The sequence below is a fragment of the Rhinichthys klamathensis genome, unplaced genomic scaffold (assembly GCF_029890125.1).
Source record: "Rhinichthys klamathensis goyatoka isolate OS25496 unplaced genomic scaffold, OSU_Roscu_1.1 h1tg000370l_1, whole genome shotgun sequence".
Classification (NCBI taxonomy): Eukaryota; Metazoa; Chordata; class Actinopteri; order Cypriniformes; family Leuciscidae; genus Rhinichthys; species Rhinichthys klamathensis.
The window spans coordinates 359,004-419,951 of NW_026606878.1; the positions used below are offsets into that span (position 1 = coordinate 359,004).

Consider the following 60,948-nt stretch of genomic DNA (forward strand, 5'->3'; position numbering starts at 1 on the left):
CTGTTGTTCCCTTCCCTGTTTTTTCCCACGAACAGATTAAATAATCCAAATACATTTACCAACCATTCCAAAATAATAATTAAATATTACTTCTGATGTAAAGAATTTGTATATCTGTTGCCTGCAAGGGTTGTAACACTAATGAAACATGTTTGTTCAATTTTATGTTTTAAAATGCTCTTTTTTACAACCATTAAAGAATTACAGCCTTAAGCCAAATGGCATTTTATACAGTGTTTTTCAAGAGTGTACCTTTTTGGTTAATTTAATTCACTCAAATTAATGATTACTGGTTTTAAAAACAAAAAAAGAAATGGCATTACATTTTTTTTTCAATTATGATGGCACTAGACTAAAGGGGTGACATTTCTGATTATGGATGAGATTATGGATAATAATGCTTCCTTAAAACATCAACTAGAAATTATAAAAGCAAAGAAACCAATGTCATAAATTAATGCAAAGTAGGATGAAACATTTTAGTGAACTCTCAGTTCAAAAAGATGATTTATATTGTCTAGGATTTTGTTTTGACAGGAGGTTTAATATACTTACTTTTCTGCTGATTTGAATGCACACACAGGAATCTTTATGTATATCAAGTGAAGGGGGCAGTGCAAGAGGCCATTGAAATGCAGCGAAAATATCCAGACATCGTCGCTGGATTTGACCTGGTAATCTCACCCTTGACCTAAATTAGGCTACAATCCATAGCCATGCCACCAGATATTTTAAAATTATGCTTAAGTTCTTCTTCACAAGGAAATTGGGCTTGATCAGGACCCTGCACGTAACAATAGTATTACTTTTCTCTGATTTGATCAATTTATTGCTGTAGGTAGGTCGTGAAGACACTGGAAGATCTATCTGGTACTTTCGAGAAGCCTTGTCACTCATTTCAGAGATGGAAACACAACTACCTTTCTTTTTCCATGCTGGAGAAACAGGTCAGTATGTGTACTTAGTCCATGTTGTCTGTCAGGCCTTGTCTTTCTAAAGCTGTATGTTCTCAGTTCTCCTTGTGTTTCGTTTTCCAGTTTCTGAGTTAATTGTATTTTGATATAGTGATGAGAGAAACGAAGCTTTTCGAAATCACAAACACAAATTCTCGCCCCGAATTACTGGTTCGAATTTTGAAAGCAAATTTTCTCAAAGGTTTCGAGGCTTGTTTCGAAAAAGCCCATCACTATTTTGATATTACTTTAATTAACATCTGCATTTGGATCCATCTCCCCCGAGTCTCCGAGTTCACCACATTAGACTATGGGTGTTTGCTTTTAGATTTGGATGGTACGGATGTGGACAGGAACGTTTTAGACGCTTTGTTGTTTAACACCAGCCGCATTGGACATGGCTTTGCGCTGGTACATCATCCTTTGGCCAAGCAGCTCTCCAGGACGAGAGGGGTGGCAGTGGAGTTGTGTCCCATTTCCAACCAGGTATATTCAAATAAAATTTGTTGTACTTCGCATGGTATTTGGACAGACTTAGCAGAATTATAGCAGTGTTTTGTTTTTCTCCAGGTGCTAAAGCTAGTCTCGGATCTGCGAAACCACCCCGCTGCGGCACTAATGTCAGACGGTCATCCCATAGTGGTGAGTTCTGATGATCCCACCTTATTCGGGACCACTGGGCTCTCCTATGATTTCTACCAGGCCTTTGTGGGTATTGGAGGACTGAGCGCAAACCTGGGCACTCTGAAGGAGCTTGCGATGAATTCAATCAGGTGCAGATTTATTCATACACTTTCATTTGAGAAATTTCACTTATGTAGAAGATAAATTTAAGGTTGCATTTTCCCCCTTTTTAACAGGTACAGTTCCTTGTCACCACAACTACAGGACAAAGCTTTGACGATATGGCAGGAAAAGTGGAATAAGTTCGTAGCAGATAATTCATAACCATGACAAACAGAAGAGGACTATTTTTTTTTTACTATTACCGAGCTAACAGGAAAAGTTTTCAATCCTTTGGCTAACATTCTGGCAAGCTTCTCACAAACCGATGAACAAACGTTCTTCCAGTAATGTTAATAGAACGTTCGTTCAAAGTTCTCTGGTCTTTAATCATTTTCTCAAAACGTGACCAAAAAAACATTTATACATCGTTTTAGGGTTACACTTTATTTCGACTCCACTTTAGATATTCTACTGACTAGAAGTAAAAACTTATTCTACTAACCCTAAGAGTTAGTTGACATATAGTTGCAAAGTTACTTACAATTCAGTTCGTAGAAGTGGACCATCGCAATAAAACATTTGACTGTTACCCATTTTGGTTGGATGTTCGTCAAACATATTTTAAATGTTATGGAATGTTTAGAGAACATTCAAAAGTAACCTTCCCATAATGTTTGCAATTTGATAAAATGGAATGTTCCCTTATTGTCTATGTTCAGAGAACATTCAGAAATAACATTTTCCCAACTTAATGGGAATGTTAGTGAAAAGTTTTTAGAACAGATTTTGTTAGCTGGGTAGTTACCTTATAAAACTAGGGGGGTTTCAAATGAAAAATAAAAAATGAGGAATAAAAAATTGTGCAGAAGGCCTGACTAAATGACTATTATTATTATTATTTGACATACTACTTTGACCAAGTTTAGTCAGTGAGGTTAATACAAAGTGTCCTGCAATTCAACAGCATTTATATTTGAACATTTAAACACAGATGTCTGGTGTGGCTCCCTTGCCAAGTTCTGTTAGTACTTGCTGACATTCCTCTTTACCACCATAAACAATAAAAAACTGTATTAAACCATATACTGTATATCAAGAACTTGTTCATGTTTACAAATTTTTTTATATATATATATTTTTTTAAAGAAGTCTCTTATGCTCACCAAGCCATTTATTTAGCATTATTCTGAGTTTAAATATTATTACCATTTTATCCTATCCTATTTATTGTCTATCCCATGGTTCTGCAGGAGAAGGCGAGACTCTGCAGGATCTGCCATTATTGGACAAACTGATTAATCCAGGTGTGCCTGATTATTGTTACTGAGGCCAGGCACACCTGGATTAATCAGTTTGTCCAATAATGGCAGACAGGAAACAAAAGAGCTGGCTGAAGTTCAGGAAGTAGTGCAGCTGTGCATAAAGCCAATTTGACTGTCGTCGTAGAAGTCCCACTGCAGGACTGTGAGTCAAATCTTCTGACACTGCCAGAAATTCGTCGGAGGTAAGATTTGATCACAACGGTCATCGGCTGTCGGTGAACATGTCAAACTAACCATCAAAGACTTCAGATTTTAAGGAGGATTCTTTTAGGATTTGTAAAAATGGTCTCAGACGGCCAAATCGTGGCCAAAATCGCACAGTGTGCACCCGGCTTAAGGGCAGGTAAAAGATGGAAAAAAAATGTTTTTTTTTTGGTTATTCCTTTAATAGACACTGATATTTTGTGACAACATGCACCTTCGAGAGCTGTTAGGAAGACTACTTAGAAACATGAAACAATTTCTAAAAATAATGAACATACAATGATTTCATAACGAATCAAACTTACATCCATCCATCGATTTTCTTAAAAATAACCTACTCTTGTACTGAAAGTTCAACATTTCATTTAAATCCTCTTTTATTCTATAGTTGAAATTTGACAATGTATTCCTGCTCGTGTTTTTTATTTACATAGAACCTTACTCCTGAAAAACTGAAACTGACACTTATTTATCTGAGTGGTATATTGAAAAGGACGTATAGGTTTACATTGATTTAGTAAAGTTTCTGTAAACTATGTAGAGCCAAATAATACACTAATTATGTTAATATTAAGTTAAGTTAATATTTCAGTAATTTAACAGCACATTCGCATATTCACAAATCTCTGATGTCCGTTAACAGTCACATGACATGCAGGTTAACAGACACAAATTTTAATCTTTATTTAGTTGAGCGTTTTATTTTGATTGTTTTATTTTAAAATTATTTATATAAGGATGCACGACTTGGCCAAAAAATAAATACATTTGAATTATTTTGTCATATATTACGATTTCTATTTGAACTCTGAAAATCATTCTTTTTCTCTCTAATCCTCTTTCTGAGTATCAGTTATATTTTTTATTTCTCATCAGATATAATATTTTTGTGCCATTTTTAGCACCTAAATTCTTTGTTTCTCCAATGTGCTCCAACATGTCAGCTGCGTTTATCTAAATTGATTATATGTTGCGTTTCAAAAATCCTGAATTACTTGTTTTATCCTCCAGTGCTGGTTTCTGCATTCCTGAATAAAAACGTTGTGTACGTTCTGCTCAGCACTGATCTCCAGACAGCGTTTGGTGTCTCGGTTCTGTATGGCCTGTCCCTGAAAATCAAACAAGATGAAGAAAATGTTTTCATGCAATGAAATATATTGTGATATACCACAGTATTCTCTCAGTATTTGGGGTTTGTTCACCTGTTTGAAGTCCCAGTACATGTGTTTTTGTTTTTCAGTGTCTGAACACCAGGACAGCTCTGGAAACCTGCCTAAGCCGGGATCAATTAGACAGCGCTTCCGACCGTGTAAAAGGGTCGGCAGGGGATAAGCAAATATCTCACCACTTGCTGTATAGTAAAATACCTGTGTGAGAAGAGAATAAAGTATAAAATATTCTCAAATATTCCTCAAAAATACAGAGAAGAGAAGAGAAGAGAAGAGAAGAGAAGAGAAGAGAAGAGAAGAGAAGAGAAGAGAAGAGAAGAGAAGAGAAGAGAAGAGAAGAGAAGAGAAGAGAAGAGATTATACCTGGGAGGAATAGACATGACATGGATATAAAATGGGAGTGTTCTCCTCAGATGATCCCTTATCCAAACATAAACTTGTTTGCAGATCATTAATAAGCTGTGTGATAGAGATAATAAGGACATTATATTAAACCTCTCTTATATAAAACTCATTAATTTGTTCATTCAATCAATCAATCTCTTTATTTGTCCCCATAGCAAGATTTGTTTGCAGACTATCAGGTAGGCATTATATCATACACCACACAAAGAACCTTCAAACATACTGGTAAACACACACCAATACACTTAACACATAATTCCCCATACCCCACACCTTACTACCGATTAAATTAGGCATACGAGACCAGCTGAGCATCCTGCCTATTTACCTTACATGTTTAAAAACTTAATTGCTTGAGGCACAAATTAAGATTTAGATCTATTTTTGGTAAATAGAGGGAGGCAGTATCGTCGCCCAGATGGCAGCAGTTCATAGTGAACCATGTCACTCACCACTCCATAACCAAGTAAATCATTCCTAGGATGTAATGCCGTATAGACATTTTCCAGATACCATTTGAATGGTTTGCATTTCAGCCTCTCTCTCAGTCTCTTTCTCTCTGAAACATCACCGATGTCTATCCCATGGTTCTGTGGGAAAAGAAGAGAACAGATCATAAATCTAATGAAGAGCCAAGGCAATTTAACATTTCAAACCTCAAAACCTTTAGTCACACATCTCGGTTTACTTTAATGGTCTCAAACCGAACCTGACAAAATCAACACATCAAAACTCCTAAAACTGGTCTTGAACATCCAGAATTTGTGTGACTGAATCTTTTCATGAGATCTACCTGTACGGGGACACCCCAGGCGATGTGGACATTTTTCTTGTATTCGTCCATCCAAACTTCTGCCACTCTGAGGGCATTTCTCTTCATTACACCACTAAGGTCAGACATGTAGGGTTTGTGCGCCCTTTCAATGTGGGCAACTTTAGAGCAGGGAACAATCTCTATACTTCCTCCACACAGCCACACCTGAGCCGAGAAAAATCAACACTGAATATAGTATAATATATAGAGTTTAATATAATATAATTCAGTAGAATGATCATGGGCTTTACCCGTATTCCTAATTCAACATTCTCTCCTCCGTACACCTGCATCCCTCCATCCAGAGTCCCAATCTCACCGAAGAACAGACGATCAACCACAAGTATTCCCATTACAGAGGGACTCCTGGAGAACAGGCGGAGAGAACGGATTTAATAGAGCACAAGCAAGATCAGCTCAACAGAACGATTGTCAGCGTGAAACAGCTTTCATACAACTTAAACTTAGAGGCCATATGATACTATTTTAAAAGGTAGTTACTTTGTTTATTGGGTGTACTAGAATAGTTATCATGCTTTAATGTTCAAATTTTTTTTCCGCATATTCCCCTTTATTCCCTGTCTGTCAGACACACTCTGATATCTACAAAGCACCTCCTTCCGAAAAGCCCAGAGTGCTCTGATTGGCCGGCTCACCCAGTGCGCTGTGATTGGCCGAGCGTGTGTCAGATTTGTAATGCCCCATCCCATAATCGTGTCTCACCTTTTTTCTTTATACACCTTATAGAGTGGTGCAGGTATGACGTCAGAGCCCGGAAGACTAATTCGCAGCTGGTTCCCTCAAGATTTTCCAATGAGGTTTTGTAATGGGGATTTTTTAATTTATGAGTAAAATAAAGCCTGTGGCAAATATAAGTTGACGATACTTTGACGTTTTGTTCTACAACGTAAATTACACAAACCCCATTATAAAAACCCTTAAGAAAATCTCAAAGGAACCTGTCGTGAATTAGTCTTCTGGGTTATACCTGCACTACTCGATGTAGAGCTGCGCCATGACAGGTATGAAAGTCAATTGTGACAGACGTTTACAGAAGTTATATCTGGACTTCGATCGATGCATTTTGGGCAGGTCTGGAGCAGCGTTTTCTGTTAGATGGAATAAATACCTTTTGTGGAAAACTTTCCAGATCTTATACATGCACTAACAGATGCATTACACACTAAAGAGTCACATCTTAAACACAATATTAGACAAAATACACACTCACTTTCCTGGCTGTGAAGGGTCTTTTTGATCGTACCACTTCTGTGGGAAAGCCACGTACATGCACCAGAGAGACCAATCAAAACCATGAGCAGAGGCAGGATTGTTTATCACTTCCAAGTCATAGCAATTCACTCTGTCAAACACTGGGCTCAGGACCAGCGTGCGATCAGCCTGGATACGTGCAAGCAGAGGCTCCGCCCTAAAAGTGAGAGAGTACTTGAGAAAATGTCATTTCATTACACTGTTATTGTGTTCCGTTGTCTGTGTCTGTGGTGGTTGTTCACAAGTGTTGTCATTGTTAACTAAAATTAAAGCTATTCAAATCATTTTCGTTAATAGAAATAGAGCTGAAATACAATAAAATGTAAACATAACAAGATTACTAAAATTACACACCATTTGACATGGACCTCAATATGGGCGTCCAAGATGGCAACCACATCTCCGGTGGCAGCCTCCCAGCCTGAGATTCTGGCCTGGGACAGGCCTTTCTGCTCTGGATGGATCACCATCTTCACCAGGCCTGGGTGCTTCTCATTGATGGAGCCAACATAAACATTCAGCTGTGTCTTCAGCTCTTCTGTGGAAGACAGAACATCCAGAATGACTAGATCAGTGTGTTTACAATATGCATCTGAGACTAAGATTTGATGAGGTTTTGAGAGAAACAAACCATTTCTGCTGTGGTCGTCCACCAGTATGATATCTTTGAGCAGGTGGGCTGGAGTTCTGTTGATGATGCTGCAAACGGCTCTTTGAATGACAGACAGAGCCTCATCCAGATAAATCAGTACCACACTGATGGTGGGCAGATTGTGCGGATATTCACGGCCAATGCATCTACAGAACAATGACGAAAGGAAAATTGATGAATCCATCAAGAACGTCAGAGCGTTTCCATGAACGGCTGAAACTCACCTGTGGTCTAGAGTGTCCGGCAGCTCCCGGTCCAGAGGCATCTGGTCACTGAGGAAGGCATTATAGCCGTATTTCTGAAAGAGATCCTGAGCCTTCCTCTGGTCGTCCTCAGTAAGTTCCACAGTCCATTTCTTGAAGAGATCAGAGTTTGGAAACAGGTTCTTTGTTGGCTTCTTTACTGGTTTCTTCTCAGTTCTTATTTTGAGGCTTTTCTCTTCTGCAAAAATGTTTGTGTAAGTCAATAAAATTTGTTAGAACTTTTTACTCTAAACCAGCGAAGTTGAAACCTTAAAGCTCATATTAACAGATTTTTGTTGTTTGATCTATTTGAAAATCATTGTCTACAATCACTTTAAATTACATTAATAGAATCCAACCAAGTTTCTTCAAAACAGTGATTTAAATAATATTGTGTATGACAATTGTTATGTAATTTTTAAAAATTCATTTAAAAAGAGATATCCCAGTCATAGTGGCATTGTAACAGCTGGTTTCATTTTTTTAAAGCACTAAATTGCATTGCTGCCGGAAAACTTTTGCATGATGCATTGCATATATATCAAGACAGACAGACAGACAGAAATATCTTATTTTATGTTCCACAGAAGAAGAAAAAAACATATAGTTTTGAATGACATAAGGTTGAGTAAATTATGAATTTCCATTTTTGGGTGAACTAAAAGAAATAAATAGAGTCAATTTTGGTTTCCTGACAACTTTAAAGAGCGCTTAAAGGGTAATATGTAAAACAACAGGTAAACAAATCATTTTTGTCAAATTTCATTACAAAACATATTAGAAACTCACCAACAGCGTATAAATGAGCCTCCAGTTTGTCCAGCTTGTTGAGGAGAAGTGCGCTGTGTAACGAGAAATTCTGCTGGACTTGGTGAAGCTGCTTCTCTTGAGTTTGGATTTCCCACTTGAAAGAACTCATATAGAGAAACACCACAGCAAAAGACAAGACTGGAAACAAACTCTTCACACTGCTAATTCTCATGATGATCAGAACGGCAAAATCAAGTTTTCCTTCTTCAGGTACCAGTTAGTCTGTGGGCACAGCCCATGTTAGATTTTGTGACACTAATGTTTGCTGAGTGTTTTTTTAGTTTGCTGGTCTTTATCACTCTAACATAATCACATTAATCTTGGAGGAGACCAGGACATTGAATCCTGGTTAAACACTTCAAAATATTCACTTGACCAAACTGTCTTAACCTCAATGATATCATTCAGCAAAATGAACCAGTCTGACATTACAGTCCTTTAACTTAATTTTCTCTTGTCATGTGTTTTTGATTGATTTTGATTTAGCCTAAATGATTACAGAAGGCACTTGTTACACCAATAACTATTTTATGTATTTTTTTTATTTATTGAGAAGCACCCACATAAAGTTCACCAAACTAGGAAAAGTCATAGATATCTTATTTTAAGTCAAAATAGGCACACAGTGAGAGTATTCCCAAAGAGATTATCACCTGTTGCAGTTTTGAGTATTCACAAAACCTGCAGCATTGAAAGACTTGGATGCTGCAATAATATAAGTCAACAAAGAGTTGACTTATATTATTGTAACATAATTTATGAAGAAACACCCTGCCTCTGCAAACAAGACTTCTTACAATTTACACAGGCTATTTAATTAATATTAAAGGCTTTGTTGGCAGTTAGTCTGAAACCGCAGTGCTGTGTGAGCTGGTTTTCAGTTTTATTTGCATAGCACATTCAATAATGTTTCAAAGAATATAGCCGTATATTCTCCACCCCAGATGACTGCGGTAAGGACAGCTTCCCTATTGTTCCCCTCTCCTTCATGGCTTGTTTTGGCAACTAGAGGGAGACATGGCTTGAGCGTTCACTTAAAGGGGTCATATAATGCCATTTTTGTACAAGCTAGTATGATTCTTTAGGGTCTAAATTAAAAGTTATATATATATGTAATATACTTTAATTAAAAATTCTCATTAGTATTGTAAGAAAACACTTATTTTACTTGGTCAAAAACAGCTCTGTTTTCAGCACGCTGTTTCAGTGCATATGACTTTAAATGATAATGAGCTTTGCTCACCCCGCCTCTCTGTTCTGTGTGTACACCGTTTGTAACACAATAACACAATAACCATAACGTGTTGTTCAGTATAAACGTGGGATTATGAATTATATTGAGGACATCATACATAGAAAACATGCCGTAATGTACCCTAAGTGTAAACCTTAGACGCATTCATTGTGAAGCGTGCAGCTAGCGATTTGCAAAGATTAATATAAATATAATATTAATATAAGTTTAATAAAACGTTACACTCACTTCAGTTGTTCTAGAGGTTCAGCAGGAACACGAATAGCTGGTACCGATCCTTTTTTCATGAGCAGCTTCTTAGCAAAACCAGGTTTATACAGACGCTCGTTTATAAAGCAGTCTGGTGAGAAATGATTCGCGCAAACATGAGAGCATTGACGTTGATCGTGTGGAATATTCCCTTCGAAAACAAACTCAGCCACTGCGTCTTCAGCGGTTCGGATTTAGGAACATTAAAATGACTGCTGTGTTCGTTATTACACACAAGAACAGAACACCACAGTCGCTTAGACGCCATTCTGCTCATAGACAGTGCTCCAGCATATCAACAATGACTGCGCCGGTCCGCGCGGACTATGATTGACAGCTCGCTCACAAGCGAGGGCGGGTCTGTGTAGAAACGATGCTGTCAATCAACAATCATGGGAGGGGCTTCCGAGCGTGTGATGTCACAAAATCGAACGGCTCAATTTGAGGCAGGGGAAAACATATAAGGAGATTAAAACAAAAATACTGGATGGATTTTTATCATTTTATGATGGTTGTGTACAGGCACTGCCAACACACATTTCAGTACAATCAACTTGTAAAAGTGCATGTACCATTATATGACCCCTTTAAGACAGGCGCTCCGAAATCGCCCCCATACCCTCATTCACTATTCCCTACATTAGTCCACTAATATATATATATATGTACTGTATATCACTTCAGGGAGTGAATGAAAACGAGTGAGCAAATTCAGATTTTAGCATATTATAGTCTTTAATGTTTATCAAAAAATGCATATTTACAGAGCTAAAACACACCACACAAAAGACATTTAAAAATATTACACTGACAACAAAAAATAATTTATTTCTTACTGTAAGTAAGGGATGAAAGGCCTTAAAATTCTGGACAAATTTCAGTACTTTGAAAATAGACTTCTTACCATTTTTTTTTCTCTGCCATGGAAACCTAAAGATGTGCAGCTTCTCATTATATAGTTTCTTTAAAACTAGTCTGTTTAATTCACAGCAGCATTTTGGTGAAGGGGTTTGATTCGAGCCCGACGGGAAAGTCCTAAACGCAGCCCCTGTCCAGGAGACTTCATAGGTGTATTCTGAGACGCACCGGGACTCCGGCCAACCAGACCTGGAAATGGAGTTAGAAAGAATTTACAACAGGACCACAAATACAGCACTTTTTCTGTTTTTTTGCCAGTCAAAATTGACAACTTTGCATCGATGATTTCAGCCTGTAGTCTCACCAGGGGGATTCCACTTAGGCAATTTGCCCCCTGCAGGACTGGAGCAGAGAGCAGGTTTAGAGATAGGTGGAGTATTTGGTGTCTTCTTCAGTCCAGACACAGGAGCAGCTGGACTCCGACAGATCGCTGGGCTGGGAGCTGTCAGAAAGAGAGAGATGTTACGTGTTAGTGTGGCATGTCTTTCATCGGACTGTAAAATGTAGGGTGTTCACACTTAGCAGGTTTGGTTCAATTAAAATGAACTCTGGTGCGATTGTTCTGTTAGTGTGGTTCATTTGAATGACTGTGAACGCTGCAGAACCCTGGTGCGCACCAGACAAGTGGACTGAGACCCATGAAAAGGTGGATCTCGCTCCGCTTCCAAACGAACTCTGGTACAGTTCGACAGAAATATAAACGCAACACGGACCAAAGCCATCTAAACTAGCCAAAACCAGGACCTGATGTCACAAGATGCGACCCCTAAAAAGGACAGAATACTCAAGCATACCTTTTTTTCTCATCATAGGAGAGAAAATGCTTCTCTTTACAGTTCAGTATAGGCTTCAGAAATGCTGTCTACTTGCAGCAGATCTCGGTTTGGGTGTGTGACGGAGGGATTCCTCGCACTATTTTGACTCCCTCAAACAAACTCTTCACGAGTTCTCAGCTGGTAAAAATACCATGTACACACACATACAATGAGCGCATTTAGCCCAGCACACAGCATTGTTTTGGATGTTCTGTAAGTTTTGTCGCAAAATATATGTTAGAAAAGCTGTTTTTTGTTTTGTATCTAGGTTCAGTGTTAAAAATGACAGTAAGGTTTGCCACAAAATATATGTCGTTTTTTGTTTTGTTTTGTACCTTTAGTTTTGGTGTTAAAAATGACAGTGTGAACCAGGACTAAATGTATGATTTTCTCTTTTGGTCCAGACCAAAAGAACCAAGAGAAACTAACTACAAGTGTGAACACACTCTTAAGAGCAGAAAAAAGTACCTGAGGTTTTAGCTTTTGAGGCTTTCGTGGGCTTTTTGTCTTTCTTTTCCTTCTTGTCCTTCACAGGAGGTGGTGCCTTTTTTTCTGTCTTTAGTTTCACCACCTTTATCTTCTTCACCGTGAATGTCTCGTCTTCACTTTCATCTTCTTCAGTGAAGTCTGCATCACTCTCCGAATCTGCAACCGGAACAACCATAAATAAATGCCCACATTTCGAATCAGTAGTATTAAATTTCATCATGAAAACACTGAAAACATGTGCAGCAGAGGCCAGTCCAGGTCCATGTGACTTTAAAAAGTATCTATTATGCTTTTTAATATGTTCAACTTTCTCTATTGTTCACAATATTCCTCATTTAAATAATTCCTGCCCAAAGCATACGCAAAATAAAGGAACGAGGCCTGGTTCAGTTAATCAGTAGTGTTGAAACTCGCAGTCATGGTAAGGAGTGTGACATTTCCCAAACACACTCGAAGTGGTTGACCAATCACAACACACTGGTCCAGTCGACCAATCAGAGCACATTGTGCTTTTCAAGAGGAGGGTCTTCATAAAGAAAGGAACTAAACAGAGCGTTACTGACAGACTGGAAAAAGAGGTGCTACAACAATGTCAAACATGTGATTTTCTTTTTACATTCCAGCATGAAAACATTGCTCTATTAGACCCCAAAAACAACATTTAAGACTTTGTAAAAATTATTACTTTGCCTCATTAATTAAGTGAAGGTCCTCAGATTACCTGGTGTGTTTTGCGGCTGGTAGTCCTCATCAACTTTGTTGTCCTTCTCCTTCAGTGGTTTGCTCTGCTCTTCTGAGGCATCAGTCTGTTTGGAAACATTGGTAGTGGAGGCATCCATGCTGATCAAATTCAGCCCTGAAAACAAAGACAATAATAAACACCTGATAGGCACACATTTATAGAAAATATAACATTTGTTCTCTTCTTTCTGATTTTTTTTACCCTTTGAAATTTCAATTTTGTAAACATCAATAGTTCATATCTGCATAATGACAAGCCTGCATTACCTAAACTTCTGCCATCAATGCAACAATTTGACAGCACAGGAGGAAAATCTGGATGGGGATGACTGTCGTCTACTGTACAAAATCAAGCACAGAGTTTTGTTTAGAGAATAGACAAAGGTTTTTGCATGGAAATGTCAAATAAAGCTGCATAAATATGTACAAATAATCATAAAAATATAGAAGAGAAGAGATAATCAGTTTGTGACCAGTAAAAAGACAAAATTACTTGTTTTTACCTAAATGGCTGGCATCAGCACTGCAGTGTATCAGAACAGGTGGAGAACATTGAGCAGGCTGAGACACGTCACAATCATCTGCAGAACACAAAAAGACAATAAATAACAGTAAAATACAGCTTTGCACTTCATGAATGAGGGAAATTAGTATTTAGACCAGCAGAATATTCACCTGTTTTGGTTGTAGGCTCTCCATCTTGTGTTCCTGGAGAGTTTAGCAATGACAATGTTAGAGCTGTCTCCAAATCTCTGTCATAAAGTTTATCATCCAGAGACGTCCTGAAATAACGCAACAGTAAAGGGTCAATGGTGTCATTACATACACTCAGTGGACTGTGGTACATTAATACTTTTCTGTGAGTGAAATGTGTTTTGAAAAGGCAAAAAAAGCTTTTTGTAACCTCTTCCTGCTTCCTGAGCTGGTGAGAATAACAACTTCATTTGGAGATGCACTTGTAGTCTTGTCTTGGTTTCTCTCCGAAACAGCCGTTCGAGCTTTTTTGGGAGGAGGTTTCACACAGGTAAAGTCCTCATCTGTCACATAAATCATGTAAACATCTTTATAGGTTCTAAGTGATTTTGAAGTGATATCCTTAAAGCAAATCAGATGTCTCACCATCATCGTCTTGGAAGACTGAGTAGTTAACAGCTTTCCTATTTCTGATGACAGGTAGAAAACAGTTTGCATCAAAGAGGACACTGACTTTCCAGATTTTTGAACTCACGGTGATTGATTATGAAAATATCAGTAAGTAACAGGTCATCACGAAAAACAAAGAGCAACAGCTGTCATACAGATGCAAGCACATATGGAAAGTGACAAGACAACACTAATCTAAGGCACTGATTAACTCATTAAACGTTATATAACGTTAATACGCACCTGGAAGGTCTGTCCATAATTTAGTGAAAAAAGAGATAATAAAATCGCACTTTATGCGCTATGAACACTGACAGTACTACCGTGTTTTTCTACTACCTTTCGTGATATCTATTGTTCAAGTTAAAAATATAATGGGCAATTTTAGAAAGTCTGTATGTATATCATTTTGTTTTGATGTGAGCTGAGCGGAGCTGAGGCAGGCACAGTCCCGCCTGAAAACAAACTATGGAAATCTACCTGAATATACGAATTTGCAATTCACTATAAGCGTGTCTACCGTTGTGTTTCCAGTTCAACACAAAGTAAGTGATTAAAATATAATAGTAGTTTTCAATTATTATATGGTCTTAAAACCTCGACGAAACTTGTTTTAATTGGTACAAGCTTAGTGCGTTTTATAAAAATGTCGAATCTGCGGATACGATTCTAAGCGTGGACGCGCAGATCACGTCACATGGAAAAAAATATGTTTTTTCTATCTTTTGATTTAACTTATTTATTTTTGCTGTTTATCATAGTGTACCCCCATGATGTATTTGTAAATCTTAATAATAATAATAATAATAATGATAAATAATTATAATAATTAGCTATTTATGTTAGATGTTAATAACCTGATGATTATTTGTTTATTTAACAATATATAACGTTGCATCCTCTCTTAGTAAAGGATTTCAAATAGTTTAGGATTACTTCACAGAATATAGGCTATTTTGGTAATAAATAAATAAATAAATAAATAAAAAGTTTGAGATAATGATAGACTTTTGCAATATTAGCCTAACAGCAGATTTAGACTGAACCAACCATAAGACCTCCATTGAAATTTTACATCAGAAACTTCTCTTGAGTAAAATAAAAATGTAGCCCACTACAAATTTCTTATAAATTACGTAACTCAAATTACCTTTTTAAAAATTTACATAAGAAACTGTAAAATGTCATTTTTCAAAACATGTCAAAACATGCTGCTCTCAAATCAGCTACAAAATCTAAATCCTCTTTCTAGTAGAGCTTTAACATAACCAGGTCATGGTGTAACCTAAAGGTGGGCTCTCTGTAAGGCCTTTCCTTCCAAAAATAACCAAAGTGCAGCCTTTGACATTGGAAACAAAACAGAATGTGGAAAGGTTTATTCTTGGAGACTCAGATTTCAGATTGATTCTGAGTGTTCATCATTCCCATCTAATGACAGGAACCTGAGATGTTAAACCAGATAGCTTTCCACTGAGTTCAGTCAAACAAATCTCACAGTCCAGTGACCAAAAGGTGATAAACAGATGATATTGTCCGAATTAACTCACTTTTCTGCAAAGATTATTTTTCTTTTTCTCTTTGAAAATGTCACACTTTTTTGTGTTTGCCTTTCATTGTGTTTATGTCATAGCTTACTGTTTATTGCACATTAAAAGAATTAAAAAAAAACGAACTTACTTTCTAATTTTACTGCAAGACGAATAAGACACAAATAAATCACAGAACATATTTTCTTTAATCATGAAAAAACTTTTATTTGTTTAAAACGAGTAAAACGGGTATTGCCTATAACATTTCCCTGCACATCTAACATTTAAAGCATCCATATAAATACCATAAATAAAACATATGTAATAATTAAATAAATAAATACTTTCTTGGTTGACAGTTGTTATCCACGGGTGGTGTCCAGCACCAAAGACAAATTCATGGGGGCAGGTGAAAAAAAAACAACGCAGGTTCTTCAGATTTGGTGGGATGCAGATATTAAAAAGCCTAAAGAATCTTCAGATCTATGTGAATTTGATTTTTAATATATGTCCTTTAAAAGATTTATTTATGACCATTGATGAAAATATGGAGTCAGTCACACTCTTACGTTGGTGGGTCCACAGTCACCTGCATGGAGGATCAAGATGGTCTATCCGACAATTGCTGAAATCCGGGGACTGCCGGGGCTTGAGTCGTGAAGAAGGTCCCAAGGGTCATCATCGGATGGGGAAACTAGGGTTTCTCTGGAGATGTTTTGTCCCTCCGATGGCTCAAAGTCCAAGTCCGCATCGTCCTCTTGAGCAGCTCTGGAGTCTGACTCCTCTCCGTACCGGAGCGCGTTCAGCGGGTCTGACGGATTCACCTGACGGTTCCTCCGCTCCCGGTGCTGCAGGCGCTCCAGTGGGACAGTGTTCTTCTCTGATAAGAAGAGAGATGACTGAGGGAGGTTTTGTCCAGCTATGAACACCTGTTTTGCCCCATCCAGGTTAAGCAGTATGCCATGCTTGGTGGAGTAGTACACGTCACGATTGTTTTCCAAAAGTGTGTGGTGAAAAAGACAATCTTCTTTATTGCAGACCGTCTAAAGACATAAAAAAAATATACCAATAGTAAAATAACAAATCCAAAGAAGGCAAAGTGGCACGGCTATTATTATGTACCAAGACGTATAAGGCCCATTCACACCAAGAACTATAACGATAACTATAACGATAACAATTGACCGTTGCCACATTTCCGGGTTTCTCACAAGCAGAAGTCATCATAGTAGGGTACACTTCTATAGTGGTGAATGAGAGACTACATTAAATATATTTTTCATGTTCCCATTTGCTCAAATAACAAAAAAGAAAAACTCCATAATAGTGTTTCGCAACTTTCAAAAGAGGGGAAAAAATAGAGAGAGATTGTTAACGGCAGTCGGAAGAGAGATGTCAATTTTGATGTCACTCCCACAGCGGCTCAAAAAGAAAGGCTATACCCTCAAAGCTGTGTTATAACTAGTTTGTTCGTTCTGAAAGTGATTCCAACTTTTCTCTGTGCCATTATGGTTATAGTTGTGGTGTGGACTCTGCTATTCTTTTATAGGCTATTGGAACGATTTTCAGAATAATATCTTTATCTCGTTATAGTTCTGATCCTTGGTGTGAACAGGCCTTATGGCTATTAATAATGATCTGTGTGTGTAACTTACATAAGATTAGCCAATGCCTTACTTTTTATACTTTTTTTTATTACCTTTTTCAACTTAAATGCATTTGATTAAAAACTTACAGATGTAAAAAGGGTCCCTCCTGCATCCATGCACAAAAATCGGTTGCTTTTCACTCCAAATATTGCCAGACGGTCTCTGCTCTCTGCCTTCAATAAAATTACACCTGTTGAAATGCAGGATTTAAAGAAGATTAAACTGGGGAGATATAAAGGACAGTGTTTTGATATGAAAAAAAAATGTTTTATTTAATCATCTTTGCTCAGACTGGTGTAGTTTGACTTTTATTTTACTGGTATTAATATCCTAAATATCGGTGGCATCATCTTTATGCTGATGAAAAACATTAGGTATAGGCTATACTCACTGAAGGACCCCCGGTTTGTAGTTTTGCGCACATGTCCGTTCGGGCTGATCTCCAAGTAGAAGTTGTTTAAGTCTGAAGTTGTCTGAAGGTGGATGAATCTCCGCGGGTTCCCCCAGTTGGAGCCCAGGAGAGGAGAAGGGTTGGGGGCAGCATCCGCAGGTCTGAAGCCCTGGAAAGCTGTGAACCACAGCGCAAGGACGGAGGAGTGCAGCATGTGCAGGTTGGAAAGTGTGCAACGCATCTTCACAGAGCGCAGAGTATCGATGCGTAAAACCAGTGTGCAGAGCTGAAGAGGTTGTGATGCGTAAAAGTTTGTGAGCGTGGCTATTTAAACGCATCCTGTGCCACTCCTCGCCATCCTTTACGCAACACTCGCCCCCAGAGCCAGAGGATGTGAGGGGGCGGCTTCAACATGTCCACCTTGTTATGAAGGTAATTGACATGCAAACCATAATTGGTTTGTCAATTTGCCACAAATTTGACGTTCTATGTGTCTTAACTCATGGGACATAAGGATACAAAGTACCTCTCGGCTCATTTCAGTTGTTATTTTGCATGTGAGAATCATTTGGTGGCCTCCAAATGTTTCTCAAATGTTAAATAAGATGTATAACTTTATGTAGGCTTACGTTTATTTATATAGGCTATTTAAGATTCTCTAGCCTATGAATTGACTTCTCTGCACGATCAGTAGGCTGAACGGACAGTTTTAAGTCGCTGTGGATAAAAGCGTCCGCTGAATGAATAAATGTAAATGTAATGTAAATGTAGTATGACCCCAATCTGAGCTTCCTCGTGTTGACCAGCAGAGGGAACATGTGCTTCATTCAAGAACAGAACAGGGACCGATTCAGATGGTCCAAACATGAACATAACTGTGTAGAATATAAAAAGATATAACAACAACAATAATAATCATAATAGAATACATCGAATTTTTCAGTATATAGCAACAGAAGTGGCCAAAATTGATGTCCGGCCTGAGAAAATTTAAATTGTGTTCCTTTGTTAAACATTTTTTTGAATTTCGTAAAGATTTTATAAGCATTGCTTAGTTGTCCTTGGATTCAATTGTTTTTTTGTGTGTGTGTGTGTGTGTGTGTGTGTGTGTGTGTGTGTGTGTGTGTGTGTGTGTGTGTGTGTGTGTGTGTGTGTGTGTGTGTGTGTGTGTGTGTGTGTGTGTGTGTTATGATAACGCAATGAAACATGACAAAATGTGCGGACATCATTTTTGGTCATACAAAGAAATGATGAACACATGCAAAAACGAAATTGCCAAAAACATATTAATAACTGATTATGTTGGGGTCAATGTATGCTTTTTCCTGTGAGTTTTTTGTTTTCTAAAATAGTAAAATAAAACCTTTAGTTGAAGTTTGCCTCTTTTTTTTTTTTTTTTGCCAAATAATTTTGTCAGATAAATACCTTAACCAAGTTTAGTGTTTTGTTCCTCCCTCATATTTAAAATATCCTCATATTTTGATGATTTATTCAAAATTATAGGGTCATTATGACTAATTTCCCCTCCAGATATCACTTTTGGTCACTATAGTCTAATACTTAAACTTGTTTTTCTTTCTATTATTCTTTATCATATTTTCATTCCTTAAATACTTTATTCTTTTTATATTTTATTATAATAATTTATATTTTAGAATTCCAAAAATGGAAAACAAACAGGAACAATTTGTGGAAACCAAACAGGAACAATTTGTGAAGAAAATAAAGGAACTAGGCTTGGATAAGGCCAAGAAATTTAATCTAAAAAAAAGTAAACATTCCATACTAACATTCAAATAATATATATATATATGTATATATATATATATATATATATATATAAACAGATTTACAGATAAATTGTATTACTCTAAAGCTTAAATTTATACATATAAATCAGACAAAAATTCAAATAACCATGACAGGGAAGAGGTTTATGAATACTTGCGAGTAGTTTATTGAACTGTTTCATGTTGTATAAATGATCCTGTATGAGTGTGACATCCTGACAGCATGACTGGAGTGGCAATTATTTCTAGAAAAGAATCAGTTCTGACTGCTCACTGTACTTGCTACTTTGAGCATATAATGTGAAACAAATACACACACATATGAAAAAAAGAAAAAAAAAAGAAAATAGTTTTATTAACATCTGGAACATGATTATACTGCTGTGCACAGCACATACGTAGAAAAGTAAAGGAAAAAAATATTTTTCAATAAATCTGTATTTATACATAGCATCAGCGCTTGTTTTTAGAAACACATGATTATGTCCTCAGTTTTCTGTCAAAAATAATTGCAAGAAATCTTAACTAAGGCAAGGGTGAGAGATGTGTTTACAAAGAGGAGCGGACAGAAACACAAAACAGCCACACAAAATCCTGGATTGTACTAATGTGTGTGTGTATATATATATATATATATATATATATATATATATATATATATATATATATATATATATATATATATATATATATATGTCCCTAAAGAATATCTATATGTCAAAACCTGCTAAGGGGTAATAATGGAACAAGTAATTTTTAACTAATATTTACAACAGGATCTGCATTTTCATGGGTTTAAATAAAATATTTTTCTTATAGGAGACAATAAAAATAACTTTGTGCATCAAAACCACTCCTTTCCTGGTAAAAAAAAAAAAAAAAGAAGAAAAAGAACTTGGTTTTCAAAAGTCAATGAATTTGCGACAGCTGAATGTAACATTTTGGACAAGCCAAACATCTCAGTCTCTGAGTTACAAAATAAACTTCATTCAGTAAAATAAGTATAACACAAAAAGCATTTTGAACGTCTCCAGCACGTTTTATAATAACCCAAACACCCCTCATGCACATTATCACGTCCGTCAATAACTTAGGCTGGCTGTCGGTTGGAATATTCTAACTAAAAATATGGACATAAAACACTCATGGGCATCAATCACTTCACTGAATAAATAATTATCAGCTTACAATTCCACATCATTTTAATATCCCGACATCGATGTCTGTCAAAAAATAATGTACAATACACTAGTGTTTACTAGAAGCAGAGGTCCAGCGAGTCACGCATTTCCGGGAAAACCCACACTACCGGATGTTTTGACTACGTCATCGCTGTCCGAGAAGAAGGAGAAAATGACGGCATGAGCGGCTTCAACATGCTGTCTGTCAGAGACAATAACGTACATAATACATTACGCATGTGAGTATACATTTGTTCTTCCCTCGCTGAAATTGAATCGGAATGATCAGGGAACCGAGTGAAATCTTCACACTGCATGCTAAAGAGAATAAACGCCAATCCAATTGAAAAACTTCACACGGGTTAGTGAACATTGACTTTGACATTGTTCAAGGTTAATTCCTGACGGAAACAGGAAGTTGTACGTTATATTTTGACGGACATTTTTTAATGCACAAACTAGCATTCTGATTCTGACATTACTGATTTGAATATGTTCAATAATTTTCTACTCTTGACTTCTTGATCTTTTTTTCATAAATTTGGCAATAGATGAATTGTATATTATAAACTTGACAGGTGATTTTTATAAAATGTAGTTTGATCACTATCTTCTCATTTGAATTATCAAAGTTTGATACAATTTTGTTTAATTTTCCAATAAAATATTCATTTTTACATGAATTGTTACATTTAATTATCCCATAGCAGATTTGGACTCATATCCTTTCTTATTTTCCTTTATCTAATTTGTCTGTTTACCCTTTAACAAATTGAAGTAGCTTATGCATTGAAGTAGCTATGTAATGTGCTAGTGACAAAAAAAGAAGAAGAAAAAAATCCAGAAATCACTCTAAATGATTAATGACCCCCCTCAGACACCGGGTTCTATCCTCTCACTGTAACAGGATCAGCCACACAAAAGCCATTTCAAAACAAAAACACTGCGAAACCAAGAACTGGCATCCCATTGTAATGCCCAAAGCCTCCCTCCATATGTGAGGAGGATTCAGACGGTGACAGCTTGCAGTCATTCATGCACATACGTTTTTCTCATGAGCGTTAAGAGTCCAGTCTACCAGGAAACTGGTGTCTATATTCTATGCCCAATAAACATTTTTACAGCTGTTGCTATAAATCCAAGCGACATACATCAGCAGATGAGAAGGCTCCGATTCCCAAATGTTCACGCACATCGCTCATTCTTCAGTCATAGAAAAAAAGGCTCAGTGGGGTTCTATATAAAACCCTAGGGTTCTTGACTCAATTTTAAAGCCAAAAAAGTTCTATATAAGGAGAAATGTCTTAAATGATTGCATAATACTTTCATAATTAATATGTTATTTTCATATTTTTCTAGTGATAAAGTATGTTTAAAATCTGTTTCATTTAAAAAAAATGTAATTGAAAATGAATTAAAACATTCATAAAATAATCCATGATGGAACCCCTAAAAGGTTCTATAAGCGCTTACAGAATCCTTTAAGGTTCTATATAGAACCTTTTCTTCTAAGAGTGTGGTGTTGTCACAATCAGGACACAAATTAAAGAAACACTCCCTGATTTCACTCCCCTATTCTTAACGCTTCATTAGTGCTCAAGACATTACAACACATTCAGAAGACATACTGTATTAAAATAGATTTATAGGTTGACCATGCAGTATAGTTTGCTAAAATGATTAATCATTGATCTTTATTGAATCAATTAATCTTAAAATAAGGTTCTAATGAAGCCAAAATGTTAGCTTATCCACTGACATCATTAAATGTGTATGAAAAGCTATTAAATAGTGACATTTATGTCTTATAAAGGTGTTTTATTGTTTTTGTAGACTCACAGTGATTTGAATTCCGAGGCACATCAGCTAAATACAGTCCTCAATGGCACAGCAGAAAAAAACTGAAGAAATGTGCTAATGTACAAGTAATGACTGAATGCCTTTAACATCTTTTAACAGATGAGACCACAAAACAAGCAGCGTGGCATAGGCAAGAATTATTAGGCATTTTTGTCTCCCTAAAGTATTGCGTCAGTCCTGCAGAGGTCTGTCCTGATATATTCACTGCGCTAGAGGAAGGAGCCAGTTCAATTTTTAAAGTGCCCCATTATGCTTCTTTTTAATATGACTTTTTATGCAGTGTTTAATATAGCTGTTTGTCAATGTAAAGGGTCTGCAAAGTTTTAAAGATTACAGTGCATGACAAATAAAGTTATTGTCTCCCAAAAGAAAGAATCGATTCTGAACTGCATGAAACAAGTCGGAAGTAATTCGTCTCACTTCATGTTACATATCTATGTAACAAATTTGCATAATGCCAGCCTATGGTCATCATTGGCTGCCTGTGAACGACATCTACATTGACCTGCCCTAAAACACTGCTATAGCTGAGACTGGAGGAGTTTGGTTTGTTTTGTCGACATGTCGAGAAGATGATGTTTTTTGCGCTGTGAAAGCAAATCCACTTTGCATAAACTTCCAAAGGATGAGGACTCAGGCTCGAATTTATACAGGAAAACCGACGCCATCGTTACTGTATGTTTCACTGCATCAATCGCTGAGGAAGCCTCCGGAGATGAAATTCAGATATAGTAATGGGCGTTTAGTTTCCAACACCTGCTGTAAGCAGTGGACCAATCACAACAGACTGGGCTATCTGATCAATCACAGCAGAATAGACCAATAACAACAGACTGGGCCGTCTGACCAATCAGAGTAGAGTAGACTAATCACAACAGACTGGGCCGTCTGACCAATCAGAGCAGAGCAGGCTCTCGGAAAGGAGGGGTTTAGAGAGAATCAATCTTCGAATTAACCGTTTTGAGACTGGGGGAAATGAGGTGATGCTGTAATGTATATAATGAGAATATTAAAGTGTTTTTTGACCTTGGATGCATGTAAACTTGGTGCAGGAATCTCCAAAACAAAATTAGGAACCATTAAAATTGCATATGGGGCACTTTAATAACCCAATAACTTCAATAAGGTCATATCACTAATGGATCACTAATAGGGATTGTGTTGGATTTGGCTGATTCGTGGTGATCTGAAGAGTTTGACATTGAGATAAAATCACAAAGCCTGTCTTCAGATGCTTAAAGTAAACATGAACCTATTTTACTTCTGTAGTTTTACTTTTTCTGAGTGAATATTTGGAATAATGTAGACCAATAAATAATCGTGCACAGACCAGGAACGGGCATGGAAAAAGTAAATATGGACGTTTTTGAGGAGCAGGAAAGAACTCAGGATATGTCGGCGTCAATAGCCTCGTGCCGACATATACTGTGCTTCGGGAGACCCGAGTTTGAGTCCCGGCTCGCGGACCTTTCCTGATCCCTTCCCCCTATCTCTCTCGCACTCTCTCCTATCATAATAAAAAGACAAAAACAGCAAAAATGAATCTTAAAAAAAAGAAAGAAATCAGGATCCAAATAAATGCTATCACACAATAATGGACTTGTATTAAGTGATATTGGAATAATGAGAAAAGGAAACGAGACCTTGGTCGGGCATTTTCGACCTGTTCAACTCTTGTGCATAGCTACGACCTTGGACTAAAGTTGGATGGAAAACCGGAAAGAACCCTTGTGCTACAGGAATCTCAAGGCTTCTGGGCACCGTGGCTTTTACAAGACTGTCTATGTGCGAGAGGGACGTCAACAGCGGGGCCTCTGCTCAGGTATTCCACCCCCACCCACGAGGACTCACATACTTCAAACAGATTGAACAAACAACCAGGCCATGGTGTCCCATAAGTCTTTCTAAAATAGTGTCATTCCTTTTGATTTCCCTTTAAGGCAAGACAGCCAAGGTGAATAGGGAAAAAATAACTAATAGATTGCACCATACTTCCCAAGCTGGTGACATTAAGAACTGCAAACATTTTGTGTATTACAAGTTTTCTGAAAGTTTTTAACTTTCAGAAACACTGCATTAAGCCAGGTTTTTAAAATTCTTGTTTCATTTTGTTGACGTATTAGAGATAAAGGTTTTTACAGAGGGGAATTTGTGCATATTTTTTGTCAAAAAATATTTTCACCATGTTTTTATGAATAAAATCAGGCAAAATATATATGACCGAAACCCTTTGTAAAAACCTTCAGAATACAGTTAGGAATAAAACTGTAAAGTTAAGCCCAAAGTATACTTCCTTTTTGTTTATGGCAAGCCGTTTTAGCTCAATATGTTCCCAGCGTTACCCATCATAAAGTAAAAATGCAATTACGACGAGTTGCTGGGAACATTTTAAGCTAAAACGGCTATTTTTATTTTTATATTTTTTACGAGTGACGCAAATTTCGTCACCACAATAGTAAGCTTTCTGCCCGACTTTTGTAACCAGTTGCACATGTGCATTGAATTTGTTTTGCACTAATCAGTTGTCCCAAAAGGTGGCAACAATGGCCCGGCCGTTGTTTCACAGTATAAAAAACTAAACTAAAGAGACGAAACAACAACTACAAAATACCGGAGACTGCAACAACAACAGATGCCCGCATTGACAAGCGCTTGTGTGAGGGGGTTAAGAGATAGCCACACCTTTAGTTTAAAAGAATACAAAGACATTTTTAATCGGTCATAACTTCAGGAGAAAAATAGCACAGACACTGGACAAAGATGAAACTTTCTAGAGCGCACGAGTCGACCGCCACTTTGGGCTTTAAAGTGCTGCTGAAGTGGAGAAAGACCTCACAGCCTTTAAATATGTCTGTCCACTAGCAATAGTAAAAAATGTATTGTAATTGAAATCTACAGGCGCAAAAAGATCAAGTGTAGCGTCTATTTTAGATGCATTCTTAGTCCAAAACAACACAGTATGGAAAGCCAAGTAGCCCAAAATCTCAAAATTGACCAGTGAAAAAAACAATGTTATTGCCTGAAGTGTCTTGCCTTAACGATGGGGCAACATTTGGTGACAGAAACTGATGCAAACAAAGGCAGGCGAACCAAAATCATACAAAAACAGTGAGCGTCCCTCAGTTTGGATGCCACAGCGTCTACCCTGTAATTACATTTGCATAGAGCAGCAGCAACGGGTGCCACTGCAGTGCCTCTGCAGCAACAGGAAAGAGTCCAGGCTCCACTGTCCTCCTCTACCAGGATTCACACACACGCACAAACAGGCATCCACATGGACAGGTGCGCACACACATACACTCACACCAGAAGCAAAAATAAATAAATATATACTGCACGTATTCCCTTGAATCAGATACCATCATTGATGGCAGTGTGCCTTTAGCAACAAGCGACAAAAGCTCAGGGCTACTGGCTTCTTCAGTGCACAGTCAGTATTTACAGTATTTTCATTGGTTTAGAAGACGTTCTCATTCACAGCAATGCTTAAAGCTTATTTTCAAGTGCTCCTTTTGTTCAGGCAAACCTGTGATAAGCAATAGTATAATTGAACCAGCCATTTTCAGTGTGCGCTTGCATCAGTTCCCCTGTGGATTTCACATTTTTTTCCCCCCGTTTTCTTTATAAAAAAGTTTCAATTGCAAAAACATAAGAAATTCTAGTCCAAATAAAACGTACAGCCTCAAAGCTCCAACAGGGATTCTGCTAGAAAAGATCACGTTTAGTCGACAGCAGACGATGCTGAACGCAGCCTCTTCATGAGTCACTCTCGCACCTCATACGACGTTCTCTGATTAGAGAAAGGTAAAATAAAGCAGAGATGCACACCCCTCCCCCTCGCCCCTCTTCGGGGCCTTTGTGGGAGAGTCCCCGCGGGGCCCTGGCTAACATATCAGCCCTATTTCTGACGCCCCGGGGCGTTCAGAGCATGCATGTTAAAGGGGCGGTGTGCGGGAATGCCAAGGCACCTCAGCGCAACATGCAGCAAGAGAGATCTGCTTTCTTTTAAGTGCTCACACAACCCTACAGCATGAGGAAAAACAACAAAATAACTGTCAAAGTTACAAAAATAAGGACTCGTTATGCTTGTGTCGGCTCAGACAGAACTAAAAATAAACAAGCGTTCGTCTCTGCGTAACTTCATGCATCCATTTAAACCATCTAGGTAGCTCTTTGAGGTAATAAGCCGAGAACTGTAAAAAGCAGAGGAGGACTTCCATCATCCATCCCAGAGTCTGTTCAATTCTTGGCAAGCACCTGACTAGGGAAAGGAAGGCTGGGGAGCCTCCACATCCATAGTCAATATATATGTTTGTATATATATATATAAATAAAAGAAAGAAAGAAGCAGCGACGGATAGCATATTCAGAGATTCTAATAAAAAGCTGGCCTATCCAAATATACATATAAAAAAAAGAATAAGTACTATTTTGGTGATATTCTTGCAGTTCCTTGTAATGTTCGTGTGTCAGTTTTCAGATCTCTCGGGGAGACCAGTGCAAATGAAGAACTATTGCAAGAGTCTGCTCATATTCGAGGGAGGAAGTGGGTGACCGTCATGGCGGTGGTGGCCTTGTTGCCTCGCTTCACTCGGCCGTGTTTGCTGAGAGCGACATAGAATCCCTTGTAAATGGAGGACTCGTAGGCATTGTAGTTATTTGGCAGCAGGGTCTCCTTGAACTTGCATTCATCTTTAAAGGTAGCCTGAAAGGAGGACAAGTGAAGGGATGTGAATGCCAGCATTCGGTCAGATGCAAATTTTTGAAACAAATTAATGAAAACAAATGAAAAACTTAGTGAACACATCGAGCGGTTTAGTCCAAATTTTCTGAAGAGACACGAACGCTTTATATGATGAACAGATTGAATTGAAGCTTTTATTCACATTTATCAATGCACACATCAGTTGTGGTAAACAGAAGCATGTTCGCTTGACGTGCGAAAACCAATTGACGTTTTCAATGTTTATATGTGAATAAAAGCCTAAATTAAATCTGTTCATAAAGCAACCGTGTCTCTTCAGAAAATACGGACTAAATCGATCGCTTCATATGGATTCGTTTTATGATCTCGTTATGAATATTTTTAAGCGTCAAAGTGGTAGTTGCGTAGCTGTCAATGGAGGGATAGATCTTTTTTCCTCAAAAAGATCTTCATTTGTGTTTGGAAGATGAACAACAGTCTTACGAGTTTGGAAAGACATAAGGGTGAGTAATTAATTTGTTGCCTTGGCAATAAACAGAAACGAGTTTAATTAGATCTGCGAGTACAAATAGATCTAACCTCTTGATATTATCCGTTTCTCAAATTATCATGGCTTGATTTTGCTTAACACCGGGTAAATGGACAACATATTGAGAAAATGCACACAAAAGCAAAGCAACTTTAAACTTTAGTCTGGTTCCACTTGACTACAAGAAAACCATTAACCTGAAGTATTAACCTCATATACTAATCCCAAACAGGTCTTTTAAGTAAAAATCACTTTAATTGTTTTACTGACGACTGCTAGGCCGGCCTGTGGAACAGTCTACTTTATCTCTGCTTCTCCAGGAGATGCTCTTGAAACACTCAGCAGTTTTTGGACTGAACTGTCATGTGCTCATGGGGCCCAAAGGACCAGTGTTGCACTGCGCTTGTCACACATATGCCAAACTTCAGCTAAGTCTATCATTTTCTTTTCAAACCTGCATGGGACACACTTTATACTAAGTGTAAAGAATTAAATGCAAATGACTAATAATCACTACTACTGCTATTAACAATTCAAAACAACAACGTGTAAATGCAAGCAGCTCCACAACACATTTTAATTTACACACACATTTTTAGTGCTGTTATTGAGGGTTCTTAGACAGTACATGAAATATAGATGAAAACTTCAATTAGGCTTACACATTACATGTCTGACTACTCTTACTAATAACCTGATCTATATTACAACTACCAGCCAGCGAATAAAAAGGAATGAGGTGTTTGTTTATAGGCTTAATGCAAGTAATTATTATAAACCTTTTGTTAGTGCTTGCAAGCTGCTTTGGCGCTGTGCCTGGATCTAATGCACCCTGAAATTCGTTTAATAATAATTTGCAAAAGCCGTGCAGCAGTTGCAAACGTCAACAAACCAGAGCACATTATATTTATGATGCATGAAAAATTGAATGCAGCACACATCCATGCACGCCGTAAACACTACGTATTAGTAGTCGGGTACGAGCCCCCCTCGCACGAGCCAAATGCATGGATCATCAATTACTTGAAAACGCACAATGGAAGCATCACCTGTTTAACACACACACGCGCGCGCGCACACACACACTCGATGTCTTCGGGGATGCAAAGCCTCGTTGTATTGGCAGCAGGCAGAATGAAGGGAAACAGTTGCGCACACCTACCGTTCCGTACAACCTTCCTCTGCTATTCATTGCGACAAACAGCTTGCTTTTCACTCCGTACAGGCTAACCACTCCTCTGGCCACAGTGGAGATCTCTATGAGACCTGATCAAACAGAACAAGCATGTTACACACAACAAAGCGGCTCCGCGTGACTCAGAACAACAAGGCATGCGGTGGGTGGAACCTCTGCAGGTGCCAATTGTGGATGCGCAAATGGCCTCTCGCGCCACTAGGCTACTACATTATTGCCAAAAGATGAACATCCCTCACACTTTGAGTGCATGTTCTAAGCGCTTCTGGGCCGCTCAAGGAGCCGGTGTAAAAATAAGTTGGCATCTATATCCGTCCCAGCATTCATGTCATGTTTAAGCCCGCGCAGTTATTTAGCACTAATGGATACGGTGTGTTTTAATAGATTTGTCTTCGCCTCCAAAGACAGCGGGCAGTGCAAGCACACTGCAAGTGTCGCCTATAAAGAATACGGAGCTATGCGCAATTAATGATTGCATTATTCCATGAACTCACTGTACTGGTTCTCATTATGTACACCGTTTATCTTGCCGTCTGGGAGGACCTGAAGATGAAACCCGATGCCTACATTGCAGTACAGCCTCCGCACTCTTTTGATGCCCAGCAAATAGTCATTCTCCCAGTTTGGCTCCGGTCTCTCTCCAGAGATCCCCAGCACGGAGCGGGAGAACAGGCTCTCCCATCGCTTCTCCAATAAAGTTGTCCTATTAGTCCAACTCGGAAGCGGACTGGAGGACACAATCCCAACTAGGAGCAATCCAAAGAGCAGAACGGCAGTCCTTGGCCAGTGTTGCGCGTTGGCCTCGCAGGACATACTGATGAGGAACCTTTGCGCAATGGCCATCGGGTTTACCTTCGGGGCACGTGGTCAAAATTAATGGCACTAAAAATACCCCTCTTCTAGTTTTTCTTCCCTCGGCATGGTGGTGCAGGCTTAATTTAGCGAGGCAGGTCAGGACTTCGGGCATGCGACGGTGGCCCGAGATGAGAGCAGCAGAAGAACGGGCAGAGAGCGCAGAGACACAACTTGAGGTGGAGAAGGTGATGATCATGTTTTGTAACTCCGAAGCCTCGTGTCGTGGAGAATGCCACTCACCAAAATCCCTATCTCACCTCAGAATCCACCCTCATCCTTACATGACATCATATTAGGGGAGGGGAGGCAGAAGAGAGAGAGAGAGAAAGAGAGAAAGTTGCAAGCGGCGAGAAGAACTGGCCGGTCTGATGATGATGGGACGCTGCTGTCACTCCACGTGTGAAATGGGGGTCGCATGCTGAACCTTATTGGACGGCTTGTGCGCGATCATGGGATGCGATGGGCACTCTGGCAGCGCCCAAATCGGGACGGTGGTCATATGTCTGACAGCCCTGCTTCCTTATTTAGAAGGATGGTGTAAAAACAGTCCACTTGTCATCGGAGAGCAATGGCACCCCTGTCTGTCACATCCCAGGCTGTTTGTGCAGGAAGTTTACACAACGACCCAATTCCAGAATATTGCGCTCCCACAATGCTTGCCGATCATATAACGTCCCCCGCCTCGTGCAGCGTGATGGTTTTATTTTCCGGGAGGCTGCCTGTCTCTTGATGTCACGGTGATGATGCTGAGAAAACGCACCTTCAAGAATGTTCGGACCGCGCGCGATGTCCGGACGTCAGCAGATGCTGCGCTTCGCTACGCGGCTCCCCAGGTGCGCATAGAGTACAGCGGACGCGGGCTGGATGACGCTTGGGGAGGCGCTGTTGTTGGCAGTGTGAAAAGCGCCAATCACATTATTATAGCAGAATAATTATACTCCGAAATCAACAAATATCAGGAGTATACAATTATACAACTAAAATACGTACATTCTAAATAATAGCAAACCACAACCATTAAGTCATAATATGAGTGACAGGTTGTCAAGAGGGATGGGAAGTTATTTTGATTAAAGATTAGGAGGGCACATTATGTGGATTAATGGATTAATCTTTTACAATAAATACTGCAATAGCCTATTCCATAAAAAACAAAGAATGGTTAGTTTTGCTTTCATGGTGACCTTAGAATCCTTTTAAGATTGACAACTGTCATTCAGGTTAATTGCTCTAAGAAGAACTGCAGTGTGTAGCAATAAAATTAAAAGTCATGACTTGAACATTTGTCGCTGAGTAGTCATCAGCTGTCACACATCTTGCTAAACAGTGACAGTCTAATTAGCAAAGAATTCTAAAATCAGTAAAATACCTGAACCCTTCTGACTCCCTCCGCACCAACATGAGCAGACCAGCATTCAATGTTACAATAATCAGCATCAGTGATGTCGTTGCAGGGCCTTTACGTCTATGCATGTAACACAGTGTAAAAAAAAAAAGTCGATTTTTCCAGGAACACAATCATATGGCGCTTTTAATATCCCATATAAATGCATTAAAGCTGATGCACTGCACAGCAAACCCACCCCGTGGCATAATTCATATGATTTCCACACGTCCATGTTGATAACAGAGCAAAACTAAGATCAAAGCAGAAACGTGTGAGAGTTTCTGCATTCAGCTGTCATTACCTCTCAAGTTCAGACAGATTACGCCGCACCCAATCATCCGCTGCACATCTCTTCAGTTTACCTGGGATAGGATTCAACAGCCTGTGACTCACTCAATCATTTCTCTGAGGAAAAAGCAGAAGCTTTGATTAATAAATCACTTCCAACAGCTTCTAATGGTGTATGTGAATACTGTTAGAGGCAGAACATAGCAGTAGCACACATACACACACAAACACTATCGAATATAGAATATAATTGTTTTGAAGAATATAGTAACCCCTCAGGGCCTTGTGCAAGGCGGGTTTGTCACAAACCCGGTAACTGGATCTGTGGTTTCAAACCCTTTCAATTAGATTTTTATTAACATGGGTTTAGGTGGTATTGAAATGACAGCTGAGGAGAGCCACTGAAATCCAGGAGAGAATTACTCATGCATGACATCAGGAGCATCAGCGGACGTTTAACATTTAACACGCCGCGCAAATGGCATTCTCTTCAGCAGCATATGCTCCACTTTAACATGTATTCATCCAGCCGTTCATTAAAAACGAGCTGTGAGCTCAGGGACTAGAACAATCTGCATGATGGCACTCTGCTGAAAGTGAAGCTGGCAGTCTGTAAAAGTGTCCATTGGAATGGCAGAGATGGATATGAGTCAGGCCTGTGATCTTGCTGACACAGCTGATCAATAATTCAACATTGAAAAGTGGCACGACCGCCTTCATTCCACCTTTTATTTTTCTTAAAAAGCACAAAAAAGGCGCTCAGAAAACAGACTGGTGTGAAATAATGGATTTAATACAAATGGTTGATTGATGCAATTTTTGTAAATATTGATTCACAAATATATAAAAATGGGCAGCTACAATACAAACGCTACAAGGTATTGGGGTTAAAATACAATAAGTGTATATGTATATATACACACACACCTCAGTAATTTTATATAAAATTACTCAGGTAAAAAAAATATATATATATATATATATATATATATATATATATATATATTATACTATTCAAAAGTTTGGGATCAGTAAGATTTTTGGGGAAAAAATTCACTGATCACAAATGACATTTTTGTAATGTTACAAAAGATTTTCATTTCAAATAAATGGGGTTCTTTTGATCTTTCTTCATGAAATAATCATAAAAAATTATAATTTTTTAAAAATGGATAACTGTTTTCACAAAATATTAAAATATAAAATATAAAAACTGTTTTCAACATTCATAATAATAAGACATTTTAAGATAATAAAACACCCCCTTCAACCATATTAACAAGCAAAAATGACTAAAGATAAACCTTACATTTGTGTTTAATTGTTTTACAATTTTTATTGCTGAAGTAAACGTGTTGAAACGAAGTAAAAATTATAACAGGTGTGAATTTGCATTTCCTTCAGGCTAAGGCTTATTCATTTCACTTTTGGTGTGAATAGGCCTTTACATTTGCAAAAATAGAAAAATGTTTTGTTGTTATAAAAAAAACAAACAAGCAAGCCCACCTAGGTGTGAAAAAGTAACGCAAAAGTAATGTAACGCATTACTTACCATAAAAAGTAACACAATTAGTTAATTTTTATGTAGTAACGCAATATTGTAATGCATTACTTTTAAAAGTAACTTTTCCCAACACTGTATATATATATATATATATATATATATATATATATATATATATATATATATATATATATATATATATATATATATATATATATATATATATATATATCACCAGCAGTGATGTAAAGTGGTTTCTGCAGTGGTGAAGTTCCTCTTGTGGCAGGGATTTTGTGTGCCAGGCCGAGCTGCAAGAACAGCACTAAAAGCACAGTGTGTTCATGAGCTGACAAGAACTCAAGAGAGAACATCTGACCCCTGCAGAGAGCAGGAGCTCAGCTCTGCGCACACTATTAGCACAGCTGAAACTCACAGCACAATGACTCAGGTAAAATTTCTGTCCACCTTAAAAACAAAGGTCACTTTACTTCTGCTGATCGAGTTCAGAATCCTGATTATTTTCCAGTGTTTAAGCTTTTTGCGCTGTTGTTTCTCTGTTTGAGAACAGCCTGATGCTGTCTGCTTCTTTTTCTCGTGAGCTGAAAAGTGCACAGTCATTTTATTCAATCTCACCTCTCAACATTCATTATATGAGTCACTGTGTGAGTCTCAGCGTGACATCAGGCGTTAAGTATGGATCGTCCTCATATGCACTCTGATCTAGTCAGACGCACGATTACAAGATATTGTGTTATAAATGTATAAATAATCAATTGATACTTTAAAAAAACAAATCTGTAAAATTTATGATAAAAACAGCAGCTTGCCACCGTGACGATTCGGGACGAATACATGTACCGCTACATCCCTACCATAACAACCCCTAATATATATACCTTCACGGTACAGACATCACGGTTCAGTGCATAGAGTCAGATGCAACAGCCCTCATCTCAACCAGCATTGCTACAAAGTTCACAGATCCTGCCGGAATAACTTGTTTGCACAGAAACAGGCTGCACTAAAGTGACTAGTTTAGGCAATTTATTTTTTGGAGCATTTCGTTCTGACAAACAATAAAGGAAAAGCAGAATGATGTCAGCGGAGGGTTTCTGCTGAGTCAGCAAGACACAACCCCAGCGATCCCCCAGCATTCCCTTGAACTCTACACCAGCACCCGGCTCCCACTGCCCAGCCCTGGAATGAAAGGCATTCTGTTAGACATCCTTGCGCCACTTTACACATTCTCACTCCCTACAGGCGAGAATGGTGTTGCCGACTCTGATGCGGGTGTACGGTGGGTGTATCCACCTCTTTCCATTCTGTCATTTCAGCAATAGAGGGACCAACTGCACCAAAGGACAAGTGGTCGGGGCTTTGGTGGGCAGATGAGTAGATCAGGGCACTTTGTTTGATGAAGGGACACACACATGTTGCGTTTTCATGTTTAATGGGGACTTTTATACTGTACAAACGGTATAGTCTATGCCCTTTACACTAACCCTATACCTAGAAAACTTTCTGTATTTTTACATTTTCAAAAAACATCACTTAGTATGATTTGTAAACTGTTTTCCTCATGGGGACCAAAAAACGTCCCCATAAAGACAAGGATTTCAGATATTGCCAACTTTGTGTCCCCATAGGGTTTACCAGGCCACACACACACACAAAGTGAGCGAGGGGAGTGACTCATCCACGACACTGATTCTGTCCCTGTGCCAATAGGCACTGCAGCAGCAGCAATCATTTACATAATAAATATCTCATTACGGAGACAGTAACTGGAATGCATTCATTAATCATCATTAAAGATAACACTCTCTAGAAACTCATTAAGATTTCCCAAACCAAAACAGCCCTTGTGAATTACAATATATTCCCTACAGCCATAAAGAGGTCACAATGACTCTAGATGGAGCAACAGACTTTGTTATAAAAGCAACAGTTGGATCAGTTCACATTCTTAAAAGTAATTTCTTTTTCTTTATTGTGTTTCAAAATTAAGTGTCAGAGACAAAAACAGGTTTTCCATTGGGGCTACTGAGGGGGAAAAAAGAGTTGCGATAGTCTTTTCCCCCCTATCCGAATGTGAAACGGCTTCTCAAACAACACAAAAGTGACAAGTTGCCCCGCCCTCACGCCAGGCATGACAGAAGAGAAGAGAAGAGAAGAGAAGAGAAGAGAAGAGAAGAGAAGAGAAGAGAAGAGAAGAGAAGAGAAGAGAAGAGAAGAGAAGAGAAGAGAAGAGAAGAGAAGAGATGTCGCTACAACAGGGAGGGGAAGTTATTTTGATTATAGATTACTGAGGCACATGGATTTAAAAAAAAAAGATGTGCACGGATAAATCATTCATAATAAATACCACAATATTTCATAAAAAACAAGAATTGTCTCTTTTATTTCATGGTGACTTTAAAAGAACTATGAAGTCAAAGTGGGGAGTTTTTTTCCTCTAGAAATACTATTTTATACTATTTATATACTATTTTTTTTTTATATTTTTACTATAGGAATACTATTTACTGTTTTTTCCCATTGTATACTGTGCATTTAATAATCAATATAATTAGCCTAGCATGTTTATAGTATGTTTAGCAAGAAATACTGTTTTAGTCCTTCTACTTCAAAATATTCAATTAAGTGAACAATTAAGTGAATATAATAGCCTACTGAAAGTTTAATCATTTCCTTAATTAACAAAAACCAATGATCTTCATTTTTGATGGGAAAACAAAAGCGCCAACATTAGTAGTAAGTATTAGAAATGTATTTCTGTAATCTTTTAGTTAGTTTTCTCTCTCTAAATTATTCTATCCCGTTTTATAAAACGTGTGTGAGCTTGAAGATCTGGTGTAGCCTTTAATAGAAATGTTTGCTTACAGCACAACAGGAGTGATTTAGGTACCTTTCATCACCGGTATCGCCCTCTGCTGGTGTAAAGGGCGGAGAGCTTCTGTCCAGTGGAACCGCTATTAATTTACTGCATTGCAGCACTGGGACGTTGTCACTCATTTTGGCATGGCATCTGCACAGATCACACCCAGCAGAAATACGGAAAAACTTATCCAATAGATGTCCTAGACAAATATAAAAAATATATATATTAAACTTTTCAGAATGCAACATCAGAAAACTTCAGTTGCTTGGAAAATCAATATTATACAAAAAGTTATAAAAGCAATCATGCACTCTCTAGTCAACTAAAAGAGTAAATTTCCATCTTAGTTCTTTTTTTATTTCCCAGCCAAGCAAAAATGAGTCAGGAAATGCAAAACACAGGAAACTTAGATAATTGATTTAAATTAAATTAAATTAAGGTAGGATGGAAGCTTAAACACATTCCATTGATAAAAGTAGATTATTGAATCCAATCTGCAAACTGGATCCGGTGTGTGAATATGACACTGCAATTGCTATTGTGGAGCTACTGATACTTCACACAGAATAATAATAATATATTATACAATTTTTAAAATGCTTTTTTGAATATTAAACATTCATGCAGTGTGTAATATAGCTGTTTGGTCCATCTGGTCCAGCAGTTTGGTAAAAATGTTTCCCCCAGGGAAAGCAAGAACTGATAAGACTGTAAATGTGTACCATGAAATGCAATGTAAGTCGCTTTGGATAAAAGCGTCTGCCAAATGCATAACTGTAAACTGTAACTGTAAATCTGACCAATCAGAGCATAGGCTCCCAGAAAGGCGGGGTCTATGGTGTATATGCATATCCAAATGCATTTGCCCATATGACATCACAGATCCCACAATATACAAACGAGACGCTTTTGGAGCTTGATTAAATAAATGCAGTTTATAATGAGGAGGATGTTTTAAGCTATGAACCTTGCAGGATGTTTTAAAGCCCTTTAACCAAGATTTTTTTTTTTTAAAAAGAAGAAAATTTGGAATTTGCATTCAAAATTAACTTGTTTTTACATCCTCTCACACCTACACACATAAATCCACAGCCTCTCTCTCTTATCAAGGCAATTAGCAGACAGGCTGCACAGCAGTCCGTGTTCTGCATAAAAAAAAAGTCTTCAAAAGCAACCGTTTAGAGACACCGAGGGAAAATAAACTCCGGAACACAATGCACCACTAGCTTTCTCTACCCACAATGCCCCCACCATGGTCTGTGGCACAATCCAGTGTGGTCACACTGCGGTTTGTTTCTGGGGAAAACTGACCTCGAGCAATTCCTGGGTTACAGGAGCACCGGAGCGTTCCACAGCCCTCAAAAAGCGGATATCCAAAAAGCCCGGTCCAGCCCTTGGGGCCTTTTATAGAGAGCACAGGAAGTACAATCAGTACCCGCAAATTAAACAGCTCTAATTATGAGCTGGAAATGTGCTGAAGAGATCAGCATTAGCATGCACCCTTCAAAAGTCACTCTATAAATACACCTCTTCACCACCACGTCCTCCATCATGCTATCAGACAGGATGTTACCTTACATCCGTCAGCCCTTTTTCTTAGTTTGATATTCAAGATAAACACCGCTCACAGTTCTGGAAATAAAATTGCTCTTCTTTCCATCATTAACGACATTCCAAATTCGTATTTCCAACAAAAAAATGGATTCTGATCTAATTAGTAGTAGTATGATGTGGTTTCTTTATGCTCCATTAGTCTTTCAGTATGTGATTAATGAAGGTGCTAAGCAAATCCTATTGATTGTTCATTTCACAGGTCCCATGAGAGTGTTGCTGTGCTGTGTCATCAAACCACTGAGGCTCAAATATCACTACGGACTATACAGCAGAAATGGCAGAAATTAAGAACTATAAACTCTGCTTTCAGAGGTGGTAATAGGGGAGTTTCACCAACAAGGCTCAGACTGACAGCAAGAGAGTAATTACAACTACTTCTTCAGGTGAAAGCGCATATTTGTAGAAGGTCCCATTCAGTTTCCTCAGAGTTAAGGCCCGTTCACAACAAAGACGATAACTATAACGATAAAGATATAGTTCTAAAAATATTTCTAAATATAAAAGAATAGCAGAGCCCACACCACAACTATAACGATAATGGCACAGAGAAACAATATGGTTAGAATCACTTTCAGAACGATTTTCGTTCTGAAAACGATTAATGACAGCCAATCAGAATCCACCCTGCTTGAAAGAGCTCGAGCAGTCGGTCTTGGTGTGAACGGGCTTTTTCAGTTCTGATGAGAAGTGAAACATTTCCTCATGTCATGCCAGTTATTATTTAATTTATAATTTAAGTGTTTAGAAGACAAGGGAAGTCAGTTCTGTAAATTAATAAACTGAGAAAAAATATATATTTTCTTAGTACTAGTAGTTTTATCTTGTTATACAAATATCTAAACATTCTTAAATTAAAATACATTTACTTGAGAAGCAAAATTACTTAAGGTATCTTATTTTATTTTTTAAAAAAGATTAAAAATAGAGAAAGATAATCTTGGTTTCCCTCTGAATTAAGTAGCCTCTTTTTCTTAACTGACAGATATTTAACTCAATACATTTATTATGATTTTTTTTTTTTCAGAAAACAAGGCTTATTATCGTAACCCATTTCCCTTTTAAATGTAAAGTAAAAGTAAATCTTGATTTTAAGAATTTTTAGATATTTGAAAAGAAAAACAAGACAAAAAAATACAAAGTGTTTTTGCATTGTAGGGGAGACCGGGGACGGTTGTAACACTTTTTTCTTCAGCACCTAAAACGACCTTTTTTTTTTAGCTACACGTCTGAAACTTTTAGGCAAAGTACCCATATTTGTCTACTACAAATGGCAACAATTTAAATTTCTTCAAAATATATCACAGACTTTGTGAGATGATCATGAATACAAGGTGGTCCTTTGTTACAACCTACCCCACTACTGGGGTAGGTTGTAACACATACTGGGGTAAGTTGTAACAGGTAGACAAAATGCACAAAAACTAAGGGTATTCCAAGTGATATGCCACAACATCATTTTTATTTTAAATGAATGGCTGCAACAATAAAATATGTGTGAATATGGGGGGTGTATGTGCATATTTCGTGTTTGTGCATGTGTAAACAATGGTGACAAGAACAAACAAATGAAATGCATTTTTAAGTCACAATGGTGAAAAAGAACAAAGAAATGAAATGCATTTTAAGTCACAATGGTGACAAGAACAAACAAATGAAATGCATTTTACGTCACAATGGTGACAAGAACAAACAAATGAAATGCATTTTAAGTCACAATGGACTTATACACTAACACAATAACACTTTCAAAACACGTGTTACAACCTACCCCGCCACTGTCACAATTGTTTAACTAGCTGTATTAGCATGGTGCTTTGAAATTACCAGGAGATTGATACACCATTCTTTACTATAGAAACTACAGTTTGACCTGATATAACTCATACAACATTATCTACAACGGTAGAAGTACTAAACAAAATATTATCTTGTTATGTTTTTTTATTTTCTTATCTCAGAATTAGATTTTCTGCTGTAGCTTCAGGAGAGATTGCAACAAAGACTTGAAAACCTCAAAAACCTCCGTGTGAGATCGTAAAGGAAGCCTGAGGAAACTGAAACTGTCACATGACTCCTATCTTATCCCTGATTGGTGGAATTGGTAGTGTTACAACTAGCCCCGTGTTACAACCGTCCCCGGTCTCCCCTACTTAATGCAATCATATTAAATTCTGGAATAAATTAAATTATACAATTACATATGAATTTAAGATTACACAATTGAAAAACTGTGCAATGTGGTTTTCTTATCTGGCCTCTATAGCTGGTTTTCACAGTCTGGTTTGATCTACTGTCAGATTGACAACCAGCAAAGCAGCTGGTCATACCTGTATTTACTTCCTGTTTTCGTTCGAAGTCCACAGTAGTCGATTGTCGAGTTCGCGCGCGCGATCATTAGTTATATTCGTCATAGACATAATAAATACATAGACGCCCTATACACAAGTTTATGAGCCGTTTCCGCTCTACATCCTAAACTCCTCCCGTCGATGCAACCCACTTCCGTTCTGGCGGGCTGGGTTTGTTTTGCTAGCTAGCTCCGACAAAGCGCTGATATCGCAGTGACATAACAATTACAACATGAAGAAAGGTGGTTCGGGAACGATGTGTGTGATAGTTGGTTGTAAACACTCGAGAAAGCACCTGAACGAGTGGTTAGATAGAGAGTTCTACGACCGCAAACCAGCTACGAAGAGGTCCATGCGCTCCATTGTTTACACACAAACACACTCACACAGTATCGCGCCCGCGCCTCTCTCTCACACACAGTTCGATCGCCTAATTATTATCATCATGGCTCACACACACACACACACACACACACACTTTGCACTCTAGCTAAGAAGCCTATGATATAGTTCGGATCGTCAGGAGGACATTCACTGACAGCGCGTTCTCTTTTGTCTTGTCGCGCATGAGTGGTTAAAGCATTTGCGTGAATAAGAGAATGGTCATAACCCTAGCAAAAGGATGACAGAAAGAACAGATGTTGCGTTTGCATTAAATATTTTAACACGTTAAAGCTGGACAAAAATGAATCGGGAAAATATTTTTCTCACGGCCGCACGCCGGAGATCCGGCACGGTCCCGAAAAGTGATTGCATTATTTATTGCAATAAGTAGAGGCTTCAATCGTTTTGTTGTAAGTAGAATAGGCTACTGCATTTTAAGGGGTTAGTTTCGACATTTAAAGGTATTTTAACCGGTAAAATGGTTGGTTGGTACACAGCAGGTAAAACAATGCAGAGTCATAAGGATAATTGCAAAAGAGATCATGTCTTTATTTATAGCTCAGCAGTAAGTCATGTTATAGGTTACAGTCCGTTTTCCAAATACAAACACGTATTCCATCCGCAACAACATGCTTCTTTTATTTCCTATAATCATGTAAATGTCTTCCCTGATTAAGCTATAAACTGCAAACACTTATTTAGCCACAATTGTTGTTATTATGTTAAAAGAAACATTAAAGTAACACACAGATACATTTGCTATTACCACGGACATAAACTGATAGTTATTTGCACGTTATGTCTGTTTTATCTAGCTGTGTATGACATGACACAACCGACTTTGTTGCTGTGCAGATATTGATATGCCTCGACGGCTTTCAGATTGTCCAATTGCTTTTCCATCTATTGCCATGGATTGCACGAAGTAGGAGCAAATCTCGCTGTACGTTATGCTGGGCCACGTCGTCATGTTAGTGTTCTGCACTGAATTCGGGTGGGGGATAGTAACGCCATCTCCAGTCGTGGAACCGTCGCTGTGTACACCGGCAGACGCTGTGTGCAAACCTCTTCCGGCGGAAATGAAGTGCATTTAAGTAGAGTTATGGCGGCGCCCATGATTTGGCGCGTAAACTTGTGTATTGTCCGCTTTGGAACGTTGCTGCGATACGTCAACGGGTCCGCCATTTTGCTGAGGGCAAGACTGCACTGTAATCAAATGTAAGTAAACGGGGGAGCTGCGTTTTTTCTGGATAAAAACAAACTGTTTTTACATTTATCAACCGATTTCAGTGGTTTGTATGTGGTGTACAAAAAGTTCCATCTCTAGTTATTTAAAATCTCGATAGTTAGACTTGTAAAATATTTTTTTTTAATAAAGAATGGTCAAAGCTCAGGCTTGTCATGTATCTGGCTTTTTATTCTTGGATAAGAATGGTGAAGACCCCCATACTGAGATATAATTTAAGTTTTCTTATTGTGGAAAAAGCATTTTCTGTGATTGACCAGATTTTAGCAATAACAAAGATAACTGATGGATCCTTTATAATAATAGGTTATGGTACAACTACAGTGCAATGCAAATAGTATATAACATAAAGTGAAAAGTAATAGTAAATAGTTTAGTCAATAAAATAAACAAATAGTATACAGCAAATAAAATAGTAATGATTAGTATAATTATATAATATCATAAGTACAATAATACAATCATAAAAATATTGATAATAGCATAGTTTATTAATAATACTATAATAGCAATAGAATAAGAAATATCAATTACAGAATATACACAATAAAAAATAAGTTAAATAGTGACTTTAATGTTTAACTCTTTTTGTTAAATTTCAGTTTTATTGATCAGTAATAGCCATTATAACAGAAGTAGCTTCAGTCAAACATACAGCAGGATACAATGTTTAAATAGCCTAAATATAAAGTTATGAAACTTCACTTTGCCCTCAGCCAAAACGATTTGCCAGGGAACCATTATAGATTAATGAGACCAAAGATCGCCCGTTAGATATACACAAGACGAATTATATCTCATGTTTAACCACTAGACTACAGACATCCGAGTCAGCGGCAAAACTTCAAAAGCACTGGCCGAGGGACGGCTGTTCCAGGCGGGGTAGACGAGCGCTGAGCGCATCTTACAACTCCGAAAACGTCAGATCAAATTTTTAAATAGGCGCTATCTTTATAAACAAACCACATATTTGAGCTTTAAACAACTACATTGTCGACTGAAAAACTATTAAAACTACATTTCGTGACACAATAACAGTAGTATTTTTAAATTTATCCTCTGAACGTTACTATTACTAATTAAATCATGACCAAATACAACCAAAAACAAACGTTCAGTCTTGCTTGTGAAAGGTAATTCCTCGAAAGCTATTTTCCATTGTGTGGCGATGTGTACAGCCCCAAACAGCGCACAAAACATGCATTTTTCTCAATTCCCGGTATGAGAGGTATGGGAAAGTTGCCATCCCCAACATGGCGGCGCCGTTGACGTACGCTCCAGCGGCCAATAGGGCGTCTATGTATTTATTATGTCTATGATATTCGTTACCAATGATCACGCGCGCGAACTCGACAATCGACTACTGTGGACTTCGAACGAAAACAGGAAGTAAATACAGGTATGTGAGCTGGCTAAATTAACATCATTTTTATTAATATCTTGCACATCTACTGCAGTCAGATTGACCGTGGTCACTCTTAATAACACCACTCACATGGCTGTGCACTTGTAATGACACATTAAGGTTGTTAAGAGGCTAAAAGCAGGTTTAGAACTTGCCCCATTGAAGTCAACAGGGTGCGAATTTTAAAAAGAGGATAACACGGTGTAGGCAACACCGATTTTTGTCGTTTTTGTCTGTACTGACAGCACTCCAAATGTACAAAAAAATGAGCTCAATGTTAAAATTGACCGGAGTTCTCCTTTAAGTGGGACTGCAATAGAACAAAACATTGTGAGCACATGACTTTGTTTGGGTGTCTTAACTGTGTGGAAACTAAATAAAACTGCTGGTTTTATTTAGAAGTGGCATTTTTCTGTCTAAAAAAGTAACATCTGATTTTCAGCTACTTTACAGGTTGTGCACGTGTATAAACCTTGTACAATAACATACCTGAAGATGCTGCAGTGCTTTGATGGGTCACGATGACTCATGCAGCATGTGTGTGTGTGTGTGTAAGAAAATGTAAATGTGATTTGTCTGAGCAGATATTTTAGGAGCTTCTGTAGGAGTTGAAGAATGTGTGGCCACAGACTAGTCTATCGTCTGCTTGGATTGTAGGACGTCGGTACATTTGAGCCGTCCAGGTCCCCTGCGTGACCAACTCAACCAAACTGCCGCCCACTTACCGGCAGGAAAATGACAACCCTTAGAAGATCACTAAGTTTCCTTCGCCGGTCGGCAGGGAGAAAATAAGGGACCAAAGATGGTGATAGTTTCCTGTTGTTGGAGTGGGCGGCAGCGGAGACGTGTCCTGTTCTTCTCTCCATCAGCAGGTTGGCCCATCTCTCCTTCAGAGGTCAGTAGCACAGCGCCATCTTCTGGATGACATAGCACAGACCAATTAAACACAACAACGGAACCACAAATCTTCAAACACCATCTCAAAATGGCATTATGGCAGAATGTGTTATATTTGGTGTATTTGAAGGACATCTTAATGTTTTAATGGATTTTGTTTTAATTCATTTGTTATTTTTATTTAGTTTTATAAATTAAACAGCTTGCAAACATACTTTGTCATCAGAAAAAATAACCTGTTAACCATGAAAGTATAATGCAATCATTTAGGACATTTCTCCTTATAACCTTTTTGGCATAATGTGTTCTTCAAAATTCAGGTTCTAAATATATTAGAACCCCAACTAACCTTTTTCCCCTTAAGAGTGTAACATGATGTTTACATTCCTCTGTGCATGTCACAACTCACATTTAACATTCAACCTGGAGATATAAAATACAATTAATGATTTCAGAAACCCTTGTTATTAGCGACACTGGTGGTCGTTAAATGAGTTGCTGCCAACAACACGTGTACACGTAACGTACGAAACACTACAATGATTCAATGCTCCGATATACTCACGTCAAAGTTCTTTGTCGTCTTAGAAGTAAAAATAAGTTGGAAATGCCCTCGCAGCGATATACTGTTATCATCCGACACCTTCCACTGAGCGACATTTGTTTAGAATGAATATGTAAAAGGGCCTATGTGCTTTCCTCTCAATAGCAAAAACATAAATTACAGCAATGAGAAAAAGAGGTTATTTGAGACTATACATCTAGGTTATGTGAGACTATAGTTTATCCCTTTTCTGTGCATGAAATATGGCAATTATAGTAGTAGACCTACAGAATGGTTCGGTATTATTCTGACCATTGTATGTCAGTCAGATGCTCTCGGGAGCGCGCGTAAACGTCAATTTCATCTGATTTTACGGGCAAAACCGTCCCGAGTCCTTTACATAAAGTTGTTCACACATTGGCAATGAAAAAGCAATTAATACATTACATTTTTTACATATAGCCCCTTTAAAGCTAAAGCATCACAAGATTTGACATTTTCTGTGCACATAAATTACACAGTAAACAGTCAAGATTTAACCACAAATGTAAAGAAAAATCAAACCTTCTTAGCTTTACATTTCTCTGAATCTCTTTATTGCATAAAAATTAATATACATGTTCAGTATGCGTGAATACTGCAGCATTTTAGAGGCCAAAACCACAGTAGTGCGAGTATAAAGTGCTTATATAACGGACAACATCAAAAAGACGTCTCACGATTGTTTGCATTCAGTCAGCGGACGGGATAAATAAATCACTGCAGTTAAATAATTTACACAATAAAATCAATCACACAGACTTATATGTGCTTTTCGCTTCAGTCGTTGAATTTGTAAGGAGCAATAAATAAAAACACTGGCAATGCCAGATAAACCAAACAGTCACATAATACTGTTAATCAGAGTTTTTGACATCATCCAGGTGGTCTTTTCTGTTGATAAAGATACACTGGATGCGGGCGCTCTCCTCTCTGCGGAGGGTGATGATGAACCTGCTGATGCCAGTGTTCGGGCACGGGGAGAACACCTGGTTCATCTTCAGGCCTGCTGGCAGACAGCACTGCAGGTCCTCTACTAGGTGACGCACAGACACACGAATAAACGCCCCGTGACTAACGATCAGAGCATGGACGTGTACGTTGTGGACTCCGTCACTGGCTAGTCCAGCAATGACAGGCTGTTCTGGTTCTGATGGTCCAGAGCTGGATGCAGAACACTGGTCAGATGAGCCGTGTTCCTCTAACATGCACTGATATAAGGATTTGAGGAACTTCTTGAAGCGTGTCTTTACCTGGATAAACACAGAAACAGTTTCTTCTGTCAGAGCATTTAATCTGAACAGTCACTACGCTCTTGGAAAAAATACAGTGAAAATGACTAAATAGTAAATTTTATAGTTATGTATTCTACAGTTTAAAAGTTTGGAATAATGATTTTTTTTTTTTAAAGGGGACCTATTATGACTGGTGTCATGATGCTGAAAAGCCAGCTTTGATCACATGAAATAAATTACATTTTAAAATATATTACAATAGAACACAGTTGTTTTAGATTGTAATAATATTTTACAATATTACTGTATGTTTGCTCAATAGAAACGTTATCTTCCCCAACTTTTAAACTTGTGTACTTCACAAAGTACTTTCACAACAGCCAGCTGCTCCAAATTCAGTGTATAAGCTACTTCTGATTTCCCTCTGGATTTAAGTGGCATCATATGTGGCAACATTCAAGACTAGTTTTCCTAGAGAAAGGCTCAATTTCTACCTGTTCCAGCGTCTCTCCGCCGGGAGGCGTGTAATCTCGGCAGGCCTGACCCGCTGCGTTTGCCATGTTCTTCAGATGTTCCTTTGGTCTTCCCTCTGCCACCCCGAAACCCTGACCAATACATCACACATGTGCATTTGAACTAACACTACAGCAATTCTTATGGGATACCAAATTGAAGAGATGCTATTTTGTTTTATTAATATTATAACTTATCTTGTTCAATATTATTTCTGATGTTAATCTTATCATTAACATTATATCAAATATTTATATATTTAATGCACAGTATGCAGCTGACCAAGTTTACATTTCCCTGCCAGCTGTTTAGTGTATATAACAGTGCATGTGACAAATATCGAATCTTGGTTAAGATAGACACTCACCCTCTCTCTGAGAAAAGGATCCAATATCATCTCAGTCGCAGAAGAATGGAGGTTGTTTCCTAAAATGATTTCAGCTGTCTTGAGAAGAAGAAGTTATATTTCACATGATGGATAAATCACTCACAAAATCTAACAGTTGCAGTCACACACACACACACACACACCTGGACGGCTCTTTGCAGGTTACTGACAAAGACATTGGTGAAATGCAGATCTTTGAGGTACCGGCCAGCTGCGGCCGCCTGCTTATGTCCCGTCTCTGACAGCGGTGTGTCAATGCCCTGACCTACACATTTGAGAAAAAAAAACATTCATCCACATACAAAAAAGGTCAACAGCACATCTTGAGCAGGGATTATGCAAGGAGTAGACTACTAGGGGGTCCGTGAAAATGTTTAGAGAAAAAGTGTACAAATTTAAAATACTAAATAAATAAAATGATTGTATATTATAGATTACAATATCAAAATTAAAATAGAAAAATTAAATTAAAATAAGCAAATAACTCTAGTATACTCTGATATACACTTGGAATATACGGCATGTGTTGCATATCATTCTGTAAAACGTTGCATCTTTTTTTTAAAAGCTTGAAGATGGTCGCTAGAATGTCATTCTTTCTTTTAGTTGAACCACAAAAGGAGATTAAAATATATATATCCCGCTTGCGCTATTAGAACACCAGGGTGAGTAAATTATGACTCTATTTTAATTTTAGGCGGAGGAATGTGTCCCTTTAAAAGAAACGAAATATTTTCACAATAGTATTTATAATATTATTTATTCACAATATAAATTGGGTAAAGAAACTAAACAGATGGGAGTCCCTCACATGACGATGATCATATTTTGGGTGTTCGTGGCATCTAGGCTAACCAATTGAAACCACTGAGCATTAACAAAACACGTGTATTTACTTACCTTGAAGCAATTTATCTCTGTTGTATTGTGTTTCCCCACTAGGAAACAAGAGCACATAATAATAAAGAGTGATAAATCACTTCAGGAGGGACAGCTCACATGCCATGTCATGTAGAGGTCATTATATCAACTAAGTTACAGACAAAACATGTCCGATCACAGCGTTGACTAACTTATATGCAATATAAAGCATTCGTGGAAACATTTAGTGATGCGTATAAGCAGAACAGATGTAGATCATGCATGTGCTCTCTACCGTATCACCTAAAGAAATCATAAACATTCGTATGCATGTACAACAAAAGCAAACATACAGAATACACAAGCGCTCACTTACTGTCGAACGACCGTTAATGCAAACGTCAGCATAATACAGATTTGCAAGAGCAGATGAAATGTATGACCATAGACAGTAAAATGACAGGTGTTCTTCCTGGTTCATGAGTCAAAGTGTTGCAGAGAAATGACGTCACTTAAATGAATGGAAGTCTGTCGCCCTCCTGTGGTGATTTTTGGGAAGTGCACTGCTGCATCTTATGTTTTTTTTTGTTTGTTTTTTACTACCAGTTGCAAATGTTGCTTTCTAATATCTGTTCCTGTTTTTGTACACCTGTAATCAGTTTGTAAATTGTAACTTCTGGAAATTGTTTTGTTTTCCATACCCCTGGCCTGGCAAAATAATAATAATCACGTGTCAAACGTTTTCTTTAACCGCGTTCAAATTCAAATCGGGATTTCAAATGGAATATTTATTCCTGCCATTAAAATACATTTTAAAAAATCTCCTTTTTTTATGATAACCGTTTGTAAGAATCACGAACCACGAGTTCTTTGTGACCGACGGCGGCGAAAAGAGTAACTAATTAAATAAATGACACTGAACAATGTTACTGAGAAATAATAGGCTACTTTACATACCTGCCCGCTAGAATCAATATCTCAATCCGTCTATTTTTAATTTCATATTGTGTAATTGACAAAACTCACCACACGAGGGCGATATTTATATTACCGGTATACAGCGTTCTGCTATAAGTCATATAAATCACCACAGAAGGGCGCCATTCGGCTCCTACTTGTCTACTGCAGTGGTATTCGCAATTAACAAAACAAAACACTGCTCAGTTTTATTCAAATGGATATTTATTGAATTGAATGTGTGATAGGCCAAAATGAGAATATTCAAACTTAACAGTCAAAGGGTGAAAATAATTATGGTATTGCTGAAATGCCACTTCTTTGGATTTTTTGGGATGTGGAGGTGGAACTTTTAACAGATGGCTGCTTCAAAATAATTCAAACAAAATAAAATAAAAATAATATCTTGTATCTAAACAATGTGTTGCCCCGGTCTTACATCTACCTGGTAAGCAGTTATAGATGTTTGATGAAAGACAAGTTAATAAAAGAAGTTGAAGGTTTAACCTGTAGGGTAACCTGCTCGTTAAAGAGGTTCAACTACCCTTTTTAATCCTACTCCTCCTCCCTATACTCTTGACTGAAGTACTGTGAGGTAAGTAATGCGACTGTGGGCAGGAACATTATTTGAAAGCAATTAAGGCGTTTTATAACACGTTTCATAACACATATTAATATAATAGCTAGGGAAAGAAGTCAGACAACAGTCAAGTTAGACAGCATTGAACAAATGAGGCAAGACTGTTCGTGCAGATATGAAAGTAACACTTGCATGCATGTTAAAGGTCCGTCTGCAGTAAAATAAATGACAGTGTAAATGCAAACAGAAAACAGACATGCAGCCACCATGAAAACACGTTCAATGATTCTGTGATATAGCAGCAACATGAAAACCGAAGGTATGCAATAGCTCTTTTTTCATTTTTCTTTTTCTTTTAGCAGCACTGGAACACAAGTTTAAACATTTACACAGAAATAAAGGAACTGGGGAAAAACACAAAATGAACATAAGGATATGATAGCACACAAACTCACTGAAAACCAAATGTGTGAAAATTATTAAAAAACACGAACATCGTTTCAAAAACAAATCAAACTGAGCATAAACGTAGAGTTCATTTGCATAGATGTGTTGGAATGGAACATTGGTCACAACACGTTATATTTTAAGTAAACACCTCAGACCTCTGAGTTACTTTTAGGTCCACTAATATAAAGAGAACTGACTTAAGAAATCAATTTTCAAAAGTGCAAGAACAAACTAATGAAGAAAGAGAAAGGAAATTGGCATAATGTTTCAAAATATCTTCTTCCTATATATGAGAAAGTTCAAGTAGATGACAAAATAAAATAGACAAATAAAATAAAGTGATTTAATGAAATTTGATGATGTCCTATCTATGCTGACATGAATTTAACACAACTAAAAAAACAACAACAACAACTAATCTTGGCATGTCAAACCTCACCATTTCTATGGAAGTTGCTGACTGTTAGATCAGTTTATGGTCTGAATTTGTTGGTCTAAAATTAAAACTATAACCCGCAAGCACACCTAATATGGGAAACCAGCCCCAAAACAAAAATAACTTAAAAAAGAAAAACAATGCAAAAAAAAATGAAAACCCTTGCCCTCCTCTTGTATAGCACGGATAACCAGCGAGAGGTGATATCTCAAAGTGCATTTGTATCGTGTTTTTGCTAGGAAGGATTTTAAGACTCCCAAATCATTAAACCACCATAAATCCCTTCAGCATAGCGAGTGTCTCTGACTCACATGTGATGGTGTTTTTAAATATCAAATGAGCAAACAGCACATTTTATTCATCCGACGATTAGTTCGTTCCAGAAACCACCTGTCTAAAACCTTTCATATTTCAATCGCGTGCAAAATCTTTCAATCTGTGTTCTTCAATTCACCTCTTTTCTTCCTTGCCTACCTCACCTTTACTTCACGTTCACTACATACTTAGTCTATCTGAAACCGTCCTGTGTTCTCATGGAGCTGTGATGGTCACCATGTATGGATAGAAACCATTTAACATATTCATATATGCTTATTGCATGCAATTACATTCATCTGTAAATAATCCCTATGCTAATGGAGTTACTCATACCCAAGAAGTAACTCATCAGATCATTGTATTAATATCTTGATGATAAGCAAACCGATCCCACTGAAAGGACTGATGGATGTCTCTGTCTAGAATAGCTTTCCGTGGGATCACATCTGGATGCACTCTAAATTACCTAGTATATAAAAAACGGCCTCTGGGAATTACTAAAGCAATACATTCTATACGATATAAGAATGTATTTATATTATAAAGCATAACATTCTTAGTAATAATGTAATATTGTCCTTATTATTATAATTATTCAATAAAATATCAATAGTATTAATAGATAAAGTTGCATATGATAGCCAATACAGATGTATGCTCTTTGTTAAGCAATATACCACATACTGCATTATTTAATCATGGTTTGAGGCCGATTCAATTTAAATTCAAGTATGTAAAACGCCACCGCCTGCAGATATGAGACGGCAGCAGCAGCTGCTTTGCTCCTTAATAAAACGTCAAGCTTGTGTTTGTATATTATGCGCATATGACCATGACGTCACAGTCACCTTATGTGGCTTTGAAATAAAACTTAAATACAGTAATACAATAATAACTGAATCATTTGTAGGCTGAGTAGGTGTGGTGGATAGGAACGGGAACTGACATCATAAATTGACATCACGGACATCTGTAGGGGTGCAGGACAGATTTTGAGATTGTGTCCCTTTGTTGTTGGCTCTGCCGTCCTGTTGTTGTTGACTTTCTTTCAGGCTGCTGGTCAGTAACTGCTCAATCTGCTCTTGACATGATTTCAGACAGTCCTAGAAGAAATAGAAGGAAAGAAGTAGAAACCAACTTAAGCACTATACCAAAGTCCTTCTCTGACTATACTAGTTTCATCCTCAAACACACTGCATGGAAAGCAATAATTTTCCCAGATAGAGTAAAGTTTCTCGTGGGAAAGCAATACCTTTGCCAAAGAACGTAAAGTTTCTCAGGGGAAAGCACATTTTTGAGAGAACGTAAAGTGTATTGGGTGAAAGCAATACTTTTGAGAGAGAACGTAAAGTTTCTCAGGTGAAAGCAATACTTTTGAGAGAGAACGTAAAGTTTCTCGGGGGAAAGCAATACTTTTGAGAGAGAACGTAAAGTTTCTCGGGTGAAAGCAATACTTTTGAGAGAGAACGTAAAGTTTCTCGGGTGAAAGCAATACTTTTGAGAGAGAACGTAAAGTTTCTCGGGGGAAAGCAATACTTTTGAGAGTGAACGTAAAGTTTCTCGGGGGAAAGCAATACTTTTGAGAGTGAACGTCAACGTAAAGTTTCTTGTGGGAAAGCAATACCTTTGCCAAAGAACGTAAAGTTTCTCAGGGGAAAACAATACTTTTGAGAGAAACTAAAGTTTCTCGGGGGAAAGCACTACTTTTGAGAGAGAACGTAAAGTTTCTTGTGGAAAAGCAATACTTTTGTGAGAGAACGTAAAGTTTCTTGGGGGAAAGCAATACTTTTGAGAGAGAACGTAAAGGTTCTAGGGGGAAAGCAAAACTTTTGTGAGAGAACCTTAAGTTTCTTGTGGAAAAGCAATAATTTTGTGAGAGAACAAAGTTTCTCGGGGGAAAGCAATACTTTTGTCAAAGAATGTAAAGTTTCTCGGAGGAAAGCAATACTTTTGAGAGAGACTGTAGTATTTCTCAGGGGAAAGCAATACTTTTGTGATGGACTGTAAAGTTTCTCAGGTGAAAACAAAACTTTTGCGAAAGAACGTAAAGTTTCTCAAGGGAAAGCATCTCTGTTATTAACTACACTGAAAAATAAAATGGTGTAGGATTTACTTTGAAAAAATTTTCACTCTTTTGTGAAAATTGATAGTAAATTGCCTGGTTTAAAAAGTGACTTCTGTGTGAATTGTGATGCCTACATCACTACACTACTGACAAGAGACAATAGTGTAGTGAAATTGAATGCCAAAATTTTGCTAATGTGACCGCACCTTAAGTTGGCAGTTCTTAGCCAAAATTAAGTTGCAAACTGGTTTAGGCTTTATGTCAATAGGCTACAAAGGACCATGTACTATCAAACAATAAGACTTTGACTTCTTGTGCCTGCCTCTTTCTGCAGTAAAGTGTGAGGTCTAATGAAATGATCCCATATCAAACTCTTGTCTTTCTCAGGATAATTAAAACCTGACAGGCTGTTCTCGCTCTAAACCGAATGAGAAGACACAACAGGCCCCATTGTCTTGACAACTACAGGCACAGGAAGGAATGGTTGCTAATGGAGGCATGTGGTGTTTTTTCCAGAACTTCAGATGGAGAAAAAAAACTTAACACATTACATTGAGGAAAGACAAAGAATGTGTTCAACCATATGAGTGTATGTGAGGAGTTTAAATGGGGCGTTCACTCTCTGGGTCTAATTCAAAAAAGTTTTACTGTGAGACTTTCAAAACAGCCTGAAGGCAAGATGTGTACGTTTCTGTAAGAGCATGAGTGAGTGTGTGCGTGTGTGTGTTTTAATCCACAGATGTGGTTGAGAGGCCTGTGTCTCGCCACAAGTATGCAGCTCTGAAAACACACCGCCATCGTTGCATTGAACACACACTAACATTCATTCATAAAATTACATTTCTCAATTTCCATACAGTCATGCATGAATGTCCTGCACACGCACATGTAGGCTATGTCCACAATTTGTCTCTCAAGAAAAATGGACTTGTCTTGAACACATTTAAAAGCGTACAGTCTTTCTCTTGAAAGACCAACATGTCCAATTTAATGTTCAATAAATGCTTTCTAGAAAAGTGGATCTCAACCTTTTTTACTCCCACTGTGCAGAATAGGCCCCCCACATATAGGATAGATATTTTCTGTTGTAATTATGACTGTCACACGCACTCAGTTTTGTTTGTTCTAAGTTTCTGTTTTCATGGACTTTCAGTTTGTTTTCATCAGTCATATGCGTTTCTTTGTCTTAGTTTCCCGCCAGTCATCAGTTGTCATGGACACTCAATTGTAAACTGTATTTGCCTTGATCTTTTGACATATAAGAGGTCTTTGTACAGTTAAAAAAAGTTTCATAGCTTAAAACGTCCTCCTCATTATAAACAAAGCATTTATTTAATCAAGCTCCAAAAACGACTCGTTTTGATATTGCAACATCACACTGGCAAATGCATTTGCCTCCACCATAGGTCCTGCCCACTGGCGTTCAGTTGCTTAACGGCTGGCACTTGTCTACACTGAATGTGAGCGTCGCGTTGCGTCAAAAGCAAATAGAAACCATTACAATTACTGTCGCTGTCTACACTGGATACAGTATACAGTTACTCACGCACTCCATGCGCTTGAGTCTGCCAACAACAGGACAAGTGGAAGAGTAAATGAATGCATAAAGGAACGTTTGCTTTGATGCATCCAATTGCTCATTTCTGTAGAGACTTCAGAAGGAAACCAGCATCAGGAACAAGTGGATGGCTTATTTTCAATGGCATCATGGATTGCGTCTGAGGACTATAGGTTTGTTCAGAGCATTTGACTGCAGGTTGTTTTGTCAACAAGGCACAGTGTAATGGAGAGTTTGCAAAGGAACTTTTGATGAAAGATGAAGCAGATGCTTCAGAAAGATTTGGTTTGATGTGGATGATGTTTTCATCGAGTGGGTTTTGATGCTGTTTCCTATGCAATGACATTAGCCAATCATAACAGTGCCTGTTTACTGACAAAATTTAAAGGAGCCACCCCTTAAAAATGTATAATTTATGACAGATAGTCAGAATGAGGGAGGAAAATAATTGTTTTTTCCACTCCACATATGTATTTGTTTTTGTATTGTTTTTTGTTTACGGGGATAGCATACACACAGTGTTATACATTTTAACCAGTTGATGGAAAAGTATTATTAAAAGGCATTCTAAAAATCTAAATAATTTGAAATCTAATTATGTAAAAAAAAAATTACAATATAATAAATTTCAATTATGCTAAAATAACATTGCTTGAAATAAAGCTTTTAAAAAAAAGAGATGAGCTCCGAGATGTGTCCAACCCCAACTGTATTTTTCAATAGGAAATGTGTCAAAACAAAAAACGAAAAAAATGGGATCTACAGGAAGTCGTTCTGTAGTTCTGTCACAGAATGAATGGATTACTGTACAACTAAGCAAATAAACTTTAGCTTAGCCTGGGTTAAACTATATCTCAAAAGGTAATTTGCTATGTAGCATTGTAATAACTGAGATTTTGTTTAATTTCTTTTTTAGTATGAAGATGTTGGGACACTTACCACCTCAGTGTGGGTGATTTTAGCCAACAGCTCCGTCAGATTGTCCCCCCACAGATTTTGGTTGCTCTGGTTGGGCTGGAGGCCACATACTGCTGCCCCCACACATCCTGTGGCGATCATGGAGGGAGGGTACATGGTGAAGCTGTGATCTGAGGAAAAAACAAACACGTGCACATCCCGAAACATTAGTGGCCTGGTCAGTAAACTCCCTAGAACATTACTCACCTAAGAGAACCTTCAAAATAAATTCCAATGAAACAGTTCTGATTATGCAATCTGTGGTGTCTGAATCTGCATCTTACATCTGTTTTGAATTCCACACAAACCTTAACCTGACATTCACACGCTCTCCGGTTTCAGACCTGTTTTACCATCACTACCTCGCTTAAATCCTCCTGCAGCTGCGAATGGAAAATGAGGAGAGCCTTCCTTCTCCTCCCACCCCATCTTCCTCCCTCCCTTCCTTCATCTCTCAGAGGGCTTTGAGGTTCCAGGAACTACTCCCCCTCTTCCTCTGTCTTGAGATCCTGAGAACGGGCCCTCGGTTTTCAGTTGGAGAGGAAAGCCTCCTCTATTCTGTGCTGGAAGTCGTTCTTTTCATCTGCTTTGTTGGAGTTATCGTGCTGCTTTTTTCAGATGCAGAGGATGCAACAGTCATCCCTGAATAAACACTACACTCGAGTGACTGCCGCAGTTTAGCAGCTGTGCAGAAAACCAACATTCCTAACTTGAGAAAATTGTTAAACGCAACGACAAAAACATTTGTAATAGCTCAAAAAAGCTCTTCTCATGTTTGCTTGGCTCATGTTCAGGCCTCCGCCTCTTGAACAGATGCAGGGCCGCAGAAACACACCCAGTTAAATATACAACACTTTTATAGACGCAAATAACAAGGCCGAAAGCATCATAACACATTCACATCATGGATTTCTAACATGTAGATTCAGCCCATCAGTTTTTGATGAATGCTGTCAATGTCACTCAGCTCCTACCTGTTGCACAGAGGGCGATGAAGGTTTGCGCGTGTTTGCGGATCAGCGTCTGTCTGTCTTCAGGGAAGGGCAGTTTGTGCAGGATGTGTTCGATAAAATCAAGAGGGGTGATGGCAGCCAGGTTCCATTTTAATTTACTTAGAACCACCAACTCCCACTCCAACAGAGAGACAGAGAGAGGCAAAAACAGAACAAAAGATAATGAATATGATTGGCAGGATAACATACAGAGATTACATTACCCACTATACATGGATACAGGATGCAGTAGGGTTTTGGTATTATCTACGAGCAGGCCCAGATGGCTTGAGGATGGTCTTTTTCAAAATTTCGGCACAATCTGATTGCCCTTTGCTGATTCTACAGCCAATGAGACTGCTTGCTCGCTATTTACATAGTCTAGTTCAGTGCTCTGCTCAGTGTAAGCTGGTCGTGCAGAAGAACTCTATCAGAGTTCCTCTGAAACCCCCCACCTCTCCCAGCTCCACCTGCCTAGATCTGCTATATCATGTCATGCAATATATATCTACATACATATATATATATATATATATCAATGTCATGCAACATTTTGCAGCCAGAGATTCCATGTGGACCTAGTAATGTCTACACTGAATACAATTTAGTGTAGGATTTACTTTGAAAGTAAATTTCACAAATAATTACAAAGAAACGACAAAGTAATTGAATTAAACATGAAATTCAGTAGGAAGACTGAAATGGTATTTTCTTGGAAAACATACTCCAATAACCTGTTTTACTTACAACTTTGGAAAATCCCCTTTTACAATGTATATGAACTTTACTGTCATTAAGTCCAACAAGTCTGCAAATGATTACACAAACTATATGATATAAATACCATGGTTTCACTAGTTCGTCTGCCCATTCAACCTTAAAGGTTAATAGTAAACTAACTTGGCTTGCTGTCCTTGGAGGAGGCTCGAACCCGAGGCTCGGCTTGAGCTCCGAATTAAAAAAACCTATGATGCAATTGCGCGTAATAGGATAGAGGTAATTTACTGGAGGAGAGCTGCCGGAAGAATTTGTCACTGAGATGACGTGGTGTCTGCTGCTTATATAGTACGCTCGCTCATAATGATAATTGACAGGACTGAATGTTTGGGCTCCTCCCGAACCTACGTTTTGAACTTAATTTATTATGTCAGTACCATATTTATTCAGTATTCATAGTTTATTATTTCAGTACCATAGTATCAATATCTGATGCTATCACTTCTCCATTGTTTGTCAATGAAAGTGTATCTGACTAAATCAAACTCCTGACTGTCGTCTGTTTTATTGCCCCCTACTGTTTCAACTAGGCAACTGCAATCTTCTGTTGTAAGTACATGCTATACTTACTCCAGACAGAAAGATTTTAAAGTGCAAAAACATGTATTGCATTAACACACAAGGTTGTGTGCCTTAAAAAGTCTAGGTTGTGTCATTGTGTCACTCAACACATTCTCCAACTTGTGATTCTTCAAAACAGGAACACTGAGTTAAGTTGCTTTTTAAATATGGATCTTCTTGCCCAAGGGACATCATAGTTGTAAAATGAATCAGGTCATCATATAAAGCTCCACCCCTTGTCTTTGATCTCCACCACCAATGAAGGAGCATTCCATGCACACGCTCAACTTCCTTCCTCGCACGTGCCTGGCTGGCTTTGTTTCGCCCTGCTGAAGCTGCTTTCTGAGAAACTCTCAAGAGCAAAGACACGAGGGGAAAAACAGCCCAAAGTGAGAAGCTCTCCACCCTTATTGTGTGTGTGTTGATGAGTGAAGAGAGAGTGTGAAAGATTTGAAGTTAGTGAAAACTCCGCCAAGTGGGGACAGTCCCTGAAAGCGACACCAAATCACCAAGGTCAAGACTCCTACAGACACCTCCAGCTCCTTCTGGATGCTTCAGTCGGTTAATAAGAATCTGTGTTGGTACTAAAATTACCACTGCAATTTATGGCAAACCTTTTTGTTAGAACAGTTGCCTTAATTTACCTTCCTTCCTGTTCTCTCTCTCTCTCTTCCTCGGTCGATATAAACACACATAACATCCAAAAGCGATCATCAAGAGATCATCTCAATTCAGACTTTACCAGGGTTTTACCAGCTCATATGAGATTAGAATAGACTGTCTGATGGAAGTAGAACGTCTTTGCCAATCTACACTCTTAAAAATAAAGGTTCCAAAAGGGGGTTTTCACATTGATGCCATAGAAGAACCATTTTGGGTTCCCTAAAGAACCTCTCAGCTCTTAAAAGAACCATTATTTCCTTAGTGTAAAGAGCATTTTTAATAACCTAAAGAACATTTTTCCACTATCAAGAACCTTTTGTGTAATGGAAAGATTTCATGGATGTTAAGGGTTCATCATGGAACCGTAGATGCCAATAAAGAACATTGTTTTAAGAGTGTATGCATGAGAACCATTCAAAACCATTCTCACGCTCATCAGAGATCCCTCACTCCAGCCACAGAGGCCAAAATCACAAGAGCATTTCATCTTAGCTCAAACCAGAAGACTGTTCAATGTCAAAACAACCATTATGTGGCAAAGGAAGCTCTAAATTCACTAAAATTTACAATAATAAAAATATGATGAATAAGAAGCTCACAAACTAGGGCTATTTAATAAAAAAAAATATGATGTATTTAATCTGGGGTATGAATAATATAGAATTACACAACAGATGGAAGACTTCTTGCTGTCATCAACAGCTCTTACCAGCAGTTGTTGAGATGTAATAGAGTTGTCCGTGTACATGCAGAGCTTCCTGGCCGACAGCGACTGGCATGCTTTTAATTTTGAAGCCAGGAAGAGACAAACGGCCCCTAAAAGCTGCAAGAAACATTTTCTTGTAGGAACTGCAGCTAAAAACCTGTCCAGGTAGTTCATTGCCAAGGGAAAGATATCCTCTTCACATTTCTCCTCTTCACAAACCTACAGGGACACGACAGAATTAATTCACAATTTAGACTGTCTGTCAAATGCTTAGTGTGCATTGAACAACTTCTCTATTTTAAATATTGTTATACTCTTCAACCAGGCCTTTAAGTTCTTTTCATAGGCTATTCCATTTTTTAGCTTTACTATATGGAACATTATTACATTTAATGTATAGCTAGGCCTATATTTTTTTACTGTAAGTAGCCTGGCTATAAGCTATATGAATTCTACTTTATGTAATATTAGGTTCGTAGCCTACAATTTGCAACTACAATATGTTCCTAGTACTGTAACTCTTTTGATGAGAAAGAGGAACTTTCCAGTGGTAAAGATCTTCATTCATTTCAAGCCGGGTGTGCTTTGAAACCAAATGACGCCCACACATGACTGCTTTGGTGATTCGTCACGGTAAAAAAAAAAGAAAAAAGAAAAAAAAGTGATCTAACACTCAGTTCCTAATGTCAATGACAGCATATAATATCACACATATATGTATCTCTCTAATTAAACTATATCGACTATTGCGTTGCATTGATGAACTGTAAAACATTTAAATCGACGATTCTCAACATGGTTGCACTTTCGCACAAGCAACTCACAGGCTGTTTAAAAAATTCGCAAAAATTACACAAATGCAAAAAAACATTGAACATGCACACGTAAATAAAGCACAGACCCTCATCTGTCCAATAAAGCATGCCTTGAAAAAACACACAAAAGCGTTCAATATTAAAATGACAAGTAAGTTAGGCTATCACGGAGTGTGGAGGGTTGAGTTGCATTTCCTGCTGATTTCTCGATCAAACTTTCCTTTCCAATATTTGCACATCGATGAATAGATTACACATATGCTATATATATATATATATATATATATATATATATATATATATATATATATATATATATATATATATACATATATAGGCTATGCTATGCATAGAGGTCTGGGCTAATGTTTTTTTTAGTTTGACTAGCCTACTTGAGAAATGTTTCTTGACTTTGACTGTCTGCCAAAGTCCAGCTAGCTACTTCAGATTCTTGCCAACATAATCTACATTACATAATACTTTTTGCATAGTCTTTACACACTCCAACCAAACACTTTCCATAAATAAACCTTTAACTACAAACCTCCAGCATCCACGTCGCGACCATCCGCCTCATAAAAGGCTGAATATCTTTCTGGACACGTTTAAAATAGGGTCCCTGCGGAACATATCTGTCCTCCACTGTTAGAAGACTTTGCAATACTCTTTCATCGCAGAAGATGTTGGGATCTCTCTGAGCTCGCATGATTGTGTCCTTTTCCAAGCAAAAAAGTTCCATGTTTGGGCTTTTCTCGGTGTTATAGGCTATCTAATATAACCACCTCACAGTGCCAGCTGCATGTGGCTGTGCCTATGCAAAAAGGACGATGGTGATCTTTAGGCATCAATAAGTCGTCTGCACTGTTAAAACGTTCACTTTTTTACATCACGGAGGCTGCAATCCCAGGCACGAGTCTTTCTTTCTGAACTACAGATGAAGCAGATCAACTCCAATGACTGAATGACCACCCAAAAGGCAATGTCGGTCCCTCCTCCTCCTCCTCAATTCACGTTGCAAAAAATGCTCATATTCTCTCCTTCCTGCCCAGACATGGCACATGCATGGCATTCTAGCCAATCTTTTATTAAACCACTACTCAACCATCTTGTGCAAACATACATTCAGTGTATTGAAACAGGTCCCGGAAGAGACAATAGTTTTTTGTTGTTTTTTTACATGCATGGCATGGCCTGCATGACACATGATGTGATTTTTTTCCTGAATATTATTTCCTCTCACGTGCTGATGCACATGTCCAACTCATTTTACTCACTCACAGCTATTTACTGGTGAATTTAATTACCCCATTTGTATATTAACTGTAAGTGTTACCATTTAATGCTCAATTTAAATGCATTGTTTGCCCATTATGCGCACTTGAAGCTTGTAATAATAGGGACAAATGGTTTCTTTAATGTCTCACAGTTCTGATTCATGCACAGTGGAAATCCCCATAAAATATAGGGCCTATACATTGACAATTTATCACTAAATTACTTACAATAATGTGCAAGAATGATAAAAAAAAATGCTGGGTTGTTTCAACCCATGTTTGGGTCAAATACAAACACATTTTTAAATTGGTTGGGTTTGTCTATATTTGACCTAAACATGGGTTGAAAAACAACCCAGTATTTTTTACAGTGTACCTGTGATAGTGAAGAGCAAAGCTATAGACACAAAAATGACACAAAGACAGGCTGTCAAAAGGGGAA

At 37.9% G+C, this 60,948-nt stretch overlaps 7 protein-coding genes across 10 annotated transcripts in view; 1 reads left to right on the forward strand and 6 right to left on the reverse strand.

The window, feature by feature from the left end:
* ada2b (adenosine deaminase 2b) overlaps positions 1–2,115 on the forward strand; it is a 20,152-nt gene extending 18,037 nt beyond the window's left edge. For both annotated transcript variants that reach the window (XM_056233413.1, XM_056233412.1), the window contains exons 6-10: positions 584–674; positions 839–947; positions 1,282–1,439; positions 1,524–1,726; positions 1,814–2,115. In XM_056233413.1, the coding sequence (XP_056089388.1) occupies positions 584–674; positions 839–947; positions 1,282–1,439; positions 1,524–1,726; positions 1,814–1,901 (649 nt within the window). In that variant the 3' untranslated portion in view covers positions 1,902–2,115. The remainder of the gene's footprint in view (positions 1–583; positions 675–838; positions 948–1,281; positions 1,440–1,523; positions 1,727–1,813) is intronic.
* A 2,009-nt stretch (positions 2,116–4,124) lies between these two features.
* LOC130069560 (probable polypeptide N-acetylgalactosaminyltransferase 8) lies at positions 4,125–8,759 on the reverse strand. Its single transcript, XM_056233494.1, has 11 exons — positions 8,549–8,759; positions 7,742–7,958; positions 7,497–7,663; positions 7,220–7,403; positions 6,825–7,022; positions 5,845–5,959; positions 5,573–5,758; positions 5,232–5,369; positions 4,738–4,833; positions 4,408–4,572; positions 4,125–4,314 (listed from the first exon to the last, which is right to left on the reverse strand). The coding sequence occupies exons 1-11, from the start codon at positions 8,739–8,741 to the stop codon at positions 4,183–4,185; spliced, it is 1,791 nt and encodes a 596-aa protein (XP_056089469.1). The 5' UTR covers positions 8,742–8,759; the 3' UTR covers positions 4,125–4,182.
* Positions 8,760–10,750: 1,991 nt separating this feature from the next.
* On the reverse strand, positions 10,751–14,551 carry rad51ap1 (RAD51 associated protein 1). Of its 2 annotated transcripts, none has more exons than XM_056233496.1 (10): positions 14,423–14,551; positions 14,156–14,199; positions 13,941–14,073; positions 13,712–13,818; positions 13,540–13,617; positions 13,304–13,372; positions 13,017–13,151; positions 12,275–12,451; positions 11,296–11,433; positions 10,751–11,180 (listed from the first exon to the last, which is right to left on the reverse strand). In XM_056233496.1, exons 1-10 carry the CDS (start codon positions 14,437–14,439, stop codon positions 11,053–11,055), a joined length of 1,026 nt encoding a protein of 341 aa, XP_056089471.1. In that variant the 5' UTR covers positions 14,440–14,551; the 3' UTR covers positions 10,751–11,052. The 2 variants fall into 2 exon arrangements, with proteins under 2 accessions (XP_056089471.1, XP_056089470.1); XM_056233495.1 differs by having other exon boundaries at positions 13,304–13,375.
* Positions 14,552–15,928: 1,377 nt separating this feature from the next.
* On the reverse strand, positions 15,929–18,038 carry fgf23 (fibroblast growth factor 23). The gene is made up of 3 exons (XM_056233463.1): positions 17,749–18,038; positions 17,444–17,547; positions 15,929–16,751 (listed from the first exon to the last, which is right to left on the reverse strand). Exons 1-3 carry the CDS (start codon positions 17,987–17,989, stop codon positions 16,320–16,322), a joined length of 777 nt encoding a protein of 258 aa, XP_056089438.1. The 5' UTR covers positions 17,990–18,038; the 3' UTR covers positions 15,929–16,319.
* Positions 18,039–26,634: 8,596 nt separating this feature from the next.
* Positions 26,635–30,702, reverse strand: fgf6b (fibroblast growth factor 6b). The gene is made up of 3 exons (XM_056233530.1): positions 29,503–30,702; positions 28,976–29,079; positions 26,635–27,284 (listed from the first exon to the last, which is right to left on the reverse strand). Exons 1-3 carry the CDS (start codon positions 29,849–29,851, stop codon positions 27,108–27,110), a joined length of 630 nt encoding a protein of 209 aa, XP_056089505.1. The 5' UTR covers positions 29,852–30,702; the 3' UTR covers positions 26,635–27,107.
* Positions 30,703–44,934: 14,232 nt separating this feature from the next.
* On the reverse strand, positions 44,935–47,862 carry tigarb (TP53 induced glycolysis regulatory phosphatase b). Its single transcript, XM_056233524.1, has 6 exons — positions 47,774–47,862; positions 47,437–47,474; positions 46,680–46,801; positions 46,516–46,593; positions 46,130–46,240; positions 44,935–45,653 (listed from the first exon to the last, which is right to left on the reverse strand). The coding sequence occupies exons 1-6, from the start codon at positions 47,803–47,805 to the stop codon at positions 45,258–45,260; spliced, it is 777 nt and encodes a 258-aa protein (XP_056089499.1). The 5' UTR covers positions 47,806–47,862; the 3' UTR covers positions 44,935–45,257.
* A 2,806-nt stretch (positions 47,863–50,668) lies between these two features.
* ccnd2b (cyclin D2, b) lies at positions 50,669–60,347 on the reverse strand. Of its 2 annotated transcripts, none has more exons than XM_056233523.1 (5): positions 59,777–60,347; positions 58,412–58,636; positions 55,693–55,843; positions 54,701–54,849; positions 50,669–51,241 (listed from the first exon to the last, which is right to left on the reverse strand). In XM_056233523.1, the coding sequence occupies exons 1-5, from the start codon at positions 59,969–59,971 to the stop codon at positions 51,086–51,088; spliced, it is 876 nt and encodes a 291-aa protein (XP_056089498.1). In that variant the 5' UTR covers positions 59,972–60,347; the 3' UTR covers positions 50,669–51,085. The 2 variants fall into 2 exon arrangements, with proteins under 2 accessions (XP_056089498.1, XP_056089497.1); XM_056233522.1 differs by having other exon boundaries at positions 55,693–55,851; positions 58,420–58,636; positions 59,777–60,346.
* Between the last annotated feature and the right edge of the window lie 601 nt (positions 60,348–60,948).

Bases quoted from the DNA above. Each gene is read 5' to 3' on its own strand.
- LOC130069560 (XM_056233494.1), bottom strand. From the start codon at position 8,741: ATGAGAATTAGCAGTGTGAAGAGTTTGTTTCCAGTCTTGTCTTTTGCT. The intron at 7,404-7,496 runs GTTTGTTTCTCT...TGTCTTCCACAG, and splicing joins GGACGACCACAGCAGAAATG to AAGAGCTGAAGACACAGCTG. The intron at 4,573-4,737 runs GTATAATCTCTT...CTTCTCACACAG, and splicing joins GTCATGTCTATTCCTCCCAG to GTATTTTACTATACAGCAAG.
- rad51ap1 (XM_056233495.1), bottom strand. The intron at 12,452-13,016 runs GTAATCTGAGGA...TTCCGGTTGCAG, and splicing joins CCAGCCGCAAAACACACCAG to ATTCGGAGAGTGATGCAGAC. The intron at 11,181-11,295 runs GTGAGACTACAG...CTCCATTTCCAG, and splicing joins GCCTAAGTGGAATCCCCCTG to GTCTGGTTGGCCGGAGTCCC.
- fgf23 (XM_056233463.1), bottom strand. From the start codon at position 17,989: ATGCGTTGCACACTTTCCAACCTGCACATGCTGCACTCCTCCGTCCTT. The intron at 17,548-17,748 runs GTGAGTATAGCC...GCATTTCAACAG, and splicing joins TACAAACCGGGGGTCCTTCA to GTGTAATTTTATTGAAGGCA. The intron at 16,752-17,443 runs GTAAGTTTTTAA...TTATGTCTTTAG, and splicing joins GAGGGACCCTTTTTACATCT to ACGGTCTGCAATAAAGAAGA.
- fgf6b (XM_056233530.1), bottom strand. From the start codon at position 29,851: ATGGCCATTGCGCAAAGGTTCCTCATCAGTATGTCCTGCGAGGCCAAC. The intron at 29,080-29,502 runs GTGAGTTCATGG...CTGTTTGATCAG, and splicing joins ACATAATGAGAACCAGTACA to GTCTCATAGAGATCTCCACT. The intron at 27,285-28,975 runs GTAGGTGTGCGC...TCCTCCTTTCAG, and splicing joins GAGGAAGGTTGTACGGAACG to GCTACCTTTAAAGATGAATG.
- tigarb (XM_056233524.1), bottom strand. From the start codon at position 47,805: ATGCTGACGTTTGCATTAACGGTCGTTCGACA. The intron at 46,802-47,436 runs GTAAGTAAATAC...TCAAATGTGTAG, and splicing joins CAGAGATAAATTGCTTCAAG to GTCAGGGCATTGACACACCG. The intron at 46,594-46,679 runs GTGTGTGTGTGT...CTTCTTCTCAAG, and splicing joins ACCTGCAAAGAGCCGTCCAG to ACAGCTGAAATCATTTTAGG.
- ccnd2b (XM_056233523.1), bottom strand. From the start codon at position 59,971: ATGGAACTTTTTTGCTTGGAAAAGGACACAATCATGCGAGCTCAGAGA. The intron at 58,637-59,776 runs GTTTGTAGTTAA...GTGTCCCTGTAG, and splicing joins TCGCGACGTGGATGCTGGAG to GTTTGTGAAGAGGAGAAATG. The intron at 51,242-54,700 runs GTAAGTGTCCCA...TATTTCTTCTAG, and splicing joins AAATCACCCACACTGAGGTG to GACTGTCTGAAATCATGTCA.